Raw genomic sequence first — 52,219 nt, 5'->3', positions numbered from 1 at the left:
TGCAACCACTTCGACCACCCAATTAGTTATCACTATGTCAAAAGTTAAATGTAATATGCAAAGAATGCTTTTACATATGCATACATATTTGCTCAGCCTTTAGCCTAGGGCCTTGGGGAGGCTAAGCGAGATTTAGTTTGCTTCCGTAGTCATTTCGTAATAATTTATATAGACTAGTGACTAGATTCTAAGTATAGCACAAACCTTAGTACTTTACCCTAGGCTTTCCGACTTCCGCTGTTTCGATTCGGTATTCCACATCCGGACTTTTTGATGCAGACTTTATAAAAACTCGCCATTTTCCAAAGAATGCCGAATCTCACTGTTGGAATCGAGTTTTTAGAAATATTCGATATAGATATTCTAGTGTAGTCGTATTATATGTTTCAATTAGAAAATTACCGCCATTATGACAATCTTACAGCCGAAATCGATCGCACGATTCTAATGAGTTTATCTCGCGAACATGTCCCGTACGGTGCTGTCACATTTTAAATAAGTTTACGTATTAAACACATTATAAGTGTCTTGCCATTAGTTGTAAGTGTCCATTAAATAAACAAATATTATTATAATAACGGTTTTATGGCACTTACTACTTCTGTTTACGAGTTATCATACATGTCAAATCCCCGAGCTAGCGCTTCGGCCTTGACAACGCCATGGCGTCGGTTTAGCAATGCATTACCTATTATCGATAAAATACGCGCACTAATGCCAATGACGTAGTTTTCGAAGTTGGAAAGAATTTAAATTGTGGGTGGCACTGTTAAAACTAGATAAAATACATTGATCAAGTTATCTATTAAAAACGACAGGCAAGAAGCTTAGGCTTACATTAACTAGTGTCAAGCATTTCACACATATCTACTTAGTCTTAGTACTTCGATTTAAGGCTTATACTTAATTAAGTTAATACTAAATTATACTTTATACTACTATAAATAATAAATAAGTTATAGGCCCATTTCTTAGTATAACTAATGCTTTATGTATCGATTGATAAAGTAAGTCTGGGCCTATTATTGGTTATGATAAGTAAAGAAGCTTGGTGATAAACTTAATAAATTATTTTTGATAATTATTACTATGACATTAGTAAATAGTAAATAATAAACAAAAGTTGCAGCAATTGACATGGGGGGGGGGGATACTAATTAATAAGGCAGTGAATTTAGAATGACACGAAAAAGGCATGATAGTTATTATTCATAATAATTTAGGATATAATTTTTACATTTAATAATAAAAAGTAACAAAAAAACAAATAACAACAAACATTACATATTTAAATAACAGTATATTGCCAATATATTCATATAAGCAGATAGACAGGGAAGCTGTAACTTCTGATGTGGTACAACTTACTTAACACTTAATAAACTTTTACAAGAATTTAAGGTTTTTCAATTGATTAGTTGTACCAAAATAATAATATCAATAGGGCCTGATAAAGACCCTAGTATATTAAAGTAGTTTCCCTTTTGGACCTGTCAATCCATCATCCATAGAGCAGCTGAAGTAGAGTTTATCTGTTTCTTGACCACTGAACATTAAGTGATGGTGTGGTTAGCTCTCTGCCAAGCTATCTTTACTTTCCCTTGTGTCAGGTACTCATCTGAGCTTGGTGGATGCTGCGCGCTGCACAGACAGACTCGTATGAGATCTGAGCTTATGACTTGCATGTTAGTAGTTGTTGAGTGCTTTACCACACCATCCCTAGTTTTATTTTTCAGCATTCTTCTTATTACATGCTTCAGTATCAATCACCAAATTTATCCTATCTGTTATAGTAGCATTCTGGACATACGTCTGTTGCAGTCACTATAATTACTATAAAAGGGTGCAACACCCTTTCATAGGACTTTTTAATTATATGCAGTCATACTTAATCTAATTTTTTTCTATATTTCAATTGTCCCCACCCTCTAGCAAAGTTTCAATTTTAATATTAAAAAAAAAACATAGACTTTCAGTCTGCATATTGACCTATAGGCCTATACTATATAGAACAGCACCCCTCACTTTAATTTTACCTGATTAGTTCTAATTATCCTTCATCAAATTTTAATTTTACTTTCATATTTCTATTGCCCACACTCTCTAGCACTTATGTGCAAAGTTTTATAATTATACCTCAAATAGCAGCAGTGGTATGCAAGCCTAAAGCCAATCACACAATTAAATCCGATGTTACAGTGATATATAACAGGTTTAATACATAACTTTAAAAATTCATATAAAAAAAACTATTAGGCCTAGAATGATAAATTTGGTATTTTTATCAATGGGGTATATTATAGAATTAATCTGTGTACATTTTATCATTCTATGATAATTAGGAAAAATATCCCAACATTCCTAACTTTACCCATTACTTAATTATAGTACTTGGTACAAAGTCTAAATTAGTGAAATCTAGTCAGTCGAGTCTAGATCTAAGTCAAGGATTTAGAGACTCAATAATACTCTTGATCTAAATTTAATAAATTTACTTTTTGCTTTTCTTAGGATTTAGATCTCGAAAGCAAATAGACTAGATACAGATATATATATTTATTTAACTTTGCCTTTATTTTAATCTAAAAAATGATTTGTCCTCATCTCTACTGGTCATATCATAGATGTTGCTAAATCTTTGTAACTAGTTAGACTAATAGATTTAGATTAATTTTATATAATTTTACAGTTGTTCCATGTTTCTTTCAGTCATTTTTTTTGGGGCAATTGAAACTTGCAAGGGAGGGGGCGGGGAGTTGGCTGATTCAAATTCCATGGGATCAAATTGTATATTTTGTATATAGATTCTATTTTGTTGGGGGGGAGGGGAATGGACGGTACATGCCTGAAAAAAAATGGTTGTTCAGTTCAATAGGCGTAATTATAAAATTTTGAACACACTTAGGCCTATTCATTTTATTAAAAAATAAAAAGGCTAAATTTTTTTAGATTCTATATAACTATTATAAATAAGTTATAGAATTCTAGGTTTAACCTATTTGTTTTACCGCCAACACCCTATAGTACTTTAATCATCCAAACCACTGTGAAATTGTTCCTGGTATGCCCTGTGCCCACCGTAGGCCTCAAAGTATGATGTATCTATTATTGTTACACCAAACATTAACATAGAATAGGTGGATTAAGTAAATTGCTTGATGGAGATATAACTTTATAACAACAATACTAATAGTTTAAATATGAGCCGACCTAAATCTTAGGATATTCTATCCATAAGATCTAACACTTTTTGTGATTATGTAGTGGATTTGGGTAATTTATATTTTCAGCAGTTAAAATTTGGGTTATTGCTCCCAGCCAGATAATTTTCTGTGACAATTTGTATCTTTAATACCTTCAATGTTTAATTTGTATAAACAAAGAACCTGTTTCCTCTAAACTCACAGGAATAACCTAAGTAATCAAACCCTGCATTGATTTTTCAAGAAAGATAACCAGTGTAAGATTTAGTTATAAGTTTAAAAAAAAATGTACTTGAAAATTATTTCCCCTTTACAAATTTTAATGTTCTCAATTTACTAGAGTTGTGTTTATAGTTTTGAGGAAATTAGTGTTAATTATGTGAATGTTTGTCCCTAGTATGTAAACACTTCACATATGGCTTGACCTGCCAACAATTAGACCATGGTTTTGTGAAGTTTTCCACAGATTTAGTTTTAAACTTCAAAATGTTCAAGCTGGTTCTTTAGGTATTATATTTTTATGTATAAATAAATTGCAAACCATCTAAAATTAAATAATCCTAACCAAGCATAATAAACGGTACCTTAAGAATAAAAAAAAAAAGCCGTAACATTCTTGGCCATCCACATGATTAGACTGAATTTCGTAACTGACTGACCTGACGGGTATTAATATCTTGATTGTCTCCCTTGATTCCGCCCCTCGACCCCACGTTGCATATGGGTTTCTTCTTTTGCCTGAAGCCAACTCATTAACCAGGATTTTTTTTTTTTAAATCCGAAACATGGATGGCTGCCCCCAACAGATTTGAGCTTTAATAACGTTTTGTATGTCTCTATTATTTAAGCTTGCTGTACGGTAGCCTCCCATTGCCACTGTAGTTGCTTATGCTGATAGATAAACGGGTGTGTTGTTTTCATGGCACAGCATTCAGCTACACATGCAATTTAAGTAAGCCACTGTGTTAGATTAGCTGGACATTGCTGACCAGGTAGACTAACACCAGCGGTTCTAACATTTTGTTGAATTCTTTGTTTTATTAGCTCATATGATGCTAGCAAATGAACTTTTTTATGAGTGAAAAATGCATTAAAAAGTATCAGCTACTCCTGTATAAGACCAACCCTTTAACTGTCAAACAATAAAAAGAAAAAAAAAACGTTTTGGACACAAAGAACATGTATCAACAGAATGTGGGATTTATGATGTGAGACTTTCGTTAACTTCCCATTTCTGATCTTCCCATATCAGGTTGATACCTGCAAGGTATGGAACTGTCGTGTTCGGCTTTTGGTTTGCTTGTGATGTTCAATACCAGTATTAAAAAATACGTTAACTGTCCCATATATAGAGTTCTTTGGCCGTTACTTTGTCAAGAGTTTGTTAAATTAAAAAAAAAACCGCATTCCTGTGTATTTCACATGCTGTAACCTGACCTAGATCTAGATGAGAATAACACAAAAACTGCTGATCAAGACTTTTCGTGTACCGATCCATACCAATCACGACTACCAGTACTGTGGGCTGACCTCATGGGCAAGTACTTAACTCTCACCAGTACGACCGGCAAATTGCGTCGCTTTGTTTTAAGCGCTTCGATTTTATTTTTACTCCGAAGAAGATTATGGCATCCCAATTAGACTGATAGAGTAATGTGGCTAATCACCCACTTAAATAAACACCATGGTATGGGCGCAATTACGCAATCATGGTACGAGCATTTCCTCTCCCCCCCCCCCTCCCATCGCAAACACTGGAAAACAGTAATTTCCTTATTAAGGTTGGGATAATGTGTCAGGGCGGGGATAGGTTGGGGGAGGGGAGACGCTAGTTGTTAATCTACACTTGTTTTGCCGCATTGTTTGCCTGCAAATGTAAACAAAATAGTCATCAATCATACACGTATCACACATAACTGAATACATCGCTTTATGTGAAACATGACATTACCATTTCAGATGTTATGTGCATTAAAACGTGACGGCTCATTCATTACGGTGTTTACATTAGCATGACAATAAAACCATCCCTTTGAAGCTGTTTCCATTGTTGTTATATGGCTGTAAACTATTACTGTTCCATAAGTGTGATAAAACTGCAATCCCTCCCTCCTTTGACTCTACCGCTGACAGTATTTGTATCAGTTCGCCTACATAATTTGCGCTAGTTATTGATGGAATAATTAGTCATTGCGTAGTGGACAAACTTGGTGCGGTTGGTGATATTAGCAGCTTTTAACGTGTTGCCTCTCAAATTGTAATTCATACAAAGGTGATTTAGTTTCACTTTGCCGTTCATCCCAGCGTGTAGCCAAGCTGCTGATATACTGTACCGTTAGTCTCGATTTATTTTTAACACATCTGTTTTGACGTGAGACCGTTAAGGACCTTGCTTGATCTCAATAAAATATCTTTGATCCTGTTTTTAAACCCTCTAAGGTAAAAGTGAAGTAAAAAAAAAGTTATTAAAGAAAAAAACAACAACAAACAAAAACAACATCCGATGCTCCCTAACCATCTCAATTGTAATCCAATGTTCTCGTTGACTAGCAGACGTCAAACTTGCTGAGCTGCACAGTGACTAAAGGTTTACATTTCTCTCACCTCCACTCTCATAACTCAGTCGGTAATCTTGTAAAAAGATGAATTTTATGTCCAGATTTTTCAGTTCACCCTGCCAAACTAATACATTTTAAATAAACCGGGAGTGATCTCCCCTAAACTTTCTCGAATATTCTTATATAAAATAACAGGGGATGGGAACTCGGGCTATAGACATGATTTTTAATCCATTTTAAATACTTAAAGTTTTAAAAATAGAATAAAATCTCGTAGACAAATTAATTGCGCACCAAGTGAACGCCCAATAAAAAAGCGCATAATAGTGCGCAATATTATTAGTACTTTTAAAATTTACATTAGTTTTTTGAGAAATCGGAAGTAGCGTAAATTACTACTTCCAGTCAACGGAAATTACTCAAAATTTAACAGAAGGTAGAGAATTAGATCTTTTACTTACATGTGAAATTTCATTTATCTATCTGAAATAGTACTCAAGTTATAGGCTTTTGAAAAATTCAAAGTAGGAAAAGTACCACTTCCGGTTATCGGAAATCGCTCAAAAGTTGATACGGATCTACGATTTTGATATAATACTTATATATGAAATTTAATCAACCTAGCTGTAACGGTACTCAAGTTATCGTGTTTACACACGGACACACAGACACACACACACACAGACATACGGACAAGATTGCAAAATTATGTTTTTCCGTATCAGTGAGGTGTAAAACGTCGAGATCTGTAAAAATCTCGATTTTTTTTTTTGCACGATTACAATACTTTCTCTATACTTCGTATATACGAGAAAGTAAAAATTGATTGTCATAAACCTTCACATTTATGAAACACGAAGAAGGGCCGTTAAATACAGATAAACGCGATTTTTTTATGTTAAGTCAAGAACAATACAAGAAGAAAGAAAAAAAAATGCTTATCGTATCGTTTCCTTTAAAGCGACGAAATAAAATTGTAATAATTCTTGTCCTGTGGTATCGATTGAGATACGTTTTTTTTTTTTACTTTCTCGTATATACGAAGTATAGAGAAAGTATTGTAATCGTGCAAAAAAAAATATCGAGATTTTTACAAATCTCGACGTTTTACATCTCACTGATACGGAAAAACATAATTTTGCAATCTTGTCCGTATGTCTGTGTGTCTGTCTGTGTGTCTGTCTGTCTGTGTGTGTGTAAACACGATAACTTGAGTACCGTTACAGCTAGGTGGATGAAATTTCATATATAAGTATTTTATCAAAATCGTAGATCCGTACTTTTGAGCGATTTCCGATAACCGGAAGTGGTACTTTTCCTACTTTGAAATTTTCAAAAGCCTATGACTTGAGTACTATTTCAAATAGATAAACGAAATTTCGCATGTAAGTAAAAGATATAATTCTCTACCTTCTGTTAAATTTTGAGTCATTTCCGTTGAACGGAAGTATAGTAATTTACGCTACTTCCGATTTCTCAAAAAACTAATGTAAATTTTTAAAGTACTAATAATATTGCGCACTATTATGCACTTTTTTATTTAGCGTTCACTTGGTGTGCAATTCTTTTGTCTACGAGATTTTATTCTATTTTTAAAACTTTAAGTATTTAAAATGGATTAAAAATCATGTCTATAGCCTGAGTTCCCATCCCCTGTTATTTTATATAAAAATATTCGAGAAAGTTTAGGGGAGATCACTCCCGGTTTATTTTTTAAAAAAGCAGCGGCGTGATTATTCTACAGACCTATTTAACGAAAACGCTACGTAAATTGTTGGTGCTATGCAGAAACTTGCAACGTTCTTGTACTTTTATTTCTTAGATATGGCTATAATTTCGTTCATCTCTTTGTAATTTTTGCTATATATCGTCTTTGTAATATGTTCTTAACTAAACAACAGTAATGTCTTACTCGCGGCATATAATACAAGCACTACCCTGATTCCATCCAGCTCTGATGGGTACCTAACTCACGGTAGGGAAAGTAAAGACAGCTGGGTATAGTGCTGACCACACTATCCCTTCACATGCTGAGGTCACAGAAACAGGTGAACTCTACTTCACTTGCCCCATAAACCGTCTGAAAGGGAACTTTACCTACATTAAATACAACACCGACTATACATGTCGTACATGAGTCAAACAATCGAAACATTTGTACGTTTCATAGCAATATAATCTAACAGCATTTCGAATAAAATACGTGCAATAAATTGAAATCATCTGTAACACATAGTAATCTTGATAAATGATCCGTCTAGGGAGCCGCGCAAGTTTAAACGTTTGGACCTGTCCTAACATAGATTTTGTTGTTAAATAAAAAAAAAAAACTAGATAAACAATCGATTTTTTATTGGCTCGAAAAAGGTGACCGTTCATTGCAATAGAACGAGAAGTCTGGCTTAAAATAGCTGTTGTGTGAAATGTTCAAGTGGCCTGGGTCACGATGACCCAGCGTGAGCTTAATGCCATTCTAGCCAGGTCCTTGAGACACAGGCTGTATTGTCAGCCACACGCACGCAGATCTGGCATAACGAGTTCCTGAAAGATATTTTTAAACAGTTTACACGGCCGGAGAGAAAAATACAAGGCTTTTTCTTGTTAATTATTAACCAATTGCGTTGTTAGAATAGCTAATTTAGAAGCGGTTACATAGAACATTTTTCTATCTTGCTTAATTAAGTTAGTTATGTCTATTGGCAGCTATAACACCGTGTATCTACTTGTATCCACGATGTTCGGACTCATGTTTACAGAATGTCCCTGAGTCCACCCAGATTTGATGGGTATCTGACTCACGTTAGGGAATCAAAGGCGGCTGGGTATAGTGCTGACCACGCTATCACTTCATATGACGAGGTTATAGAGACAGATGAACGCTATCCATTTGCTCCATGTTCTTGGCCAGAACGGGAAAAGATGTGATGATCTATGATATACACGAGAAGAGCGTTATATCATCAATCTTAGTTCTTTCCGTGTGCGTCTTCTGTCCACGCATATTACATTTCTATTAGGGCGGAATGTTTTTGTATAAAATTTCCGTAATGATGCCATTTGCGCGCTGCTGTGGGGTAGGTTAGATGGCGACCTATTCCCCCTCCTCTGCAAGCTGAACTATATTTATTCAATAAATCATATTCGGGACCGTATCGTATAGATTCTCGCACACGAGAGCATGTAATAGTGGCGTAGCCAGGATCGTCTCATGTGGAGGAAGGTGGGGGGGGGGGGGGGGGGTCAGGTGTTTAGTGTTTAAGCCAAAAAAAATATCTATAGCTGTAACTTGACGTAAAAAAGTAGTCATTTTGGGGGTCCATGTGTGGTTATAACCCTCCCCCCTCCCCCACCCCCCTTGCCTACGCCATAGACATGTACATTTCACTTTAGCGCCTGCCTAGTTTCTTTACGCCTGCCCAGTTTCTTTACGCCTGCCCATTAGTACATTGTGGAATGGTGTGTTGGAACCGTGGCGCACACCGTTGCTAACATGAACGTCTCGAGTTAGGTTCCCACTTCACTCCGTAATAGTTGAGTCCATTCAGCTCCGGGTGAGTCAGGGAAAATCAAGTCGGCTGGTTTAGTGTTGACCACACGATCCTTTCAAATACCACAGCAAAGGAAACGGATAAACTGGACTAAATCTTCCCTATAATCGCAAAAATAAGGGAACATGGATTCACATATACGTAGCCTAAAACTTGAGGCACTCTTCTCTTCGAAGACCAGATCCTTTCAAATGTAGTAGTAAAAGAAAAGGATAAACTCTACATCATCTTTCCTTTGAGAGTAACGAAATTATATTTTTAATTAAATTATTGCAAAACGAAGGGAACACAGATTGTGTAGCCTAAAACTTGACTCTTATCTTCGAAGACTAGATCCTTTCAAATGTATTAGTAAAATAAACTGATAAACTCTACTTCACCTTCTTAAAGGGCGTCATGAAATTGTATTTTTTTAATAAAACTATCACACCGATAAGAAAGCATTATTTTACAAATAGATCTGCGTGTTTTCTAATGTTTAAGAATGTGTTATTGATATTGGAAGACTTGATTAGCCTGCAGCTAACGAGGTACGGCCACAAATAGCACGACAGCCGGAGACCGTCCCATTAGCCGGCTCCAAAACCGGAAGCGTGCGAGATCCCCCGTTGAAAATTAACGAGCTGTGGTGCTGCTATCCTCCATGATCACGGCTAATTAGTTGATGACCTGATGTCGATCGACCGATCGATCTGTATCAGGTTCAGTGCAAACATCGCCATCAAATTCTGTGCATGTATCCGCCATTACTGTATCAAGTTTATGACGGCCCTGAGGCTTTATGATCTGATTGGTCGATAGTTGGCATGCGCAGTATGATTTATCACTAATAATATATTAGTGTAACCTTAGTAGGTAGTATACTTTTCAAAATAATATAACGTTATGATGTTGTAGATCTAGCTAATAGCTTACTACCTTCAGAGACAGACTAATAAAGGGGAGTTACAAGAAATTTGTAATAACTCATTATTCGAGTTACTTAACAAGTACAAGCTATTTACATTTTGATGAATGCTTGTTTTTTTGTGTCAAGTCATATTGGTTTCAGCTAAGATATCTCAGGGAAAAGTTAATTTTAGGTTAGGTTTTTTTTTAAATATATATAGCATTCTAACATAGGCATGACAGTCGAACATAGACATAACAGCCTAACATAGACATGACAGTCAAATATAGACATAACAGTCTAACATAGACATGGGATTGTAGCATAGACATGACAGCCTAATATAGACACGACAGCCTGACATAGACATGCAGGTTCTATGCTACTTGTAAACTACACCCAACAAGCTGCACTATTGTGTTGTGAGACCCAACTTTGACCAGCCTGTAGAAAAAAAATGCTTGTAAATTAGGTTTTGGTTAAGCGTAGACGTAACGATGTTACAGTTGTAACCAGATTTTGGTGCTGGATCGATGAAACCAATTCAGTGGCGGACCGAGGTTGGAGGGGCTACAATGGGGGGGGGGGAGTTGTATTGGCTCATTAACCGTAAATCAACTGGTGGGATTTCTCTCTCATGGATTTCTGATACTGACACTAAGTTTCCTTTTGGTTTTATAAAAAAAAACCGCTTTCATCCTGTTCTGTATCTGTACCGACGAACTTTGTATTTGCTCAGTCCCTACATGTATTGAGGGGGTTGGGGTGTATTACTTTTCTTGTGTAGTTTATTTGCACATGATTGCACACAACCTCAGCTTGTCAGCTGACCTGAAAAATCCCCGAACTCGAGTCCGTAAGACGTCCCAAAGTTAACCCAGCTCTGAAGGGTACCTAACTTACGTTAGGCAAAGGCGGCTGGGCATAGTGCTTACCACACTAGCTCTTCATAATCCGAGGTCACGAAAACGGGTGAACACTACTTCACTTGCACCATAGACCTAAATTTCATTTCGTTCCATTTCGAAGAGATGCCTGGAAGAAACTCTGCATACGTCCTGTTGTGTTTTTATTTGGGCCAGTTGCTCTCCCTGAAATCTTGCACCCCCTCCCCTCACCACCATTGTAGAACGCCACTGCTTCCAGAAAGCCTATTATTTTCCCTTCATTTTTACTTTCTCGTATATACGTAGTATAGAGAAAGTATTTTAATCGTGCAAAAAAAAAAATCGAGATTTTTACAAATCTCGACGTTTTACACCTCACTGATACTGAAAAACATAATTTTGCAATCTTGTCCGTATGTCTGTGTGTCTGTGTGTCCGTGTGTAAACACGATAACTTGAGTACCGTTACAGCTAGGTTGATGACATTTCCTATATAAGTATTTTATCAAAATCGTAGATCCGTATCAACTTTTGAGCGATTTTCGATAACCGGAAGTGGTACTTTTCCTACTTTGAATTTTTCAAAAGCCTATAACTTGAGTACTATTTCAGATAGATACGTGAAATTTCACATGTAAGTAAAAGATCTAATTCTCTACCTTCTGTTAAATTTTGAGTAATTTCCGTTGACTGGAAGTAGTACTTTACGCTACTTCCGATTTCTCAAAAAACTAATGTAAATTTTAAAAGTACTAATAATATTGCGCACTATTATGCGCTTTTTTATAAGGCGTTCACTTGGTGTGCAATTAATTGTCTACGAGATTTTATTCTATTTTTAAAACTTTAAGTATTTAAAATGGATTAAAAATCATGTCTATAGCCCGAGTTCCCATCCCCTGTTATTTTATATAAGAATATTCGAGAAAGTTTAGGGGAGATCACTCCCGGTTTATTTATTTCGCGTTCACTTGGTGTGCAATAAATTTGTCTACGAGATTTTATTCTATTTTTAAAACTTTAAGTATTTAAAATGGATTAAAAACCATGTCTATAGCCCGAGTTCCCATCCCCTGTTATTTTATATAAAAATATTCGAGAAAGTTTAGGGGAGATCACTCCCGGTTTATTTCCTTAATAACCAACATTACCTTGTGTGGCCTAGAAGTCTGGTCACTCACCAATTCACCGCATAGCACATATTTCTGACCTTATTTAAAAAAAAACCGAAAAAAAGGGGGAGTTAAATCTGCATGATTTAAAAAAAAAATTAAATTATAACGGTGAAATGATTGACGGCAGATGCAATGCCTCGTGATTTTATTTTGAAGCAACACCGATATCGATTACTGGATGGGATTTAAAAGATTGTGTTTTTTAACAAAACAGTGAGCATTCGATCAGCGGGTATTATATTGATGTGATTTAAGATTGTATTTCTGTTTTTCGTTTGATGCGGTTTTCTAGCTCACTACTGCATGACAATCTGATGAAACCGGTTACCCCCGACTGTCTGAAATATTGCATACACAATCGCTTCACACGCCTAGAGATCAAAGAATCTGGTCAACTTTTTATATCTGGCACATCAACCGTTTGATTGGATACTTTATGCACTCGATAGTTGACCCTGTGCGGACGGTCCTACCCATTCTCCAGCTACTGAGGTAAAAACGTTTCGTCAAAAATAAATTTCCAATTTCTCGTGGCCCCGGTAAAAGGACTGTGATTAATGAACTAATCAGGTCGTTGAGAGGTGTTTTTTTTACAGTGAAATGTACTGAGTACTATAGCAGTTATGTAATCACGTGAAAAGTCTGCAGCAGGGTCACGTGAAATTTGGTTAGTGTTGTGACAGGTTTATGTGGTCACGTGAGTACTGTGGCAGGGGTATGTGGTCACGTGAGTACTGTGACAGGTTTATGTGGTCACGTGAGTACTGTGACAGGTTTATGTGGTCACGTGAGTACTGTGACAGGTTTATGTGGTCACGTGAGTACTGAGGCAGGGTTATGTGGTCACGTGAGTACTGAGGCAGTGATATGTGGTCACGTAGCTTCAGCACTAAATGACTGTATGGTTAATTATCGAAAGTACCCGGCCTTTTTTTTATGAGCACCGACAATTTGTTATTAAAATCAAATTCTGCTGACAAACCTGACTACATATAATAACTAATACTATACTTGTTTTATGATACTTGGTGTAACGAATGTATGCATATCCCTGCTGTTCCTGAATTGATCAAACAATGTCTTACTACGAGGATTTTTCATTTTAAAATGTCATCTGGACAAGATACGTGACTTAAGTGCACTACTGGAATGGGTGTCAAGTGATTTCATAAGAAAACAAATAATGCTTTGTTTCATAATACCGATCTTTGTATCGTAATTTCGACAATGGTTTTGTACGTTGTAACAGTTAGCTTCATCTAAGTTAGATGAAACTAATTGCTTTTAATGCGACTGTTGGCGGTGTATCGTAATTTGGACAATAGGTTTTGTACCTTAGATGAAGGTAATTGCTTTTAATGCGACTGTTGGCGGTGTATCGTAATTTGGACAATAGGTTTTGTACGTTAGATGAAGGTAATTGCTGTTAATACAACTGGTGGCTGTGTATCGTAATTTGGACAATGGTACGTTAGATGAAGCTAATTGCTTTTAATACAACTAGTGGCTGTGTATCGTAATTTGGACAATGGTACTTTAGATGAAGCTAATTGCTGTTAATACAACTAGTGGCCGTGTATCGTAATTTGGACAATGGTTGTGTACGTTAGATGAAGCTAATTGCTGTTAATACAACTAGTGGCCGTGTATCGTAATTTGGACAATGGGTTTTGTACGTTAGATGAAGGTAATTGCTTTTAATACAACTAGTGGCCGTGTATCGTAATTGCTCACACTCAAGCCGCCGTACTCACCCTTATTCTGGGTGACATCACCGGAACTACTCGCGACAATTTAATTCCCTTCCGTCGTTCCATTTCTCCCAGACTTCTCCCCCTTGCTTGCCTTCTCTCGGCCATCTCTCGCACGCGAGACGAGAGTGTCTCGCACGAGCTCGTGACGTGGTAGTAGGCGGCGCGTGTGGCCTCTCCCTTTTAGGGCTTCCTCGTGCCCTGACCAGTCGAATCCCACTTGTAGTAATCCTAGTTGATGAATGAACTCTACGGCTGTAAAGTATCGCGAGTTTTGGTTTAAAGAAAAAACCGTTTTTTCTGTATTTTACATAGAGAGAAAAACTTAGCCTAGCGGGTTTTTTTTCCTGACTGTAACAATCGTAAATAATTAGGTTAAAGATTATTTCTAGTTCCAACAACGTCACGTGTTCACGCTGCTTTTGGTCCGACACCGTAAGTATTGATTGCTTTAATAATTAACGAATATACTTGAGTGTCCTTGTTACTTTTCGGTCGAGGAATCACTAGATATTATTTTGGGCTAATTAAAGGTCATTATTTGGACAAATTTGAGGTTATTATTTGGAGCTTATTACACGAAGTATTGATTAAGGGTGTATTTTCGTTCTTAGGGTAATAACCAACAAATAGGCTACACCGATATTTTTTGTATTCGAACAATACAACTGCTGATACCTTCAGAATAGTTCTTGATATTTCATTTGTTACTCTGGTTGCAGAAAGCTCCGCTCAGCTTAGCCTACACTGGTATCTTCATTTGTAAGGGCGCCCATGTACCTGTTAATATTTGCGGATAGATTTCGGTTTCATAGGGGTCATCTATAAATGACGTCACGCTTTTTTGACGATTTTTACCTCCCCCCCTCCACTCCGTCAACGCGAAATAACGGCTAAAACTTGTTTTCTAACATTGCTTTTTTTTTTAATGCAAAAAAGTGACGTCACACCACCATCTGACCCCCCCCCCATCACACACCGTCACAAAATTACGGACCCCCCTCCCCCAATACAAGTGTGACGTCATTTATGGACGACCCCATAGTTTGTAGCTTTTGCTTTATTTATATGAAATATTATAGCTTAGACCCAACAAATGTATGGACACAGGTTCATAGCTGATTTTTGTCGTTGTACACAACTGTTATAAGTTTGCACCCATCTGTATCAGTGTCGGATAAGCAAGGAAACTGAAAGGACTATAATCAAAGACTCCCGTTCTGCTCATCATTATATTTTCTCCAAGCTTTCGCTTAAAAAGAACATTCTTGTTATGAAATAATATTTAAAAGACCCCCCCCCCCCCTCCCAATTACATGACGTTTCGCTTGTGTTTGATTTTAAAGTATTCGCCTATTTCAAGTTTCGATAACTTGAAACTATATTTAAACACGAAGGGAGATAACTCTGATTTTGTCACATCAACTTATTAAAGTGTCTCAACAATTAAGGTCAGTTTTGAGGTGGCATCCATCGAATGCATGGTTTACTTTGCTGCAGAACTAGCAGCCTTCATATCCCGCATGCCGGTTGATAGAGCGGCAGGCTTGGTCGCAAAATTCTCAAAAGTTTGTTTTTGATCTCATCATCATTCCTGTTGACCCCTCGTGGAGCATAGCGACGCACCACATATCTCAATTGTACTGTGTTAGGACGATTCCTCCAAGTTGGTTCTATAACATGTTGATCTCACTATATGACGGACGGACTCGGGATATACCCCCCCCCCCCCCCCACACACACACCCCTCCCCCAGCCCATCCAATCAGCCAGACCACGTAAGTCTTTGCATGTCACCAATTAAAGAAATCGATCTAACACTTTGATAGTGATGGTTACCCAGAGCAAGTAGATTGCTGTTTTTTTACACGTTTTTTATTACCAGTCGACGTCATTGATGCTCACACAACCGATCCCTGTGGTGCACCGCATGAACATGTGCTCTGCTTGTATGACGCGTGGTGCACCGCTTGTATGATCTGTGGTGCACCGCTTGTATGATCTGTGGTGCACCGCTTGTATGATCTATGGGTGCACTATGCACCACTTGTATGCCATGTGGTGCACCGCGCGAGCATGTGCACCGCTTTAATGACATGTGGTGCACCGCGCGAACATGTGCACCGCTTTAATGACATGTGGTGCACCGCGCGAACATGTGCACCAATTGTATGACCTGTGCCACACGAACATGTGGACCGCTTGTATGACGCGTGGTGCACTGTGCATCGCTTGTATGATCTGTGGTGCACCGCTTGGGCGACTGCTGTGCACTTGTCGTAATTAAATATACTGCAACAGTTTAAACACGAATTAAAACATTATTATTGTGAACATTCTAACCAAACCCAAGACCGTCCTCACAACCCCAAAGTCCTATTTAAAGTCAGTCATGTATCAGTGATAGAAGCCTTTCTGGTCGAAATACCCGCAAGCTTATCAGTCTCCTCAATCAATATTTACCTTAGTCAGATCCCCCCAACTGCACTGTTCAATATGTCAATCGTGTGCTATTTTCAACGTTCAACTAGTTTATCAAATCCACGTTGTTAGCCACTTCATGTTTTATAAACCCAGTCAAGCGTGGCCGGTTACGTGACCTACTTCTGTACACGTTAAACTAGGCCCCGCCCACCCTGTGCCTGGTGTTGTCCCCTTAAGTTACACATCGCTACACTCACAAACCGGTTGGGTGTTTATAAGTTGGAGTTTATTTACAGCCATTGATTGTTATTGTGTGTTTAGATTTTAACTTGTTGACTTATCTCCCTGTAGTTGCCAGCACACTGCTACAGTATCTAGTTGGCCGGCAGGGGAGATAACACTTCGTGTGAAATCAATAGTAAGTCTAATGGTTGTTTGATGTTGATACAGACGTTCATTGCTGTTAGTTTTGGATTGTATTTCGTTGGTGGTGGCTAACTATAAATTGTAGGATTTAGGGGTCAGATTGTTGTGAAAGTGTAGAGGTAAGTGTAGTGTATACAGTGTTCCAGGTAAATTTTTACTTGTGTTAAAAAAGTGTCCTGATTTCTTGTGTTGGCCAATTATCACTTGGCCAATTATCATGGCCCTTGCTATGAATACCCTGTTCCTTCTGTTGACCAAGTGTCCTAGTTCTTCTTTTGGATGTCCTGCTCCCTATGTAGGACAAGTGTCCTGGCCCTTTTGATGACCAATAGTCTTGGTCCTTATTTTGAGCAAACCTCCTTCTCCTTGTGCTGACCAATAGTCTTTGTCCTTGAGCTGTCCAAGTGTTCTGAGCTAAACAAATGTCTTGGTCCTTGAGCTAAACAAATGTCTTGGTCCTTGAGCTAAAAAAATGTCTTGGTCCTTGAGCTAAACAAATGTCTTGGTCCTTGAGCTAAACAAATGTCTTGGTCCTTGAGCTAAACAAATGTCTTGGTCCTTGAGCTAAACAAATGTCTTGGTCCTTGAGCTAAACAAATGTCTTGGTCCTTGAGCTAAACCAATGTCTTGGCCCTTCAGCTAAACAAATGTCCTTGCCCTTGAGCTAAACAAATGTCCTGGCCCTTGAGCTAAACAAATTTCCTGGCCATTGAGCTAACCAGATTTCCTGGCCCTTGAGCTAAACAAATATCCTGGTCCTTGAGTTGACCAGGTGTCCTGGCCCTTGAGCTAAACTAATTTCCTGGCCCTTGAGCAGCCAAGTATTCTGTCCTTGGAGATATCAACTGACCACTGGTCCTTACATAATCAACTGACCACTGGTCCTAACATTGAGAAATCAACTGACCACTGGTCCTAACATTGAGAAATCAACTGACCACTGGTCCTTACATAATCAACTGACCACTGGTCCTAACATTGAGAAATCAACTGACCACTGGTCCTAACATTGAGAAATCAACTGACCACTGGTCCTTACATAATCAACTGACCACTGGTCCTAACATAGAGATAAACTGACCACTGGTCCTAACATTGAGAGATCAACTGACCACTGGTCCTAACATTGAGAAATCAACTGACCACTGATCCTAACATAGAGAAATCAACTGACCAGTGGTCCTTACATAATCAACTGACCACTGGTCCTAACATTGAGAAATCAACTGACCACTGGTCCTAACATAGAGATATACTGACCACTGGTCCTAACATTGAGAAATCAACTGACCCTGGTCCTTACATAAACTAACCACTGATCCTAACATTGAGAAATCAACTGACTACTGATCCTAACATAGAGAAATCAACTGACCACTGGTCCTACCATTGAGAAATCAACTGACCACTGGTCCTACCATTGAGAAATCAACTGACCACTGGTCCTACCATTGAGAAATCAACTGACCTCTGGTCCTAACATAGAGATCAACTGACCAATGGTCCTAACATTTAGAGAAATCAACTGACCACTGGTCCTTACATAATCAACTGACCACTGGTCCTTACATAATCAACTGACCACTGGTCCTAACATAGAGAAATCAACTGACCACTGGTCCTACCATTGAGAAATCAACAGACCACTGGTCCTACCATTGAGAAATCAACTGACCACTGGTCCTACCATTGAGAAATCAACTGACCACTGGTCCTAACATTGAGAAATCAACTGACCACTGGTCCTAACATTGAGATAAACTGACCACTGGTCCTAACATAGAGATAAACTGACCACTGGTCCTAACATAGAGATAAACTGACCACTGGTCCTAACATAGAGAAATCAACTGACCACTGGTCCTACCATTGAGAAATCAACTGACCACTGGTCCTACCATTGAGAAATCAACTGACCACTGGTCCTACCATTGAGAAATCAACTGACCTCTGGTCCTAACATAGAGATCAACTGACCAATGGTCCTAGCATTTAGAGAAATCAACTGACCACTGGTCCTTACATAATCAACTGACCACTGGTCCTAACATAGAGAAATCAACTGACCACTGGTCCTACCATTGAGAAATCAACAGACCACTGGTCCTACCATTGAGAAATCAACTGACCACTGGTCCTACCATTGAGAAATCAACTGACCACTGGTCCTACCATTGAGAAATCAACTGACCACTGGTCCTACCATTGAGAAATCAACTGACCTCTGGTCCTAACATAGAGATAAACTGACCACTGGTCCTAACATTGAGATAAACTGACCACTGGTCCTAACATTCATTGAGACATCAACTGACCACTGGTCCTAACATAGAGATATACTGACCACTGGTCCTAACATTGAGAAATCAACTGACCACTGGTCCTAACATTGAGATAAACTGACCACTGGTCCTAACATAGAGATAAACTGACCACTGGTCCTAACATAGAGATAAACTGACCACTGGTCCTAACATTGAGATAAACTGACCACTGGTCCTAACATTCATTGAGACATCAACTGACCACTGGTCCTAACATAGAGATATACTGACCACTGGTCCTAACATTGAGAAATCAACTGACCACTGGTCCTAACATTGAGAAATCAACTGACCACTGGTCCTAACATTGAGATAAACTGACCACTGGTCCTAACATAGAGATAAACTGACCACTGGTCCTAACATAGAGATAAACTGACCACTGGTCCTAACATAGAGATAAACTGACCACTGGTCCTAACATAGAGATAAACTGATCACTGGTCCTAACATTGAGAAATCAACTGGCCCCTGGTCCTTACATAGAGAGATAAACTGACCACTGGTCCTAACATTGAGAAATCAACTGACCACTGGTCCTAAGATTGAGAAATCAACTGACCTCTGGTCCTAACATTGAGAAATCAACTGACCACCCATCAATTGAAGGCTTCCCATATTGACATAGTCCACTGACACTGGTAGCCATTACAGTAATAAAATATTGCTCACAACTCTACTGCTTTGTAGGTAAGTTTCTTGTCTGGAGCAGGTAAAACTATCCAGGTGTAAAACAACAGGTATCTGTTTAGACTCTGTCACCTGGCACTCATTCCCTGTTATAGTTTTTTAAGTCAGTTAAAACATATTTTTGTTTCCTGGTGTTGGTCTAGTTAATGAATGCTAACATTTCTTTTTTTTTTTACATCACACACAGCTTGTTAAATTATTTAACAGCTGGGTTGTGTTTTTGTTTAAGATAATATAATATTGTAAATTCTAGGTAAGCTTGAAATGTGTTGCCATGGTAACACTTCAAAGTGTGTGGTAATGATTAATCTGTGTTACATTTTTTTTTACATTCGGTAAAGGTAAAGTTGTACATTTTTTTCAAGTTTATCACTGAATACATATTACAGTGCTTAATTTATCTTTAAAATATTCATGTTCATGTTGACATTTCATGGAATCAGATAACCAAGGAGCTGAGTAATTTTGAATAGAATTCAGCAGCAGTCTAATAACAATCCACCCAGTCAACTAGTAATCCACCTTGTTGACCAAAAATCCACCGTCCTCAAGCACTCCACACAATCCACCAACAGTCCATTATAATAGACCACTCTGAAACTGTCTCTGAACATTTTTTCTTACCTCACCATGTATTCCTTTCAATGTCCTTTGACTCTTCTTCCTGTCTGTATCTGGCCTGTGATCAACCAAAGATAAAACCCATTTAAAACTTATTGATTTTATTTTACATCAGGCCTGTGGCATACAGCAGTTGATTAAACATAAAACAACCCCCCCCCCCCCCCCCCCTTACTTTAAACCACACTGATATGATAACTGAATTATCTGTATTGAATGCATTGTTGTAGAAGGAAAAACCCTTCCCCCCCGCCCCTTCCCCCCGCCCCGTCCCCTGATGCACTAGCTGGATGATTGATTACCTGAATAATGTTTTATCTCTCTAGATATGAGTTTCTTTGTGAGCGATATTTGTATGGGTTGTTTCTTTTTTTCTGCTACAAATGAATGGTTGAAATGTCCACATAGTCTGACAGGAAATCAACTAGCAAAAGTTTTTTACCTTAGTTATAAGCTGTCTTACACAAACTTATTATCATTATTAGGAAATGTTTAGAAAACATTCTTTTATTTTGATATTGACAGTAATAAGCCAAGCAACCTGGCTTAAAAAGAAGTTTAGGAATAATTAAATCCCTTTAATTAGCAATTAAATCAGCAAGTTTAAAAATCTGTTTAAATAAATTAAATAAATTATAAACTTTGTTTAGATTTAATTTACTTTTTTTGCTTCTAAGTGAGGCTTTGAGCATCACTAGAAACATCTTTTCAAATGTCTGTCTTATTGTGATGTATTTACGATAGAACTCGGCTAAACAGCTTTTCAACAACTCTTATTGACATTATGTTGATAGATACAAAAATTGTTTATAAGATGTGTATTGATTTTTTACCCTTACAAAATTGTGTTATAGATTTCTTATAAGTTGTTCAGTTTGACAACAGGTTTGTTGTAGCTACTTCCTTGTTAAAGAAAATATCCAAACCATGCACATTCATGTATAGTTAAGATTTATATTGATTAAATCAATCAATAGTTGGTAAAAAAGAGAGATCACAGCAGTGGTTTACATAGGGGCAGTGTACAGGTTGTATTTTGTGTCTGCGTGTAAATATATAGGCCCCTTGGAGAGCTGAGATATGTAGTGTTTTCAGCTGAGGCTTGTTGCTGAGATTTGTTTTTCTTTAGTTTTGTTGCTACATTTTTCATTGCTGAGGTTTGTGTCTGAGATTTGTTTCTTAGTTTTCTTTCTATATTTTGTATTGCATAGCTTTGTTGCTGAGATTTGTGTCTCAGACTTGTTTCTTAGTTTTCTTTCTAAATTTTCTGTTGCATAGCTTTGTTGCTGAAATTTGTGTCTGAGATTTGTTTTTTAGTTTTCTTTCTATATTTTTGTTGCATAAATTTGTGTCTGAGATTTGTGTCTGAGATTTGTTGTTTAGTTTTCTTTCTATATTTTGTATTGCATAGCTTTGTTGCTGAGATTTGTGTCTAAGACTTGTTTCTTAGTTTTCTTTCTATATTTTCTGTTGCTTAACTTTGTTGCTGAGATTTGTGTCTGAGACTTGTTTCTGGGCTTTGTTGTGAGAATGGCTTTATGTTTCTCTCTCTATGTTTCTTCTCTCTCCTGCAACATGAAGGAAATCTAGCAAATAGCAAACCTCCATCAAATGTTTACCCGACAGCTGCATTTCCTGATGGTCAATGAACTTGAATTCATTAAGCACTCTTGTGTTAGCTGTATTGAATGTCTCAATCAATAATTAAAGCTTATTCAGGCCTGCACATCAGGTTGTACAGCAATCACAGTAAAAGCATTTATCCCTTGTTGAGTGATTACATGTTCTGGTAGTTTGTGTAGCAATCACAGTAAAACCATTTATCCCTTGTTGAGTGATTACATGTTCTGCTAGTTTGTGTAGCAATCACAGTAAAAGCATTTATCCCTAGTTGAGTGATTACATGTTCTGCTAGTTTGTGTAGCAATCACAGTAAAAGCATTTATCCCTAGTTGAGTGATTACATGTTCTGCTAGTTTGTGTCCATTAGAAATCAATGCTGTAATTTTTGTGGAGGAATTGAAGATTTAGTTTGACATTTAAGGTTATGTCATTTCAAAATTTGATATCAAGATTTTAAATAAAGCTGTGTTTTTAGATTGTGTTGATAATTTTGTTGTGAATATTTTTTTTTCCAATTTAAATTTTTTTTGCTTCATTTAATTTCCCTGATCATGGATATTTAAAACATGCCTTTTTCTGAGTTTCATTTTGTTATGGCCACTTTGAAATAATCTTTAATGTATACATCTATAGCTGACGGTTAGGAAAATTCATTTACACAGCATCAAGATTTATCTTTTATTTTTGTTGTGGTATAAGTTAACGTTTACAAACAATGGCTATTTTTTTGCTTGTAGTTTATGCTGTGGTTAGAGTTGTTTTTTTAAACAAACATTTAAAAACATTTTTTTTTTAAATTTCCAGTCCAGGTTCTCAGAAAATTTTCTCTAACAGTCGACAGAATGAGTAAAGAGCTGCGACCTATTGTGATGAGCGGCCCTTCAGGCAGTGGGAAGAGCACTCTCCTGGAGAAACTGTTTGCAGAATTCCCAGGATGCTTTGCTTTCAGTGTCTCACGTAAGTAGTCTGAGACAATTTTTTAATGGGGACACAAATGTGATGCTGGTTTTGTTGCTACTTTACAAGCTTACCCTGGGTTAGTTAATGCTGAAGAAAGTTAATGTAGAACTGTTTCCTTAACTTGTATTTGATAATTTGTATTACTGGAACTTGCTTTTATTTGATAATTTGTATTACTGGATCTTGCTTGTATGTGATGATTTGTATTACTGGATCTTGCTTGTATTTGATAATTAGTTTTACTGGAACTTGCTTGTATTTGATAATTTGTATTACTGGAACTTGCTTGTATTTAATGATTTGTATTACTGGATCTTGCTTGTATTTGATAATTAGTTTTACTGGAACTTGCTTGTATTTGATAATTTGTATTACTGGAACTTGCTTGTATTTAATGATTTGTATTACTGGATCTTGCTTGTATTTGATAATTAGTTTTACTGGAACTTGCTTGTATTTGATAATTTGTATTACTGGAACTTGCTTGTATTTAATGATTTGTATTACTGGATCTTGCTTGTATTTGATAATTAGTTTTACTGGAACTTGCTTGTATTTGATAATTTGTTTTACTAGAACTTGCTTGTATTTGATAATTTGTATAACTGGAACTTGCTTGTATTTGATAATTTGTATTACTAGAACTTGCTTGTATTTGATTGTTTGTATTACTGGAACTTGCTTGTATTTGATAGTTTGTATTACTGGAACTTGCTAAGATACCTGAATTATCTGTTTACAGATACAACAAGGTCACCAAGACCAGGAGAGAAGGATGGAGTAGGTGGGTACATCTTTAACACCTGTAAGAACTCTAAATCTTGTACACTTGCACAACACATGTTAATGTTGTATATCTCAGTTTGTATACCTGCTAATTTTGTACAGCACATAATTTTTGTATTCTAAATCTTGTACACTTTAACACATTACAGACATTTGCATTTTCTTCAGTTTTTACACTTTTTGAATTTTGTTACTTCTACACATTTTATATACCATTAAATCTTGTGGCCTAGTGGCAGAGAGCTAGACTGCTAACCTGAGAGTCTCGAGGTCAAATCAGGGTTCAAATCAGTGGAACTTCCCTGAGTTCACCCAGCTCTGATCAGTACCTAACTCACGTTAGGGAAACAAAGGCGGCTGGGCATAGTGCTGACCTTGCTATCCCTTTATATGCCGAGGTTTCTGAAGCAGACAAACTCTACTTCATCTGCCTCTTGTCTCTTGGGCACGAATGGGAAAGGATAATGATGATGAAATTTTGTACAATCCATGTACATCTTGTACATATCCCCCCCTCCCCACACAATTTCAAGTTTTCTGCATCTTCCCCAGTTTCTCCTTTTCTTAAGGTTTTACAGTTGTAAATAGAAAACCAGTTGTAATATTCTAGGAATTTTTATTTTATATGTTGTTAGATTATGTTTTTAAATTGTTTTACATTTGGCTATCCCCAGCATATTTTTTTGTGAAACGTGAGGAGTTTGAAAAACTAAAAGCAGAAAATGGTTTTCTAGAGAATGCAGAGTTCTCTGGCAACCTGTATGGAACTAGGTATGTCACTTGTTTTTGTAGTTGCTATAAAAACTCAACTCTGAATGTTTGGATGTTATATAACTTGTCTACATCTGTGATTGGTTTTAAATTTATATATATTTTTTTACATTATTATTATTAATAACTAATGTCTTTCTCTATTAAAAATTTAAAAAATTGTGTTTTCAGTAAAAAGTCAGTGAACGATATCATGAAGTCAGGGAAACTGTGTGTCTTAGATGTGGAGGTGAATGGTGTCAAGAATATTAAAAAGTCAGACTTCAAACCTAAGCCTAGATATATTTTTGTCAAGCCACCAAGTATAGAGGAATTAGTGAGTTTCACTTCATTTTATGTTAAAAATTTATTTTAAAAAAGTATAATTTTATTTTTGAGATTTCAATAAAACACCTAATGTGAAAATATAAAAAACATATGAGGCTGATCGTAAGTTCCATGTTGGTAATAATAAGTTGTTCCGCAGTGGGATACACTACTGCCCACAACTTTGTGTTAAAGTTTAATTCACTGTGTCGACCACACAACTGAATTTTGTTTTTAAGTTTTCCTAATCATCATGGCATAAAGTTGAATTTTGTTTTGACCTTGTACATTTTCTGTTGCTTATGTTATGTAATGCTTTTACAACTGTTTTTTTTTTTGTTCCAGAGAAAAAGACTAGACCATAGAAACACAGAAACAAAAGAAAGTCTAGAGAAAAGAATCAGTGCAGCTAAAGAAGCCTTTGAATATGGTCAGTTTTTTAATATATGAAAAAAAAACAAAAAAACATTCTCTTTTTCTCAATATAATGATTTTATTTTGTAGTCTATTTTACGATTTTTGGACTTAGCAGTTAAACATATTTTTAAGAGCATACAAACTGAAGCTTAAAAGTAATAAGTAAATTGTCAGTTTTGTTCAACTTAAAAACAATATGCAAGATGTTGTCATTCCCTTATCCCCAGTAAAATTTCTAGCTCTAAATTTAAGCATGGTATTTTGTGTGCAGCATAACGCAATATAAGTAGTTATTTCATCTACAGCTGAACAAGATGGTGCTTATGATCACATTATTGTTAACAATGATTTGGAAGTTGCATATAAGGAGCTGAAAGACATCTTACAAAGTGTATGTACACACATTTTAAATACTTTTGTTTTGTTTAACTCTAAAAATATTGGTATTTGTATGCATATGTGTATTAATATAAATACATATGTATGTTTATTATGTTTATTATGATATTGTTTACTAACTTTTGTCTTCTCTCTTTTCAGGATATTAAATTAGTTCAAGACACATTACACCATAAAGGGAAATAATTAGTTAGTCAATCAGGTTATTAAATCATGTTTTGTTGTATTGTGTAGGCCTATGTGATAATCTTCACAAAAATATTTCTGGTGAGATTTTATTAAAACTATTTTAAGCAACATCACTCCACATTTTACTTGTTGTAATAATCCACAGGCAAAATAGGTTTATATTTGCACTTTGTATGCATTTTAGATTTTTTAAAAATTTGTTCTGATCTGCTATAGAAATTGGTTTTGTATGAAGACAATAATTAGAAAAAGTAGGTATTTTTGTGGTAATATATTCTAAAATCTATTTTGTTGTTGTTGGATAAAATATAGTTTTTTTTAATGGATACTAATTAGAAAAAGTAGGTATTTTTGTGGTAATATATTCTAAAATCTATTTTGTTGTTGTTGGATAAAATAGTTTTTTTTTAATGGATACTAATTAGAAAAGTAGGTATTTTTGTGGTAATATATTCTAAAATCTATATTGTTGTTGTTGGATAAAATAGTTTTTTTTTAATGGATACTAATTAGAAAAAAAGTAGGTATTTTTGTGGTAATATATTCTAAAATCTATTTTGTTGTTGTTGGATCAAATAGTTTTTTTTTAATGGATACTAATTTAAAACAAAAAACCTTTTTAGCCCAGGTACATTGGCTAGTTTTTATTTTTAAACTTTATCTGCAGATTGAAAATGTAATTTCTTCTTTCACTGTTTCTAGCACATATTTTTCTATGCTGTAGTTAGTATTTTCCCCAACAACTTGTGTCAGACTTTTCTATTTTCTTACAAATGGCTTAGTTAACATTGTATCAATTGGACATCTATAAATATCCTTATGTATTATGTTAACTAACACCTAGTGATATGTATAGTGCCTTAGTAATGTTTTTTCTATTGTATGAACCCATCTGTTTTCCTTGCACAATAGGTAACAATTGTCATTAGAATAGTACTGATGTTTTATAATTTACTATTATAAAAAACTACTTAATACTTAAGGTAATTGTTCCATAATTGTTTTCTTAATTGCTGCTCATAACAATGTTTTTGTTATACACAGAGGTGCTGTTTATTCATTAAAATTTGGGATTTAAGAAAATATTGATAAAATAGAAAAAAGAAATTGATACAATAATTTTTTTTAATAAAAAAAGTTTTTTTTAAAATTAACATTATACAAATGTTGCAATAAAGAGGAGTTGTAAGCAATACTTAATTGTAATGAATAATATATTGTGTTGAGTTGAATGGATTTTAGTAATGTTTTTACCAGCCGTTGTGATAAATCTTGCCTACATGCAGAGGATTTGTTAAGTTGAAGGACATTAAGATGGCTCGGCAGTTTGAGTTGTATAGAAATACCTCACAACATTTGTTACATTGTTGTTTGTATAAATTGATTATTTATCTGGCTAGTTTAGAAATGTTTTGATTTGCTTATATTACTTACCTAATATCACTAGATGTTGATGCACAATTTTATTGTTTTATTGTTTTGCTGCAGATTTTTAAAAGCTACAGAAATACAAATGTAAAATAATAAAATTCCTGACATAAATTTTGTACAAGGCTGCTCAGTTTTAAATGCTAATTTAAATGTGGACCAAAATATTATTTCAATGGGTAAAAATGTTTTAATTTTTTTCCAAGAAAAATATTTTCTCTGTTGTGCAGATAAAGAAGAGATTGTCTCTGTGACTGAGCATGAGGGATCTTATTGACTAGGTCAACTCTACTTCATCTGCCCTGTTAACTGGCATGCATAAAAAAGATACTTTGATTTTTAGAAATCAATTAATGTTTTTCAAAATGTTTTTTTTTTCAAATTAAATCTGGCTTAATCATTCAGTTATAGTTTGATGCTTTATAGGCATACAGCAGCTGCTTTGAAATCTAACCAGTAGTATTTTATTATGTTGATTTGCTGGGGCACAAATTTAAGTGTGAATGTTTGCGGGTAGATTAATAAAGTTTTATGGTAAATTCAGTGTTTGTTTTATTCTGTTGTGATTTGTGTGTGATGGAAAATATTTTAATAGAACAAAAAAAACCTTAATCGTCAGCAGCTAAATGTACTAAAAGAAAAAGTTACTTCAGATACAATTAAAATGTTGGTTGCAAAAGTTCTTGAAAATATTTCTAGAGCGTCAAACTTTTATTTGTAGAGATGAAATCTAAATTTAATGTTTGTACAGTTATTGTTTTTAAGTGCATTAAGGTTTTTTTGACTTATTTTTTAATGTTGTAAAGATAAAGTCTATATTTTGAAATTACAGTTTTTTTAATTTGTGATTTGGTTCATTTATTTAATGTTACAAAAGGTACAACACCTCACATGACTAAAATTGTTTTATATTTTGATCAGTAACTCTAAGACAATTATCTGCCCCTTATTAGTGAAGAATAACCTGAATTTTGCTTATATTTCACCTTGTTTTAAAATTGAAAAATGGTAGCCTTTAAATTAATTCTTAATTACTATTTTAAAAATAATTTTAATATCCAAATACATTGAAAATTAGATACTGTTGTGGTTTCATTAGAAATACATTTTTCTGGAAACTTTAAAGCTAATATTAACAGAAGACTCTCTCCTGTATATTTGCCAAAGGGATATGTGTTACTTATGTATTTGCTGCTAAAATTAAACTTGGATGCTCTTCTTCAAAACAACGTTCTTACACAACAAACAAAAAAGAACCCTGATATAACCAATTTTATTTAAATCATAAAAAAAAAAAAATTTTAGCAAAAAAAAATATTAGCAATCACGAATGCTGACATTTTTACATCACGTTTTACAGCAACAAAAACATATGAACTTATAAATTATATGAAATTATAAATTATACAACTAGACAAAACCATGCATACCAACATCCAGTAAATGGATAAAAGCACATTTTTTTTCAGTACACAATGATTAATATGACACAAACTACCTCCTTATTAAAATACTGATATACATTTGCATTCTTCACTGACAATTGTGCAGATGACTGACTACTTCAATTCATGTTTAATATCAAACACACAATATTGGTTCTTGCACTCTTATATAACCACAAAAAAAACTAGCTGTTCTCTCCTTCAATTTCCTCCCCGCAAGCAAAACGCCTAAACTGTAGAACCTCAACGTTGTTAATTGCGACAAGCTCCCCCACCGTCATGGACGTGTCTAACAGATAATCTTGTGCCAACAGCCTATCCTCCTCCACAGTGGGTGTTTCTTTCGTCACCTCACTCTCCTCATCCTCTGTAGCAGCCTCATCTTTCTCTGGCTCTTCCGCCTGTTGCACCACCTCAGGTTCCTTTTGTTTGCTCTCTCTAGGCACATATTCTCCTATGGTTTTTGGGTTCATGCCAATCACATGCTGACACAGGTGCGTGCCCAGGTTTTTCAATGATGTCAAAGGTTTGTCTGTCTGGTTTTTCTGCTTCAGTTCTACAATAGCGCCATATTTTCCAGATATTACACGATCTTGTATTGGTGATGCTGAAGAAAATAAAGAATATATAAATCACAAAATCGAATTTGACAGAAATATCTGGTTATGAAGGTTACATGATGAATATGATGAATATCACATTACATAAATTGTTGGTTAAATTGATTTCTGATTCACAAAGAAAAAATTAATTAAACATCCAAGAATCAATTGTATAGATTACAGAGACTAGTGAAGCAAACATGAAAGTAAAGTGAAACTATGAATAGAGCAAGCGAGTTTTTATATTGATGAAGAAAATTAAAATTATTGTTATTAATTCACTCAGTTCTGCAGAAAATAAATAGCCAAAAGACCCACTCATTTATTCTATTAATACAATCTTTGATTTGACTGGATTGTACTACAAAGTTGCAGTGTTTGTTAGTGACACATATTCATGTAAGGGTTTTCACAATAACATTTTAAATATCAATGTTAGTAACACTACCTAAACAAACTATACCGAACCCACCCTAATCCATATAGTTGGGTATAATCTAAATCTTTTTAAAGTCATTAAAAAATAAAATGTAATTCCTTACCAGAAGGGTGGACATATGATATTAAAGTTGAGCCTGGGTTGGCTCTAACAAAGATACCCCGTCTGATGGCCATGTTCTCACCAAGGCTGGAAACATTCAGCACCACCAAGTCTGCTAGTGTGGACTGCTCACTTGTTTTGATTTGATCTAGCTCAAGTTTGCCTAGCGTCACCTACAAAAATTTCAGTTATTTGATAAAAATCAACTTAACAAACCAAACTTTTGTTAGTTTAATGTATGCTGCTTATATGCAGCTGGTGACTATTATTCTTGACATTTAGCAGGAAATATATGTTTAAAATATTCTTATTTAAATCAAATATTCACAATCTTAATCTTACACAGGTAAAAATTTATTTTGAACTTTTTACATGAGCTAAGAATAATAATAAGTCTCACCTCATTGTCTGGTAGTTTGTCAAAGTAACTGTTACACTCCTCTGCTAATTTGGTAACCATGTTTTTAAATGTTAAATTACGAGCCACAAAGTCTGTTTCACAATTGACCTGTTATAAGCAACCAAAATGAGATAAAAATAAAATATTTCAGGATAAAGAAAATCAACCCCAAGAAGGTTCAAGCACCTTTGTATTGTTTTAACCATTATTTTTAGAATAAGGCCCAAGCATGTAATCTACATGTACAATCATTAAAACTTCAAAACTCATACAGTCAACAAAATAACAGTCTGAATTTTAAAACGACGATAAATAGATCTTACAGCCAACTCAAATATTGAAAATAAGTTTTTTAAGCACAATTATAATTTAGAATTCCAAAAAAAAGTCCCTATATTTACATCCCTTTAAAAAAAAAGTCCAGTGAATTAACTGTTATTTTGAGAAGCTTGAAACTAATCATAAAGCAACAATATCAAATATTTTTAGAGGCAAAATGATTGGCCAGTGATATAGATCCAAAAGTCTTGAGATGAAAAAGGCATCTGTAAGGCAAGGCTATTAAGGAAGCTGAGCCTTAATCATCAAAGAGAAAAAATAAAATATTTAGTGTCTGCTTATTTTCACCCCACTTCATATTTACCAGCTAATTACCTCCCCTCTTCACATTTACCTCTACTTTAATTAACTGCTTATTACCTCTATCATAGTAGCTTGTTTGCTATCACCCAATATAGCAACAAGACCCTGAGACATTGGTCTTGACTGAAGTTTAGTAGCTCTGGCCCATCCTTCCTTTTTGGCTTCATCCAGTAACCATTGTTTAGCCTAATAAGATAAAATAGTGCTAATGTTATTTGAACTTCTAAAAACGAACAGCTTGTACTAACTTGTACTACACTACATGTGATCTGGCTTTTACAAAATGAGATTGCATTTTTAGATATGACTACATGACAATGTTATCTGATGATTTTAGTTTAATTGCGCTAGTGAGCAAATAAGGGAACTCATATGTAACTAATATAAGGGAAGCAAACTTCAGTCATGAACACTGTTAAGACTAGTTACTGTCAAATAAATGTGTACATTGTAAAGTAAATCAACTGCAGAGCAAGGATCCCTACACAGTTTTGCAATTTAATTTTTATCGCAGGTACAAAACATCACATTGCAGAGAGCACCAGCAATTTTTCATCCTTCACTATTAAAAGTAGTTCCACAGTTGGTGTACACAGCTGAAAAAGCAAACACATTTACCTGATCATAATTATTATCAAACTTGACAAGAGCCTTCTTGCAGTTTATAAAAGGTACGCCTGTCTGCTTCCTTAACTTGCTCAACAATGTTTTATCTGCAGCTGGTGCTGCTGCCTGGGAAAATGATCTAAACACATACCACAGTCTTGGTTTAACCACTATTAATCCTGTTGATGAAATAAAAATAATGTTAGGCCTATGATTACTACAATCTAAAATCTAAACCCATAAGAAGAGCATAATTTTACTATAATTTATAATAATATCTTCTTTTTACTAACTGCTAATGTAATCCGTAGGCCTTCTGTTGGCCTAATGCTTTACGTTTAAGAAGGTAAAGAACAATGAGTATTTATTTGCAATTATAATCTGTGGGCCTGTCACATTTAGTCATTTATTTTACAGGTTTATTTTGCTGTTGTTTAACTATTAAAGTATTAAGTAAATACGGGTGCTAGAAAGCAAAACCATAGATCTAGCTTCAACTGCAATTGGAGATGATCGTGCTTTAAGAAAATCAAGAAGCACACCCTGCCCCATGAAATCAAATGACAGGTCACCTATATATATATATATTTATATAATTCTCTTCATGGGCAAGACGATGCAAGCCGACTATCTAATCATCCCCCCTGCCCCCTCACTCACTCTTCAGGCATATGCAACAGACCATTTTGCTACCACCCCCACCCACACCAGTCTGGTGAGCTGCGTTTCACCCCAAATGTTTACAGCCAGATTGAATTAGTGACAGCTATTACGGGCAGATAATTTAGCTTTTGAAAGATTTGAAACTAAGGAGAGGTGAGAAGTTCTGCTTGATTTTTTCATTGTCGTCTGTAAACTGTCATCAAGGACGGCTGCTTCAACTGGGATTGGAGGGGGGGAGGGGGGAGGGAGAGTAGTGTGTCAAATTCACAAATTAATTATGAATTACTGTAAAGTAGAAAATAAAACAACTAAATAGTGGCGTATGTTTACGACGCGGGTAAGCTCGTTATATTTAAATAACGACATAATCATAATGACAAAATCACTAATGACCATAGCAAACTTCAAGTAAGTTAGTAAGAAGTAAGTAATCTGATGTCATAATCTGATGTCATAACCTTGCCAAAGGCACACACACCACTGCAATGTGAAAGTTAAAGTAGAATCATAGAATGTAGAGAATCTTTAGATCTAATTTTCTAGAAGTAAACAGTTTATACTAGTGGTTATAAGAAGATATTACCCCTCATTTCATTTAAAATGCCCATCAAATCAATAGAAAGCTATTTTTCTTTTACAACAAAAGCGGGGATATTAATTAAAGCGTAAAGCGAATTAAAACAAAATGTGATGGGTTATCCGTAACTCTCTTATGAAAAGAAATTATTTAAAAAAACAGGGAGTATTCGTAAAATTAACATATTTAGTAGATAGCTAGATTCTAAATCTAAATAGACATAGAATACATTATCTTGTATCTGATCATTATTAGTAACAACGTTATAGTTTGTGATTAATTAACATAAAGATCTAGATCTAGCTAGACCTAGAGTCTACATCATTTTAGAAACGAATGTAACATTCCACTACCATCAAAATCTAAATTTAGAAACATGGACAAAACTATTTTGTACATTAAAACGTTGCTGCTGTTCAACATCCGGTTTAATTGTGTAAACAACAACAGAAATGATTATCAGCATCTTTTGTCTCAAAATTAGTGTAAAAAAATATTTTTATTTTACCTTGATTAGTTCCGATTATGTCTTTAATTATAACCCTTGTGCTAATAATTTTATTTTCAGCATTCATACGGATTACACTTTACCGAATATTTTCATCAACGATTTATTAACTGATATCCCCCCCCCCCCCCCATCAACACAACAATCATTTGATTGATTAAAATTTGATTTTGACTGGCATTAAGAAAAAGTTTAAACTTAGACTAGATCCAGAATTCTAGATTCTGTTCTGTAGTCACACTGTATGTAGTGCTTTAGCATGTAATGAATGACCGTATTAGAGAGTAAAGTATCTATTCAATAGATTCTATTGTCAGTGTGATTAACTAATTCAAACTCGAAGTCAAACTGACTTGATGGATTTGTTAGTGGTACTTTAACTACATTTAGGAGGTCTACATACTTAGTGTAACATAATTATAGTATTCACAGTAATGCAGTTTTCATTATACTTTTTTACCTATTCCTTACAGATGGTAAAAGACTAAACTTCATTATGATCTATCTCCTAGACCATCATCCAAGGTACCTTTACTGAACTTTACTCTGCTATTTTCTCAGTCCTTGGGTTTTATAAACTTTTTCTACTCTCAGTGATTTAGAATGTACTAGCTAGTGAATTGTAAAGGCAATAGGCCTATAACTTTTTAAAATCAAATAGTCAGTTTTGTATTCATGTTTGTTTTTTTAGGGTCACAAATATCAAATAGGTTTGCTTAGTCTTATATTAACGTAATTGTATTTATTTTAACAGTACTTTTTTTTCCTCTACAAGTTGAACAATTTATCGATTTTGGTGCCATGGTGCTTACTTTTCATTCATGTGTGGTACCTCATGGTCATTAATGGCAGCAGACACCAACAGCACCAAGGATACAGAGAACGCAGAATTGAAAAACTGGAATGATGTCCTTTGGATTATTGTGACCATTCATTTTCAAAGGGCAATTTAGTTTAAGAAATGAACAAAATTGCTGGAGTTTTACTATTTATGCTGACAGTTATCCATGCACAAGGTAGCTACTTTTAAAATGATCATTACTGATTAAGGGATTGAAGTTGATGAAAAAAGAAAATTTACTTTTAGCTAAATATCGATAGAAAAATTTGTCTCTTGTTTACATGTAAATTGAATAATAAATAAATAATCTTTTATTCAAAGTAAATGCATATTTTTCTTAAATATAAATTTTTTGTTGAAATTTATTTTAATATAATTTGCTACATAAGTTAAATACGTAATATTTTCTTTATGTTATATTATAGAAAAATACTTTTTGTTGTTTTTGTTAGCACACATTTTTATTTAATAATGGTGTTATGCAGATGATGTTCTGGGTCTAGATAGAATGCAGGAGTTTCATGGTTGTACCGGTTCAACAGCTTACATTCCCTGGCCAATAACACTTCTAGCCCAGAAGATGATCATCACCCTAAGCTTTCAAAGGCGTCACAGTGAAAAAAACATAGTTATAGCCACATTCAATAGCATTGGGAAGAGAGAGCTCAATATCATTAACAGGCCTCTAGGAGAGAGGTAAACATCTGCCATGTTTTTATTTTCATCATAGAAGAGTCCAGGTCTCTGTTTGAATGTTAAAGTAATAGTAAAATGTATGCATAATTATAATCTTCTTTATTGATGGTATCACAAAACCTCAACCTTATATAGATCCTTAGGGTTGAAAAAATATCAGTTTGTAGGTTAGGTCTCACAGCTATATATCAAACGCTGTTAAAAGAATAAATTTCTGTTGTTTTGAATCATATATTTTTAAAAAATAAATTTAAAAAAAAATTAAAACTCATCCATTTAGTTTCTGCAATAACATTAAAAATTAAAATTTTTGACCATTAAAGTAAACTTGAATTATAAAACTTATAGTTAACCTAAATCTTTATTGGCCTGGCAAGGTTTGTTACTGTTGAAAATGTTAAAATTATTTAAATAATTAAACATGTTTTGAACCTTTCAAATTCCACTTTCTCTAATCCCAATTAACCTGCCAAGTAAAATATAGATTTAACCCTGGTGATGTTGTGGCCTTCCCAGGTTAGTTATTGCTGGTGAGGACTCTGGGATCTTCTTGAAGGGGATCACATTTGATGATGCTGGCTTATACACAGCCCAGGCAAAACTAAGTCATGACCAAGTCTGGACCAGGACTACCAACCTCACTGTTCATGGTAAGGTGGCATCTTCCATTCAAACATGTAGGGGTCGGCGTGGTGGAGTAGGTAAAGCTCATGGTTGCTAAACCGAAAAGTCTAGAGTTCAAACCCTCAGGCAGATGAGGCTCGTTAGCTGGGGACAGCAACTCTTCTAGGAGAAACAACTCCAAAATTAAACAACTGCTGCCTTGTAGTTTGTTCTTGGTTGGACAAAGGCTATGGAAGCAAATCCAAAAAGAAAAAGCAGGCTGAAATTGGAGTCAATGGCCTCAATGGCGCATAACCAGTTGACACGTAACGCTTAATTGTGTTGGAGGCGTGGTCGAGTCGGCAAAAGGTTTATGGTTGATAAATTCGAACAAGGTCTCGAGTTCAAACCCACTGGCAGATAAATCTCGATCCTCTTCAACACTAATAATTAAGAACGAAGAAGAAGAAGAAGATTCAAACATGTCTTTGTAAAGTTAATTTGTATTTTGTGTCTTGGGCATAACCGGGAAAAAAATTATGTGTCAGACGATAAACACTCCAGGAACATGTCTTTGTAAAGTTAGAGTATTTATATTTTGTGTCTTGGTCTTAACCAGTTAGAGTATTTGTTTTTTGTGTCTTGGGCATAACCGGGAAAAAAATGATAGGTGTCAGACGATAAGCACTCCAGGAACATGTCTTTGTAAAGTTAGAGTATTTGTATTTTGTGTCTTGGGCTTAACCAGTTAGAGTATTTGTTTTTTTGTGTCTTGGGCATAACCGGGGAAAAAATGATAAGTGTTGGACGATAAGCACTCCAGGAACATGTCTTTGTAAAGTTAGAGTATTTGTATTTTGTGTCTATGGCATAACCGGGAAAAAAAAAGGATAACTGTCAGACGATAAACACTCCAGAAAAAATGTTTTTAGTTGCTGTGGTAATTTAATTTTAGGTTTAGTATTAGGTTCAGAAATGAGGGTTTGGGATATGGAAGGATTTGGATCAGAGATAAGGCCAGCAAGTCATATTTGTAATTTGGGTGACTATCAGTAGTCTAATATTAGTAAATTTTCAAAAATAGGTAATGTCATTCTTTTGAACAATGTCTAGGTTTTGCTTTAAAGCTATTAAAGTAAATGTTTAAAAAATCCTAATCTAGAATAATGAGAACAACTACAATGTTCTCAATAATGCCTTAATAGAAAATATATTTAAACTACTCAACAAAAATTGTTTGTAAAAAACATATACATTGAAAATTGACTGTTACCTTTCATTTCCAGTGCGTCCCATTCCTCACAATGGTAGGCTTAATATAACACGATCTGAAATCATTACCAACTACAACAAGCGTACACATTGTGTAAATTTAACATGTGGTACACTAGAGTATGCTGGCTACCCACCTGCCAAATTTGTTTGGTCTGTAAGTATTTTATTGTCATCAGCTGTAGTTCATACTACTCAATACAAGTTTATTTATTCTAAATAGATTAAAAAAAAGTTTTAACATAAAACAAATACATTTAAAATTCCTGATTTTTCATAGTACTTTTTTGTTTAATACATGTTTTTAAAAATAAAAAGATTCAAAATACGCTTTAAATAAAATTAACACATTTAAAATTCTTGGATTGTCAGGTACCAAGTGGGATCCTTGAAGTGAAAGTAGCCACAGACTACTCATCTAGTTCTGTACAGATTTGCTCCCCTTTTTATGGGGAAGTCACATGCTCTATAGCAGGGTATTCATCTCTCTGTACTTATGATCTGATCAGCAAGTTGCATTTAGATTTACCTGGTAAGTTTAGGATATTTAACTTACTGTCCTTGTGATCTGTTCACCTAGTTGCATTTAGATTTACCTGGTAAGTTTAGGATATTTAGGATATTTAACTTTCTGTCCTTGTGATCTGTACATCTAGTTGCATTTAGATTTTCCTGGTAAGTTTAGGATATTTAGGATATTTAACTTTCTGTCCTTGTGATCTGTTCACCTAGTTGCATCTAGATTTACCTGGTAAGTTTAGGATATTTAGGATATTAACCTTCTGTCCTTGTGATCTGTTCACCTAGTTGCATTTAGATTTTCCTGGTAAGTTTAGGATATTTAACTTTCTGTACTTGTGAACAGTTCACATTGTTGCATTTAGATTTACCTGGTGAGTTTAGGATATTTAGAATATTTAACTTTCTGTCCTTGTGATCTGTTCACCTAGTTGCATTTAAATATACTTGATGAGTTTAGGATTTTTCACTTTTTTTCTGTACTTTTTACCTGGTTTCCTAGTTGCATCTAGATTTACCTGATGAGTTTCCATAATACAATTTACGGTGCAAACAAATGTATTAGTATATATTATAATTTTGAAAAGAATTGTTGGTAAAGCTTTTAAATATACTTTTTAAAATAAATTTAAGTTTAGGTTTCAGGATATTATTTCTGTTAATTTAAGTGTCTAAAAATGTATTTAGTAAGGGACTCAAGTGTAAAGATGTCAGTGCATTGCCAAGTTGGCAAATGTGTTCCAAAATATAATTTATTGTATTATTTTATAAACACTCTAGCATCTGGTTATTTTAATTTATTATTGTGGATTGCTGTTATATGGTGATATTAGGAGTAAGTTTTTATTTTGACATCTTAGGTAGACAAAAAAAAAAATCATTGTAATTTCAATTGAGGAAATAGTTCTTTTTTAATTAAAATTATCAATGTTAGTAAACACTTTCAAAAGATTGCATACTGTATTATTACTTGTTGAAACAAAAAAAGAATTTATTTAATTATAATTAAATAAATTAATTATATTTAATAATAATAATAATAACTAATAATTAATTATTATTATTATTTAATTTTTAATTATTAAAAATTACTAAACCAAGTAAAAACAAAAAAAATGATGTCACATTTTTTAACACTCACTGATAATGATAAAACAAGTAAACACATCCACTAATCATATTGTCATCAGGACCACCTAACAATGGCACCAGCACACAGGAAGCTTCCATGACCAGGGACCTGGTGCTGATGATTGTCATGCCAATATTAGCTGTGATACTCCCTGTCACTGTCCTAGCCATCTGGGTGCTGAGGTACCTGCTCAGGGCCAGACCCAGGTACAGAGATGAACATTTTAAGAAGTGAGTACTTCTAACACGTTTACTTCTGCAGGGTGTAACACCTTTTTACATCCATGCCTAAGGCACGTGGTGCAGATGAAATAGAGTTCATCAATTACCTCAGCATACAGGGGTCATCATTATACCCAGCCGCCTTATTTTCTTGAACGTGAGTCAGGTACTCATCAGAGCTCTGAATTGTATCCTACAGACTTGAGCCCTGGATTCAAACTCGAGACTCTCTGCCTAGCTGTAGTAAGCTTTACAATCCAACCACATTGTCCCCTAATTGAACCTAATGTGAATATGTATGGTTAAATTGAATACACTTTTAAAGTTATTCATATTACTGATTTTTGTGTGTAAAAGTACTAACAGGGGATTGCATGGTTATGCTGTGGAGTGCATGAGTTTTAAGTTCAGTCACTTACTAAAATCCTTAGTATGTCCCTAAGTCCACCTGAGTTTGGGAAAGTAAAGGTGGCTGAGTATAGTGATTGCTACACCATCCCTCCAGATGATTTGTAGCAACTGGCCAGCCATAAAGTGTACTTTTTATTGTATTGCCAGCTAAGATTTGGAAAAAAAATTCGATAGTAATATATTTGTTGGTGGAAGTTGGAAAAGGGGGTTTTTAATGTGAATATTGGATTTATAATTTAAAAAATTTACACCATAAAAATTAAGGCTATTCTATACTAAAATAGCAGTTTCTTAAATTTTAAAAGTATATTTTAGGTTCGATTAGCAAGCATGCTAACTTTTATAAACAACTGTTTTTTTAAACTTTTATAGCAGAAAAGTCCTTTTTAAACTTTGTAGTAGAAAAGCTGATAACGAAATTGATATTGAGGAGAACCTTACCACGGAGCAAACACAAACACATAATAACGAAGACCACAGTGACCTGGAGAGCGAGACCGAGCGCAAAGAGGAAATTAGGGATTCTGAGACTGACATAGACAGCGGCAATGAAAACAATAACATAGATCATATTCTACCTGTTGAGAATGATAATGAAAGTCATAATGAAGAAGAGGAGGAAGAAGAAGAAGATGATAGTGATGAGGAAAGCGATGATGAAAATAGAGGCAATGAAGAAAGACATTTGATGGAAGGTAATTTAGTTTCCTATAATTAAATGACAAAGTTCTTTATTATTTTTAAATGCAAAACTAACAGCACACTGATTTTACTACCTTTTCTACCAATATTGTGTTCATTGTTTTTTAAATGTATCTTAACAAATCTTTACGTAAAAAGAATAAAGTTGTGTTTTTAAAATAATATTCTTATTTCTAGCATGTTTATTTACATATTAAAAACAAAACAATGCAATATTCTCTATGGAAAACAATGCACCTCCAACTCACTGAGGTTTGCCACATGGCACTGTACAAAGCCAAACAGTTGTGCATAAGCCTGTTTAGTGTTTTGACTTGAATTATCATTAGCATTGTTTTATTACCTTTCTTTAAATTTTCAAGTGCTTTCTTTAGATTTACAACCCACACCAAGACTTTTAAATTTCATAAATTAATATGGATAAAATAACTGTCATTTCACCCCTCACTGAGTCTTTTAAATTTCACAAATTTATCTGGCTAAAAAATGTATTTTATTTTTATATATTTCAGATTCTGCTAGTCCAGTCAATTAATTTTTTTCTGACCCTTCAAAAAAATTAGGAAAGGATTATAACATGTTAGGTTAGCTGAATACAATTTTCCTTACTGTGTTTGATTCTCTGGGCAGCAGAGGTGAAAAGATTGGAACAGTTTTAAGCTAAATAAGTGGAGGGAAACATTTGGACCTACACAGTTCAATAATACAGATCAGTCAGCCAGTAAGAAAATGGGGGAATTTAATGTGTCCCCTTAAAGACAACTCTGTTACTTGTTTTTTTGTTGCTTTTTTTCTTTAGTCAAAGTCCTAATATCATTTGCCTTTTACACATTATTTGGCCTTTTACAATAAAAATGTCTTAGTTTTCTTTTTACACTATTTTACAGTATACCATGTTTGAAATTATTTTAAACTGATCAATTATGCATAAACATTATAAATTTAATAATTGAATTGAGGTGTAAGTCATTCTCATTTATTTTACTGGATCTAGTACTAAGCAGATTTTCTATTTTAAGAGTTAAATTGTATGTAGCCACTTTATTGCCACTTTGTTTTAGTCAATACATTAATACTTATAATAACTATGAGTTCTTTAAATAAAGAAAATTATAATACTCAAACAGCTAACAAAAAAAATAAAAAAATAAACATTTAAAAGCATGTTAGTGAAAAATGAAATGTGTACTTAATTAATTTTGATAATAATTAGCATATTTAAAAAAAATAACATTACTTTTGAAAATAATACTTAAAGTTGATATTAGATATTTTTAAGACTTTACTTAAATTTCTTGTAGTTTTTTTTCCTGAAATTCAGGCAACAGAGACTTCATTGTACAGTGTAACGACTGTCCCAATGTAATAGGCTTAGAGGTGTAGAGCTAAAAAGCTGAACAAGCCTATAAGTCTATGACTTAAAATTGATATTATTTTATAGTGAAAGTTTTTATACAATTTCTTACTCTCTTTCTTACTTGGCATTTTTTTAAGGTTGTATTTTAAGATGTAATATTTAAACTCAATTATGATAAAATAATTTAAAATACTTGTTAAAAGTTGGTTAAATTTGTTTTGCTATTAAAAATGGCCAAAATAATCAGTAATTAAATACCAATGTAGTTAAAAATGCTCTGGATTATAAAACTGTTAGAACAACACATTTACTATGTCTCATTGCAATTTCCTTGCCGAATATTTACATCTGGCTGATTATATAATCTTATTCATTGCAGCAACGTCATCTTTTCTGCTCATGCTTGTATTTAGCCCCGCCCATCCCATTTCTCCCCCCCCCCCCAGCATGAGCCCAGTACTGTTTAATTAATTAGTGTCTACCTCATCCCATGCCTTCAGTTTGTGTGACAGTTTTTAAACTTCTCCATTATACTCACTCATTAAGGCAGTGTTTTAGGGGTAGTTACCATGTGGGTGTTACAAGTTTTTCCTAATTGTATGTTGGAGTGTAGATTTGCATAACATACATTGGATTGGGAAGCAAAGCTGATAACAACATATAATGTGTTGTATAGCTTATAATAATATGTTATATGTGTTAAAATATAACTTATAACATCATATAATTGAAGTATAGCTTTTATAGGGGTTTTAACAACATAAAATGTCCTAAAATTTGGCTTATTAGTGCTTATTCATTGTTTTGAAGCATATTTTATAGTTACTGTGTGAAAAGAAAACCATCATACATCAACTATACAGGATATAACATGCATTGAAGTTTGGATTAAAACATTTTTAGTTGTTTTTTTTTAACTTAAACATGGGTATGTATAAATAGCCAACCAAAGTATGGTATTAATGTACATGTTTCTGAAACAATTTTTTTGTAAATAGCTCCTGTTGGACATCACTTGTTTTTTTTCCCCCCTTGAATGATAAAATGTTTAGATCTGTTAGCAATGAGCTAAAAGATGAATGTTGATAAACATAAAAAACAAGTAAAGTAATAATTCAATGTAAATTAGATTTTATGGTAACTTAAGTTTTTTTTACTCTATAAATAATAGAAAAATTGTACATCTTTTATCCATCAACAATTTTACTCTTTGTCTGTTACGTAGTTTTTGGCTTTTTAACTCTTTCTATGACAATAACAAACTACACTTTTATAATCTTGATGATATATTTCTTCTGGAAAATACGTTTTCTTGATAACTTACCACATTGGAATTTTATTCCGGTTTTTTCTCCACTTTGTCTTTTTAATCTCAAATATTTAGGTCATATTATCTTTGGCCTGTTTTCTTAATATAAAAATATTCTACTTAAAAACAATTTATTGTACTTTCCAAAACCGCTTAATAATAATAATATCTGAAAACATTTAATATCATATTTCTCTTACTCACTTTTTAATAATGATAACTGAAATATTAGCTTTGGCTTCTTATACTAAATGTTAAATTGTTCTCCAAATGTCTGCTTCTTCAAGAAAGCAATAACACACCACCCCCACCCTCATACCCCCACCCACAGAGTCGACTGTTGACAGCATGTACCCTAGCTGGCAGCTTCAATGTTAAACCCTGCCTGGACACCCCTGTGGTTGTGAGCTGCCTTTTCTTAGTTAGACCTAGCTACTGCATGAGACCAAAGATTGTTTCATAATCAAAAACTCTGGATAATCAAATGATAGTTTTTAATTTTCTCTCGAACTCTCTCTGCCTTAGAGATACAAATCAAATATGTTATAGAAAATAGGACAATAAATTGCTTTCAGGTTATATAACTGCCAAACTGGTTTTCTTTTTTAACTTTTCCACAAATATAATCAAACTAAAAAGTTATTTTAAAAAAGATTTTGATCCAATCATAATTAAAAAAAAAGATTAAAATCAAAGTTGTAGAGGTGAATTTATTTATGTAGTATTAATGTTTTAATTTTAAAAACAAGCTGGCTTGTGAATTCGTTATCTTCTATTCTTGTCAACATTATTAAGGCTATTGTATAGCTTGGTGTACTTATATTTTATTCAAAACCACTTATATAACTTAACACTTTTGAAGAAACAGCAACCTGTAACTTTATTTTGTTTTTCTTTTTAAACAGGTAGTAACATAAGACGATAGTTAAGTTCCTATTTTGTAGAAATCAAAAGCAACATTTTGATTTAAAAAATACACATAAAAATATAGCATTTGATCAATCAATAATATAATACTTTGGAACTAGTTTGAAAAAGAAATTCTAATTAAAAGAATCACTTAGTGAATAATTACATGTTCGGATAGTGATTCAGTAGGGCATAGATAAAAAATATTAGGATGATATTCAAGTCTAAAAAAGGCAGTTATCTCCTTAAAAGTTAGCTCATACATACATACATGATTTTTTAAAAATACATTTTTTGTTACTCAGTTCTAGCATGACCACGTCTTTTTCTTTTCTGTTTAACCTTAAGTTGCAACAAGTCAAACTTTCTTTTTGTCCCGGTGCTCAAGTCATTTTTTAAATTCAATCTATCGAGAAGTCATTTTGCTACTAAATTTATCCAGACAAGTCATTTTTAAAAAAAACTAATTTATCATGACAAGATATATATCAAGAGATCTCTACTGCCAAGCAATTTATGACTTCGATCTATTACAAAAAGTCACTTTTTAATTTTTATCTGTCTTGGTGATTCTATTAGATTTTTCATATCAAACTATATTCAATTTTTGATTTTTCATAATGTATAGAACGAACCAGCAGTAAGCTTGTAGAATTTTGTATGTATTTTGTTATTCTATGATTTCTGTTTTACAATGGTGCTACATGAGCATTCATTCTCTGTGTTTTTTTCAAATCTATGGCAACATAAATGTAACTATTCATATTTGTTTTCTTTATTTAACAATTATTTTATTAATTTGCATTATTCTTAAATTTTAGAAACAATTTTGTTTTCATTACTTCTCATTAATTAACATTTTTTAAATACAATGTATAGATGTGTGTTTTGATATTTACAATCAAGTCTATACTGTAAAATAAATAAAAACACATTTACCACCCATTACAAAAATTTCACATTTGCATTATATCTTAAAGTGTCATGGAGGACACAAAAGCAGTCTCACCATTGGATATTATTTATAGCTTCATATCATCTAAACATTTCCATTTAGCTATGAACTTCTTCCTCCATTAAGTTAGATCTAAGTCAATCATAAGCAACAATCAAGTTACTTTAAATTATTATTTTTTTGCATTTTGCAAGAATATCTTTATACACTATTGTTTAAAAAATGTTTTTTTTATCTTTTGCTGTTCTAATGATATACATACAGGTTATTAATTTTTCTTACTAATTTTGTGCCATACTTTGAATGTACTGTCTTTAAAGTTGTCAATGTTATTATTCTTGCATTGGCGTTAGTCTTTGTTGTGGGAACTTGTTTTATGTAAGCCTGCTCTCACCTGTGCCCTGCATTGTTAATGCTTGTTGTCTGCCCTTTAATTAGCAATAATTAGAACAGCTTTTTAGCTTCAGTATATTTAAAAATATTTTAGACTTAATACTTTATAATAAAATTTAAAAAAAAAAATCATGTTTTAAAGTTAAAAATACCCATTTGCAATAATGTTGTAATTAGAAGTAAATTGTTATCATGTTGTGATAACTCCAACAATATTTTGTGAGTTGCCCTTTTTAGATTAGCCTTCCAATGTCTACTTTTATCTCCTATAATGTACTTTGTAATGAATTAAAACAGTCTTGTCCGGCTAATATCATAAAATGGGACCATTGAAAAGATTGAGGATTAGGATGCCTTGAGATAAATGTGTTTATTACCTTTAATTTACGAGGAACATTGAATCTCTGGAAAAATTGCAGACTTAATTAAATATTTTAATATTAACTAAAGTAAACTTTGATTTTCACAGTTTCCGTTGTTCAAACATCAAAGAAAAAACAAAAAGAAAATAACTTGTATCTGTTTTATGGTACATTTTACTACAATTTGTTATGAATAATAATTTTAAAATGTTTTGATAAGTTATAGTTATTTGTGATACAGTCTTGTTCTCTTCATTCCATGTAATTAAATTTTTTAATTCTGTTTCTGTTAGGCGGCCAGCTATTCATTTAACACATTTGACACTAAACTGTTACAAGAAAAGTAAAAGTATTCATGCTTTGTTCTCAAAATGCACAGTTTATTTGAAGGGTTCAGTAGTAAAAGTACTTAGGTGTAATTTTATAGTTTTGAGAAAAATGAGTTTTAAATTTTTTTTAAAATGAGGATGAAATATGTAATATTTTTTCAACACTTTTATTAAATTAAACCACTTGGGTATTTTTTTCGTGTTCCAAATTTACAGGGATGGTGTAGGGAATGTAAAAAATGTTATGCAGGTCTCAATTCATTTTTGAAAAATGTAGCTTACGTACTTTTGTCACTGAGACCTTTAATTATAAATCAATTAATCAGGAGTCTTTGTGGTTGTAGATGTTACTAAAGATATTATATAAATAAATTTTTGAGAATCAATACTTTGAGCATGAGAAATATAATATGAATAGAAATTTAAAAAAAAAATCACATTTATTTGTATTTTTAAGTGGTTACATATAAGGATTTTTAAAACTTGTACTGATTGATGTACCGTGGAGTAGCAAAGATTGTTGTGATGTAATTTACAGTAATTGATGTGGTGTTATCCCCCCTTCCATCTGACTGTGCAATACTTCTTTTTGATTTATCAAATATTACAATTTTCTATATATGTCAAAATATTACATTTATTCATGTCAAATATCAACATTTTAAAATTGTTTAGTCATTAATATTTGTGATTAATGTTTTTAACTAATTTGAGATATAGTTGGCTGGCTGTGAATCCAGAAATTAAGATTATTGTGATGAATTAATCATTGAAAACTGGCATTTGCTGTGATGAGAAATAAGCACAGGGTCAGTTATTGTGATTTGAAAAATCTCGCTGGTCATCTGGTCTTTATTGCGGCTTTTGTTCATTCACGAGTATCCAGAAGTAGATTCCAGTTAGCCTTTGTGTATGTATTTATGGTGGTGTATGCACTGTTGTGTATGACCAAAAGGGGATTTTAGAATTGGATAATTTCATTTTTTGTGTATGGTTTATATTTTGTAACAGAGTTGTAATATTGTGAGATATTGGACTAGTTTATGACCCTCCCATGTATACAGATTGAAATAAATACAATTAGATGTTTATAAAACACTTGGTAAATTATATTGCTATGAAAGGAGATGAAGAATACACTTTGTCAGTGTAATTGTTCTTTAGGGTAAATACATTTTGAAAGTAACCACTTTTTTTTCATTTAACTTTCATAAACCATGAAAAGTTGTTACTTTTTAAACTTATAAATATAATTAAATGTTTTTTTTTAATTCAACAAAGATCTTTAAATTGATATTATTTTTAGCACGTGGGTAGTCTGACATACAGAGATCATACATTTGTAAATGTACGTTGAAATGATTGTGATCTAACTGAAATGCTTGGATCTGATAATTCTTTAAAAAATGGTTTAATATCTTTCTACATCATCAACTTAGGAATCAATTTTAATGAATTTGTTTCTTGTTCTGTTGAGTTGTGCATTATTGGAAGCAGCGTCATGCCTAACTATGTTTTCCCAATGATTTTTCTCTCTCTCCAAGTACAGTTTTACTACAGAAATATTTTTACACCCACATTTGTTTAAACCACAGTCAGCCTTCAACTTTGTTTCTTTGATGTAAAATAGCCTTTTTAAATATTTTAATGCCATTCATGATGATGAAATTCTAGATTGTCTGGTGAAGCTAGTGATAGAATGTCTTTATGTGTTTTAAGTTTTATTTTTTTTAAAATTTGCTTTATATTTTAGTCTTAGCTATAGTTATTTTTTATAATTTAGAAAAAAAAATTATGTGCATGCGCTGCCTGATTTAGTATATATATCAAATTATATTTTATTATGCACTTGATACTTAACGCTGCCTTTTTTGTGGATGAAGTAAAATGCCTTTTTTTCTCATTTTTAAAGCTAATTTTGTAATGTGAGATAATTTGAGAGTAGGCATTCATAAACAAAAAAAAAACGCCTTGGCTAAAAAAAAATTTAAATGTGGTATTTGTTGAGAATTGGTTGATTAATTTATTAGTGGATAATGAAACTGTATAGGATTAAGTGTGTTAATAAGACATATTCGTATTAAGCAGAAATTATTACACATTGAAACAAAACAATGAATTTTGTATAAAGGATCCATTTCCTCTGTCTTCTGACACTATTTCTGTACATACTCTCTGCTCAGCTACTTGATGCATTTGTACATTGTTATCTTGTTACTGAATTCTATAACCCTAATGTGCCCCTATCTCACTGTTGTAACACACATGGCATAATGCAGTCCTGGCCAGATTTTTATCAGTAAGTAACTAAAATATTGCTTGCCAGGTTGTATTGATGTTTGTGTTTTGTTTTGTAAATATGCACTATATTAGTTAATTAACTACATTTGTCATTTGCCAATGATGTGTTAGAAAATATGTTTTACACTTTTTTCTTTTGTGTGATTGAAGCATGCCTAATAACAATATTTTAAATTCTTTTATATTAAAATTTTTTGCATTTTAAACATAGTATCTGATACAGTAAAATATAAGATTAAGTTTTGCTAACGAATAAAAAACTAATAAGAACTTACTTACTAAGATACACAGCTGAAATAACAAATGATATTTCAAACAAGTTTTTGTTACAAAACAATTAAGACTATTTTGACCTGACATTGAGACACATAATCTTTCTCTTCCTTTTTTTAGCATTCTCTGGTAGTGAAACCTTTATAGCAAAAATAATTTAAATTATCAAAACTTGAAGTTTAAATTTATTTTTGATTACCGTAATAATTTCTTTATAATCTAATTTTCTGCCTCAAAAACCTGGAAATAATTTTCAAAGTACGTATTTTAAAATCATTTGCATGTTGTTATAACAAGGACTACAACTCTTTTTTTCTACTAAAATATATATTAATTTAACTAGAATGAATATCTAAAAATAATTTTTCCTGAACTTTGAGATGATTCTGATTCTGATGCCAATATCAACGTTTTAATTCATTTCAGAACAATTTTTCTATTATAAATTTTTTTCACCGGCTGCTTGAGGTCATTATTTGTAATTTTCCACTTGCAGAACTTACTTTGTGATACTTTGATCCTATTTTTGTAATTTTTTTTTTTAAACATTCAACCACTGTTTATTTTTTAAAGCAGATCTGATAATTTTTTTTAGCTATAGAAGAATACAAAAGTATTGTAAATCAGTGATAAATGTAAGTTTTCCCATGTCTTTTACAAGCTTGAAATGTAATTTCTTTTAATTACTTACATTAAGAACAAATTTTTGGCTATGCATATGTATGCATAACTTAACAAAAAAATCACAAGTAAAACAAATTTAAAACCAATGAAAACTAAGGTTCTTTAGTGAATTTCAACTAATTTTAAATGATTAAATTAAACATTGTTTTGTTGAATTTCACCAAAGATGTTTTATATCATGTTGATACAACCATTAGTTTCATTCCTAAAGGTATGGTCAGTATTAGCAGTATTAGATATTCAGGTCGTTTTGTTATTTATGTAAGAATGTTGACATTTTAATAAATAGTTTAAACGGTAATATAAATAAGTCTTCACCCGCAAGTTTTACAAATAAAAGAATTGAGATTAAAAGAAATATCAGACTCTAAGATAATTATCTGTAGTGGAGTATAATCAGAATTAGGGCAGGCATGGTTTTTATTTTGTAACCCCACCCCCCCCCCCCTCCTCCATTTTCCCTATTGTTAATGTATTTTGATATTTATCTCAAACATAGAATCTAGATTAATTGTCAAACTTGTAGATTTATTGCATGTACTTAAACCCCATAGAACTTAGGAAAAAAAAACTTTGAAATATTAGATCTAGTAACATTGCTATGTATACCCCTGGTCAAAGGTCAACTTCACCCTATCATGTCAGTGTTATCTCCACAGTATGATCTAAAAATAGCACACCAATGCCCACCACTCTTTTATCAATGTATACATGTAACAGCCTTTTTGATTGGCCAGTGCACACATCTATGCTTTTACTATGCACACTTGCAGCTGGTGTGGTGTTGTCCAATGCATGTTGAAGCTACTCACAAGGAAGTATGGTTAAATTTTTTTTTTATTTGCCTTTGGTGATAAAATTTGTCATTTATTACTTCATCCACCATTCAGACATAATTATTGTAATAATATATATTGATAAGTGCAATATGTTATGTAAACTTTGAACAAGAATGACACAGTATTTAATGGTTATCAAACCGACACAAGCCTAAAATATCACATGGATAAATGATGTCTCATTTTACATGTAATGGTTATCAATTGTGTAACATGGTCGAAATATACATTATTACATTTTTTTACCTTCTTACGTTTTTTAGGTACTTAAATTTTTTATTTTGTCATAATATTGACTGTATATTTCTATGAATATCTGTTTACATTAGTAGATTCAGACATAAATATTGTTACATCTGTAAATGAGTTAAAGACGTTTTTAGATGCCTTGTCTTAATCTTAATCTGCCAGTGCCATTTTTATCTATTAGTTTTTTTTTGGGGTTTTTTTTTTTTGGTATGAAGTAGTTGGATTTTTTAAAGAAAAAAAATACCATTACTATTTAAAAGAAATGTAATGAACATTCTAGTTTAAGTCTCCTTATCTAGACGAAAATTAATACATGTTATTTTTACATTATAAATATTTGTTTATTTACTAAAATAACTGATACCAAGAAAGGCTATCATAAATGAGATAAAGCTCAAACAAGGGAGATAATTTTAAAATATTTAAAACAGTAAAGCACATTAAAAAAATTATTGTATTTAAAAGTGTATTAGTTTAAAAAAAATAGTTATCAACACAAACTATCCAATGTCCATTGTAGTGTAGCTACAAACCTTGTTGCTAATTTTAGCTGAGCTCGCTTCATGTTAGGCCTACTGGCACATGTACCTTGAAGCCACCCACCCACCCACCCGTTGTACAAGTTGTATGTAACGTTTTTCCCATCACTGGTTCAACTGATGACAGCCCTGTGTAGCTAGTGCCGTTCTGTTTTAGTACATTTGTGAGCGTATCTTATGTCACATCTACTGGGCGATTAAAAATGGTTTGGCTTGCCAACGTTTCTCAGACTTTGTTTACTATGTTTGTATGTATACATGTTTGTTAACTGTGTATGTTCTTATGCATATTTTTATATTTCAATGTGTGTTTTTATACATGTTTGTATACTTGTTTGTTTACTATGTGTGTTTGTTAACTATCTGTGTTTGTATGCATATTCGTTTACCAAGTATGTTTGTTTACTGTGTATGTTTGTATACATGTTTGTTTACTATGTGTGTTATTTACTAAGAATGTTCGTTTAATTTACATGTTTGTTTACTACATATGTTTATATAAATGTTTGTTTATATGTTTGTTTACTATTTATGTTTTCATTTTATATCCTCTGTATGTATGGTTAATGTATGTTTGTATACATGTTTAAACTTATGAATTTTATATTTCTGTATGTATATTTGGTAGAAAGTTGACATAGTTGTTTCGTTACATTTTTGTTTGATAACGCGTTTTTCGATATCATTTGTCAGTAATGAAACTAAGTAAATACACAGTGCCGGCGCCAGGTTATTTAGCGCCCAAGGCAAAACTTATTAAAAGCGCACCCCCCCCCCCCACCCCGCAATTTTTTTCGTGCCCCCGTATTATCAGAGGCGTAGCGACCCTTCCTGGCGCCCCGGGACAAACTTTCGATTTGCACCCCACCCTCAAACTTTCAATTTGTTTTTCCAACCCATTTTGGCGCCCCCCTACGGACAGCGCCCTAGGCGACCGCCTAGTTCGCCTTATAGGTAGCGCCGGCCCTGTATATACAAAATGAGTCAACAACGAGTCACTGCAGATCAATGTAAAGGGAGACAACCTACTCATTTCGATAAATACTCGAATAATTATTAGTGATCTCCTACATATCAGAATAACCCATGTGATAGTCGGACGGCGGGGTCGCTATGCTGCTAGCCAGTGTCGGCGCCAGGTTATTTAGCGCCCTAGGCAAAACTTATTAAAACGCCCCCTTTTAACAAAAATTAATTACTAAAACATATGTGTAAGAAAACTATGAATTAAATGTGACGTGTTTATTTATTATCATTTGCATACATGTTATAAGTAGACATCAAAATTAAATTTTAGGTGCCTCCTTCGTCTCAAAAGTGTGTACTAATTCCTTCAATTCCAGTTTGCAAGCGTAATCTCATTTTATTGAAATTGTTGCTAAGTCCACGAATCTACTTTGTACTTTACGACATACCCCCCCCCCCTCTCCCTTAGAAAATTTTAAGTGCTCCCCCCCCCCCCCCCCCACACTACCGGGAGAAAAAAGTCTGAAAAAATCCCACTGAAAAAAAATATCCGTGTAGTGTTGGGCTCTCTGCACCCTCCCAAGGTGAGTTAAAAAAAAAACGGAACTTTTTAAGCTTGACTGTCTTTAGTTATAATTGTAAAATGTCTATATTGTGTGTTTATGTATCGAATTTTTGTTTAGGAGAGGGTGAAAAATATGAAAAAAAAAACAATTAATTAGATGTTTAATTTACGACTAAGAGTGTATGTATACTAACATTAAGTATTGCAATCTACATCGGCTACTGATGTATTTGTTTTTCAACTTGATAATGCTAAAAACCTACCAAACTATTTTGTTTAGAACTTAAGCTCTATTTTTACAATAACAAATATTAACTTAAAGTTGTATTTATATGTAAGGGGTCGTCCATAAATGACATCACACTCGTAGGGAGGGGGACCGTAATTTTGTGACGGTGTGTGATGGGGGGGAGGGGGGGTTCAGATGGTGCGA

The 52,219-nt window shown here is 33.5% G+C and overlaps 3 protein-coding genes across 5 annotated transcripts; 2 read left to right on the top strand and 1 right to left on the bottom strand.

Annotated features, from left to right (window-relative positions):
• Positions 1–16,885: 16,885 nt before the first annotated feature.
• On the top strand, positions 16,886–27,918 carry LOC131957757 (uncharacterized). Of its 2 annotated transcripts, XM_059322521.1 has the most exons (8): positions 16,886–16,980; positions 22,954–23,076; positions 23,822–23,863; positions 24,540–24,636; positions 24,808–24,952; positions 25,288–25,372; positions 25,665–25,750; positions 25,900–27,918. In XM_059322521.1, exons 2-8 carry the CDS (start codon positions 22,962–22,964, stop codon positions 25,942–25,944), a joined length of 615 nt encoding a protein of 204 aa, XP_059178504.1. In that variant the 5' UTR covers positions 16,886–16,980; positions 22,954–22,961; the 3' UTR covers positions 25,945–27,918. The 2 variants fall into 2 exon arrangements, with proteins under 2 accessions (XP_059178504.1, XP_059178503.1); XM_059322520.1 differs by lacking the exon at positions 16,886–16,980 and having other exon boundaries at positions 22,927–23,076.
• A 966-nt stretch (positions 27,919–28,884) lies between these two features.
• Positions 28,885–32,978, bottom strand: LOC131957750 (elongation factor Ts, mitochondrial-like). The gene is made up of 6 exons (XM_059322512.1): positions 32,858–32,978; positions 31,624–31,790; positions 31,063–31,191; positions 30,364–30,471; positions 29,965–30,136; positions 28,885–29,427 (listed from the first exon to the last, which is right to left on the bottom strand). The coding sequence occupies exons 1-6, from the start codon at positions 32,880–32,882 to the stop codon at positions 29,006–29,008; spliced, it is 1,023 nt and encodes a 340-aa protein (XP_059178495.1). The 5' UTR covers positions 32,883–32,978; the 3' UTR covers positions 28,885–29,005.
• A 298-nt stretch (positions 32,979–33,276) lies between these two features.
• LOC131957756 (uncharacterized) lies at positions 33,277–40,854 on the top strand. 2 transcript variants are annotated; one of them, XM_059322519.1, is made up of 10 exons: positions 33,277–33,336; positions 33,833–33,884; positions 34,135–34,375; positions 34,686–34,896; positions 35,413–35,546; positions 36,786–36,928; positions 37,144–37,303; positions 38,481–38,652; positions 39,454–39,749; positions 40,269–40,854. In XM_059322519.1, the coding sequence occupies exons 3-10, from the start codon at positions 34,321–34,323 to the stop codon at positions 40,289–40,291; spliced, it is 1,194 nt and encodes a 397-aa protein (XP_059178502.1). In that variant the 5' UTR covers positions 33,277–33,336; positions 33,833–33,884; positions 34,135–34,320; the 3' UTR covers positions 40,292–40,854. The 2 variants fall into 2 exon arrangements, with proteins under 2 accessions (XP_059178502.1, XP_059178500.1); XM_059322517.1 differs by having other exon boundaries at positions 39,427–39,749.
• The last annotated feature ends 11,365 nt before the right edge of the window (positions 40,855–52,219 follow it).

The sequence above is a fragment of the Physella acuta genome, unplaced genomic scaffold (assembly GCF_028476545.2).
Source record: "Physella acuta isolate Inbredline_101_S28 unplaced genomic scaffold, ASM2847654v3 ptg001262l, whole genome shotgun sequence".
Lineage (NCBI taxonomy): Eukaryota > Metazoa > Mollusca > Gastropoda > Physidae > Physella > Physella acuta.
Note: the sequence above shows the minus strand (reverse complement) of the source record. Positions and strands in the feature narration are given on the sequence as shown.

Excerpts from the sequence above, each read along its gene's own strand:
- LOC131957757 (XM_059322521.1), top strand. The coding sequence starts at position 22,962 with ATGAGTAAAGAGCTGCGACCTATTGTGATGAGCGGCCCTTCAGGCAGT. Across the intron at positions 23,077-23,821 it reads CTTTGCTTTCAGTGTCTCAC|ATACAACAAGGTCACCAAGA; the intron begins GTAAGTAGTCTG and ends ATCTGTTTACAG. Across the intron at positions 25,373-25,664 it reads TAAAGAAGCCTTTGAATATG|CTGAACAAGATGGTGCTTAT; the intron begins GTCAGTTTTTTA and ends TTTCATCTACAG.
- LOC131957750 (XM_059322512.1), bottom strand. The coding sequence starts at position 32,882 with ATGGGCATTTTAAATGAAATGAGGG. Across the intron at positions 30,137-30,363 it reads ACAAACTACCAGACAATGAG|GTGACGCTAGGCAAACTTGA; the intron begins GTGAGACTTATT and ends AAATTTTTGTAG. Across the intron at positions 29,428-29,964 it reads ATCATATGTCCACCCTTCTG|CATCACCAATACAAGATCGT; the intron begins GTAAGGAATTAC and ends TATTTTCTTCAG.
- LOC131957756 (XM_059322517.1), top strand. The coding sequence starts at position 34,321 with ATGAACAAAATTGCTGGAGTTTTACTATTTATGCTGACAGTTATCCAT. Across the intron at positions 35,547-36,785 it reads TACCAACCTCACTGTTCATG|TGCGTCCCATTCCTCACAAT; the intron begins GTAAGGTGGCAT and ends TTTCATTTCCAG. Across the intron at positions 39,750-40,268 it reads AGAAAGACATTTGATGGAAG|ATTCTGCTAGTCCAGTCAAT; the intron begins GTAATTTAGTTT and ends TATATATTTCAG.